Source organism: Prosopis cineraria, unplaced genomic scaffold, assembly GCF_029017545.1.
Source record: "Prosopis cineraria cultivar Desert tree isolate PC_DT_omini unplaced genomic scaffold, ASM2901754v1 PC1, whole genome shotgun sequence".
Classification (NCBI taxonomy): domain Eukaryota; kingdom Viridiplantae; phylum Streptophyta; class Magnoliopsida; order Fabales; family Fabaceae; genus Prosopis; species Prosopis cineraria.
In genome coordinates this window covers 31,817,804-31,889,892 of record NW_026555332.1, presented here as the reverse complement: position 1 = coordinate 31,889,892, position 72,089 = coordinate 31,817,804, and the positions used below count along the sequence as shown (strand labels likewise).

The 72,089-nt window shown below is 33.1% G+C and overlaps 1 protein-coding gene across 1 annotated transcript; it reads left to right on the top strand.

Moving 5' to 3' along the window:
• Window positions 1–14,522: 14,522 nt before the first annotated feature.
• Window positions 14,523–69,910, top strand: LOC129288115 (protein HOTHEAD-like). The gene is made up of 5 exons (XM_054924538.1): window positions 14,523–14,647; window positions 67,471–68,168; window positions 68,487–68,878; window positions 68,953–69,500; window positions 69,785–69,910. Exons 1-5 carry the CDS (start codon window positions 14,523–14,525, stop codon window positions 69,831–69,833), a joined length of 1,812 nt encoding a protein of 603 aa, XP_054780513.1. The 3' UTR covers window positions 69,834–69,910.
• The last annotated feature ends 2,179 nt before the right edge of the window (window positions 69,911–72,089 follow it).

Sequence of the window (72,089 nt, the reverse complement as noted above, 5' to 3'; positions counted from 1 at the left end):
AATTCACAGGGAAAATCAGTTTAAAACGAGAAACGATTTACTGGAACTTTCCTTTGTTTTTCTTTCTTGGATATCCCATAAAATTAGACTTGGGTAACAAGAAATACTAATAAATGACACTTTGGGAGGGAGGGTTCCTGATAGCGGCGAACCATGGAAGTATAATATAATGAATATCGAGTTTAAACTAACTCGCATATTCACTCTCTTACAAATAGTTATATTAAGTGCCAAAAATCCGTCTTAAAGACTTCCAAATTTGCTGCTTCTTAGAGTGACAGGATTATAGATGGACATTGATTCACTGAGGCCTCAGTTTCTTCTATAGATTTGTTACATCAGTGATTGTCTCAATCTATGAAGGATTTCCTTATTAGTACACAGAGATAACTAATTGGGAGATTGGGATAGCGATACATGAAGAAGAAAACGGCACAGTCAACAGGTTCGAAGCCAATTTACTGTCAAAACTTCAAATCATCTTCTAGATAGAGTTAAATAAAAATCCCCTTTATATAAATCTATGAGAGTTTGAGTGAGAAGTGGTACAGAAAAGAAATGACGTACCACTTAACTATTCCATATGGAAACATTGAGATTAAGCTAAAGCAGCCAAAGGGCAACTCTCCTTTGGCAAGACTTCATTGAGATTACAGACTCTGGACAGATCAGAAGTACTGATCGATGAGTCCTCAATCCTTAATTACCTGCCAGGAGAGAGCTGCCCTATTGCTGATTTGCTTATCAAATGGAAGCAGCTAGCTTTCTATCGATCACTTGTTTCTCGTGCCTTGCTTCATGATACTTCGGATTGCACAATGTTTTATATAAATAGCTTGGAAGAGTACTGGAATAAACTATACTGAAACACTAGCTTATGCTTGAGGGTTTGTGCATTATTCTGAGGATATCCACTAATATAGCAATACGATCGATTTGCTTTTCTTTTGTTGACCTTGTTCATAAATTGCAGATTCCCTTGTTGTGGTCTAAAAAAGTTGCATCGGTCTTGGTACTTTACACTGGAGAAGTGGAGAAAAGAAGCTGACATGAATTTTCACCCAAGATTTTTTGTCCCATGATGATCCCTCTTATCGGCATCTTTCTTCGTTTGCTTTTGTTGGTGTGTGTGCATTAATATATGGGCCCCCACTAAGTTTACATATAAAAAGTATATAATGATGCATTGCAAGATTTTCTTGGCAAATTAAAGTTGATTTGGTCCGTGCGTGTATGTCTCAGCTCTTTGCAGTCCAGCTAGCTTACAACATTTGTCATTCATCAAGATTACTTGTATTTTACACGTGAGAGGGGTCCATTTCTTTCCTCTTTTTGTCCCAACAATGACCAGTGACATTGTTCTATGAAATGAATTTGTTTTAATCATAGATTTAATTAATGGTCATGATTGGGTGGTGGAGGAAAAATGAGAGTAAATAAATGGAGAGACCCTTCTCCACTACAGATCAATGATTACAATCGAATTAGAATCTTCTAAATCATACTCTGTCTAGTTTAAAATATAAATAATTTTTTAAAAAAATATGCATACAAATAAATGTTAAGAATCATTGATTAATTAAATAAATAAATGAAAATATCTAGAGTTTTGAGGAAGCAAATTAATGGTGGTGAAATAAGAAAATCCTAGAATGATGTAGAAGTTGTGAGAACCCACTTAGTTATGGCGGTGAGAGAAGAAGGACTGAGAAGAAATGATGTGACTAACATTTGCAAGTATAAATAGATGGCTTGGATTGTCGTTGTATGTGTAGTGAAAGAAGAAAGAAAAGAAGAATGTGTGAGGGTGAGGAGAGAGAGAGGAAATTAGTGAGAGCCTTATAGAGTGTTGAAAAAGTTAAGTGGAGATAAGAAAGAAAGAGTGAGTGACATGAGGAAGTGAGAGAATACAAACAAATAGATTTTGTTGGTGTAAATTGTAGTGTGTGGTTAAAATAAAAGTTTATATTTAGATTAGTCCCTCTCTTTCTCTATCCTCAAATCTTAACATTTGGTATCAAAACTGAAGCTATTGGTGCTCAACTGGGCTGCTTAAGACTCGAGAGCAGTTGGTAGAGTTTGAATATTCAAGCAAAAGACTTTGAGAGACTAGATTTGCTTAAGGTTTTACTAGTACACAGTTTGGGATTGTGAAGTAGATTAGTCAAGCACTAGGTCCGCTTGGTATAAGTGTAGGTCTCTACCAAGGTTGCCATGGTAGTCATGATGTCGAATGCTTGTTTAATTAGTATAGAAGCTAAACAATAGGAATTATCAAGTGTGGAGTACAATAGTTAATTTCTACCTTGGAGGTTAGAATCTTTAGGATATCTTTAACAAAAATGACACTACATCCCCAACAAATCTAAATGAATAGAAAAAGTGGCAGGTAAGGGCAAAGAAAGCTCTTTACATACCAATTGTTACTGTTGAACCATAATTTATTAGATATGTCAAAGAGGAAAAGATGCCAAAGGAGCCATGGAATATGTTGGCCTCGTTGTTTACAAGAGAAAATGATGTGAAGTTGTAGTTATTGGAGAATGAGCTTGCCTTGATTCAACAGAATGATATGCAGGTGAGTGAGTTGATAAGGCTCATTTATTAAAACTTTTTTATATTAATTAGGACTATTAATCATATGTTATTAGTTCAAAGTACACACATATTGCAATAGAATTGGAAATTTGCTTAAGCATTCAGATTTTGTACACCAAGGGTATTTTGATCTAAAAAATGAACTTTTGATAAAATGCACGAGAAAAATTAATAAAATGTATTTTAAGAGCAGAATAAGAGTGGTCAAATTATATTTTACAAATTTATTTTATTTTTGGAGTAATTAAATAAAAGCCAACACTTTTTATTAATTTTATCAAGTGTGTTTATTTGACCTAGTTTCGGGTTTGCATGTGTGTATGAATTTTGTATAATTTTGTGCAACCAAATAATTGGATATTTTAGTGATTTTTCCCTTCTAAATATGAATTCAAGGATTCACTTTAATTAAATTTTATGATGTCACATTTTATTAAATTGAATTATGTGTATTTTGTGACATAATTGAAATATGAACATGTATATCAATTGGGCAAAGGAGGTTAAAGCTTCAAGTAGTCAAGTCAGGTCATTTGGGCATGCATTGGCTGCCATTGGGTGGATTTATCTAATTAAATTGTGGATGAAGCATGGGATTAAATTGACACACTTTAAAATCATCTACAAGCTAAAAGGAGCATGCCATCTTGCAAGCCTCTTCCATGTGACTTGGATCCACTTGCATTTTCATTTTGTTTTCTTTTATTTTATTCACTTGAGAGCTGAAGCTTAACCATTTTGAACGTCCTTTTCCATAAGAATTGAGATTGAAAACACATTCACTTCATCTTCACACTTTCTATCTTCTCTTCCATTGTTCTTCATCTTCCACCCTATTTTCTTCATAATTTCTCATTCAAATCATCACAAAACACACACCAATCTTCTCCTCTCCATTATTTCATCCATTCCCTTCCATTCTCCTTAATTTGCAAGGCTTCAAATCCTTATTTCAATGGTTAAAGAGTTAGGCTACCTCATGAAGATCAAGAAGACCATAGAGATGGACTTGAGAAGCTAAGCACCTTGAGTCCTAGAGAGACGAAGATGAAGGATGAATCATGAGCTTCATGGCTAAGCTTTTCTAAATTCCTAGATCTTCTCTTCTAACTTGATGATTTGATACCTTGGTTAAGGATTTTATTATCATAGCTTTGTAATTCTAATTTGAATTTAGTCTTTGTGTAAAGAGAAGATGCTTGCGACATTGAATTCTCTTTCATTTGTCCTCGGTTTGATTCAACCACTTAATGATTTAAACATAATATTATGTTTATCATTTGGTGAATTGCTTGCTTTAATGTTACATAATCTTGTGAGATTGATACTTGCATTTGAGTAGCTTTACATAGTCTTGTGGCTACTATTTTCTTTGCATTTAGGCCATGGCATTTGAGGGAGGTATTTAATAGTCACACTTGACCAACACTTAGACCAACTAAGGAAATGAATTAAGGAGTTTAATCTAAGATTAAAGAATTGAACTAGTTAGGTTAATTATCTTAGGATAGTTGTCTTAAGTCCATGTTAATTTGGTTAAGAGGGATGGAATAGCACTAATTGGCTTAATTCATCAAGAGATTAGGAATCCAACATCAACCAATCTGTTCCAACTCTTTAAAAAAATTTTTTAATCCACTCACCTTAGCTTAGAATTTAGTTCTTTAATTAGTGGTTTTAAATAAATCAATTCTAACATTTGGTTTCACTTATTCACTAGTTAACCTCAAGATAATATTAATCCACTCTTAGGGAGATGATCTATGTTAACCTTTTACTACATTCAAGGTTAATTCTAGAATTATTTTGAGAGGTAAGCAACTACCCGTATCATGAGTATTTTTCAAAAGTTAAATCTATTTGCAATAAGATTTCAAAGTTAGATCTAAGAAATCCTATTATAGCTACGTGGATGAGAAGAATTATTATTATGGGGTTAAACTCAAAATATCATAGCCTAGTTATGAAAACAAGAGGTTGGTCTAAGGAACCAAATTTAGCTGAGTTGGAAAGTATCCTAGCTAATGAAGAAGCTTTGGATTTGCAAATGTCCGAAATTTCTTTGAAAGATGAGGAAAAGGCTTTGTATTGCAAAAAGAGAGATCAACAAGAGGATTCCAATTCAAAGAAGCAATGAGATGATAGAAGAGAGAAAATGATTGGCACAAAGGACGTCACAATAGAAGCTCACATCAAGGGGAAGCTTTTAAAGATCAAGACAAACTTGACAAAAGGAAAAATCATCAAAAGAAATGTTAGTGTTATAATTGTGAGAAGGTTGGCCACTTTGCTTGAGACTACTGGCATAAAAGGATAGAAGGAAATGTCATCATCTCCAACAATAAAAATGATAGTCAAGAAGAATGTGATTTTCAAGTTTCAAGTGCCATCGAAAAAGAAATAGAGGTAGGAGACTTATTTGGAGAAGAAATAACAGCGACTTGTGTTATAGAAGAAGTAGTTGAAGTCAAGGAAGAGAATATTCAAGTGAACGAGAACAAAGATGTATATAAGGATGAAGACTTTAACATTCCAATTTTAATCCAAGGCTTATATTAATTAATCAAGATATTTGATTAGTTAATTAGGGTAATTAGAAGTTAAGTATAGAGTTTGCATCGCCATTTAGGTCTATTAGATCCTTTAATTAGTTTAGAATAGGACTTGAAAAGTTATTGGGCCATCTTGAACCAAAATTTTAAGTTCAAGTAAAGTTGCCCATTTTGGGCCATCCATTATGGTGGATGGTGTAGTTTGCTATTACAGATGCATTAAATTTTAAAATCACAGACATGTGATTAGTTTTCATTTCAGAGGTGATTTTTGAATTCTAGTAAAGAGAGAATGAGGATGGCTCTATTAGGTCTTGTCTTGGTATAAGGTCTCCCTTACTAATCCACAATTAACTCTTAAAATCAAGGTAATCATGGGAATAACACAAATAAATTATCAAGTTTTAAAATTTTTATAAATGGGATCCCAAATTTTCAAAACTTATAATGCTATAAAATCATATAAAATCATTTTAAAAAAATAAAATCAGAGAAAAACATGTATGTAGAAGCATAGACATCATACAAGGTAAGATAACATCAAATTGAGGTCAAAAGAGCAAAAATAGTAAATCTACAAAAAAAAAAAATACTTCACAGCATAAAATTTTGTGCTGTGGCATAAACTATAGAAACCATGGTAGTAACAAGCTATCATGGCATATTTTCTGGCCGAACTTTTGACACATACCAAATCTCCGTTCAACATCCGATTGAGGTGATTTAGGTTTCTATAAAAAGCTTTCTTTAAGCTTTAGCTAATGGCACGGTTACACATTCAAATCATTTCTCAATCAAAAGTTAGACAAAAAAATGAAAACTCATTCATTTATGCTTTCAAAACATAATTAGGTTGTCCAAAACTCAATCCAAGTGCCAAAAGCCCACACCAACCCTTTAGCCACACTCAATAGATTATAATGAACTCGTGCAATACATCACAACAATCAAAAAACATATATATCATATTTTTGCCACTCAATCCCTTGATCACAATAACATAAGGGGGCCAAATCAAGTAATTTCATATCTAAATCACCATCATTCACAAATATACTCACTCCTTACTTGCACAAGTATTTTGACCTTGCTTAAATATCTCGACTAAAAAGATACCACATGTATTAGGGCCTAAATTACACATTTCAATACTCAATGTTCAATGGTGCAAGTATAACAACATATGAACATTCTAGTTAGCAATATCATGACAATTACACATTAATCAAAAGTAATTAAGGCATTATATGTAATGATCTAAAATTTAATTGACATTCAAATTAATGATAAGGTATTTTGAGGATATACATATATAAGTATTAATTTATCAAGGAGGTAAGTTAGCCTAGTGGTAATTGAGCTAGTCTTTCATAAGGCAAGTTTTAGCTTCAAACCCTTTCAAGGCAAACGGAGAAAATTTATATTTTTACTAATAGTTTGGCTAAATTGCCATTTTTCCCCATGGTGTAAAAAAAATATTAAATAGAAGAAATACATAGATATCAGACATGCACACATGGGTTCTTCTTTTTCTTCTTTCTTCTCGTGTCCTTATCAGAAGATTTGAAGGCTCAAGATCAAGGAGAATGGGGAGAGAGCTTTGAACCATAGCTGCATCTCTTTTGATCTCCTTCCCTTTGCTGTTCTTTTCATCTATCACCAGTGAGCTTGAGCATGTTGCAGATTTCTTCTTCCTCTTCCTCTACTCTGCGTCTGTAACATTTGAAAAATTTTAATACTCAAATTTATTTTAAAAAAAAATAAAATAAAATATCTATAATTAAATTAAAATTTAGAATAATTTGATAGAGGTCCAAAGTTTGAATTTTTCTCAACAAAAGTTTGGTTTTATTTGATTTTTAACTATGGAAAAAATTACCAAAGTTGACTCGAGCTTTTGTGCTATAATAAAAAATGTTGGGCCCTTTCTTGTAATTTTTTTCCAAACTTTTAGATTGGCATTTTAAAGAACAAATAGAACGCAGAAATGAAAAGAAAGAAATAAAGGAAAGAAACGAACGTGAGAGAGTAAGAAGAGAAGAGAAAGAGAGGGAGTTAGGGTTGGATCTAGGAGGCTTTGTGACCGTTGTGAACTCGGCTACACGATAGGTAAACTCCCTACTTCAATCCTCTTCCCTTCCTCTTGATTTTCTTCAATTTTTAGAAGAGGAAATTTTTAGATTTCGATCCCAAAGGCTTTATTCTTGTAAGCTTTTGTTTTTTTGGATCCTAGAGAGGATGTTTTGAGTTTCTATATAGTGATCTAATATTTTGAGTGGATAATTGGATGAAAAGAGGTATTTTGGGCACAAATTAAACTCTGAGAGATTGAGTTTTGCTCCTCAATGGTTTAAGCTTATTGATTTAGTTATAATTTTGCTATTTGAGCCCAATAAGATTTAAATTAAAGTTTGGTTTTCATTATAAGGGCTAATGGTGAAAGTTAGTGACACTAAGTGAAGGTTTTTAATTGATTAAAAATTATATAAATTGGAAATTAGCCTAATGATGGCTAATAAATGATTTTGGTGGTTAGGTGATACTATGTGAATGGTTAGTTTAATATATGGACCATTAGGATGGATTATGACTCATTAACCCAAGTTGTGTGTATGAGTTATAGTCTTCATTAATGCTATTTGCCATGATAAGTGATGTGGATCACTTATATATTGTAGGAATTGTTGTTGGAATTTGTTTGAAAGTTAAGGAATAAGCCGAGTCCTATTTTGTACAAGAGAAACCCTTTTGGTATCAAAGGGTTGAGGTAACGGGAGAATTTATATTTTTTATTATTTTGTTTTAGCTATTTTTGAATAAATATTACTAGCTATCATGTATTACATGTTTTAAAAGATTAAATGTGCTTTATAAGGGGTTATGGGGTACTACTTTGATTATACTACAAATATGTTTTTTTTAATTGTTTAACAATAATGTTTTTATGGAAACGAGATTTGTTTACATGTATTTTAATCATAAGGAATAGAAGTTGCACTTAAGGAAGTGTAACTAAGTAAAGTACCTTAGATAGGCTAAGGAACCGTTTAAGGGAGACTTATAAATATTATACTACCTTAGAGTGTTGAAGTGGCTAATACTCGAGAAAGGTAGACATGAATAAAAGGCATGATCTCAGTGGGAGTTCACTAATAAGAAGGTGTAAACTTTTGATATTTTGTGGCGTATTGCCAGTATTCAGTGTTGCTTTACGTATTGTGAGATCAGTGTGCTAAAGTGGTTAGTATATTGAGTGTTCGACCCCTCTCAGTGGGAGAGAGAATTCGACATATGAAGTGTGAGGTTGAGTGCCTAGGTCAAGGTAGCCCTCACATGGGAAGGAGTTAGCTTTGATTGCTTAGGATTCACGTCAAAGGGGCATAGGTAGTTCGATGGATTAGATCATGCCTTAGATTATGATTTGTGTCTATGGAGGTACAAGTAGTTATAAGGTTTACCTGCGAGTTAAAGAGTGCCAGGGGGCATTCTGTTAGTCATGAAAGGCCATACCGGCCTATGTCATGCATTTATGCATTTTAAATGGCTAAAGTATATACTATATTGAATTTATTATTTGTTTATTCGATTATGGCTTACTTTGTAATAATCAATGTAGATTTCTCTGTTACTGAGACTGTGGTTGTCTCACCCCTTTTTTTAATATTTCTAGGTCCAGGCGAAGGAACTAGTGGAGGACGGGGAAAGGAGTAGAGCTAGGGGTTGTTTGTGAATTGTAAAGAACTGCAACCCCTTTCTTTTGAGTAAATATATTGTAATGTATTTAGGATTAGGGTGTCAGTAGGATATGATTATGTATATGTGCGTGAGTATGTGTGGATTGTATGGCTTGTGTATGAAATTTTATCTGCTTGTAAACTTGTGGCTAGGAAACTTGGCTATGGTGTGTGGTTTTGATGGATTTATTTAGTAGACCAAGTTTTCACTACAAGAAAATATTTATTTTGGTATATATGTGATTCCACAAGCAAATGCAAAATGGTTGCAATGCAAATAGTGTGTTATGGGCAAACATATACCTTAGATAGTGAGAATGGGTGCATGGGCCCCACAAAGATCTTTGAGCCAAGTGAAAATATTTAGCGTGTGTATTCATATGTGTATATGATATTTGGAATAGCTTTTGGCCACTCTTGTATGATTTGTGCATTTTGGGGGTTTAGGGTCTATTTTGGGAAATGGCACCTGGGTCGTCAAATTTTGGTATAAAAGGTTTTTCTATCATTTAAATGTTCTATCAGGTGTTTTTAGTCCTATTTGACCTATCCTAAGTGTTCCCACAAGTTTGTGACCATTAGGATGAGATTTGAACAATTTTGAAAATGGTTTTTACCAAAAAATTGTACTTTTACATCCAGGTGTCCAAATCTTAATCCGACCGTTGGATTTCTCTAAAATTTGGGTCACAAGTAAAACCTTTTATAAGCTTCATGTGGGCTTTAGAATCACATCAATCGGATACTGGGCGGAGAAATGGTGCCCTCTGGAATTTAGTCCGGAGGAGCTGTCATGACAGTAATATTTGTTGATGTTTTAACATGTACAAAATTCAATCCATCTGTTGGATCTTTCCAAAAGTTGGTATGCTAATAGTACTATTCAAAATTTATGTCTTAAGTTGGTTAGAGGATCAACTCCTTAACCACACTTAGTTTATTTGCATTATGTGATTTTTGGATAACACTCGGGACAAGTGTTACATTTGGTATCAATTTTAGGTTTATGATTCCTCTTTCTTACTTGGCACCTTAAATATATTACTCTTATGCTCTTTCCCTTCTACCACTAACCTGGACTGATATTGTTTTTCTTTCTCTGGCTTATTCCTTTAGGAGGGGAGAAAGGTCTGTGCACTTGTGGTCGTAGACCTTTCAGTTCTAATATGGCTCAAAGGGAAAGGGTTAGATCGATGAATGAGGAACAACCACTACCTCTACCTCTTCCGCCTTCACCTGTACCTCCATCACCACCACAGGGGACGGATGCAGTCATAGCTAGGCTGCTTGAAGTGATGGTAGATATACAGCAAAATCTTAGAGGTTGTGCTATTCCAGATCAACATGTTAACCCAGGTGCTGGGTAGGGATCTTTTAGTGCTGTGGGAGCTCAGGGACCGATTGCTGATAATCGAGAGGATGACATATCCGAACCTTGGAAGGAATTCTCTCACTCTAATCTGACCACATATGATGGTAGTATGCTTGATGGGAAAGCTGAGGAGTAGTTGGATCGGATGGAATAGTTATTTACTGTTGTGAGGTGTACATCTGAGTAAAGGGTTATCTTGGCTATGATGCAGCTTATTAGTGAAGCCAAGCATTGGTGGAATTTTGTTAAGCCCACAGATGGAAGATCTATGTCTTGGGCTGAATTTAAAGAAAGATTTTATAATTTTCACTTTCTACTAGCTTTCAAAGACGAGAAAGAGGCAGAGTTTCATGCGTTTCAGCAGGGGAACTTAGACAAGGAGACTTTTATGAGAAAATTCAATCAGCTATCTAAGTTCTTAACATATCTAAAGGCTTTTAATGATAGCAAGTGGAAAGCAAAGAGGTTATTGGAAAAGATGAGGCTAGAATACCGCCAGTAGTTGTCTTTGTTGGGCGAGGCGACATATGATGAGATGTGCAATCATCTGAGGATTGTCGCTCGTCGAGGCCGAGACACAGAGAGTAGTTAAAGTAGGGATACACGAGGTCAATTTTCTTTTGGGTTGGCTCCTACTGGTAGTGTATCTAAGAGAATGGGTTTTAGCTCTGGTTCTTCTTCTGGTGGCTCCTTTAGAGCTAGGTCTTCTTCTGCTTCTGGTAATCAGAATTTAAATAAGGGTTCAAGATTTCAAAGTAATCGGGGTGGTAATATGAGATCTGGGGGTTCTCGTTTCTTTGGGAATACTCCAGCATGTTCTTCACAGGCCAGTCAAGCCCCAATTCTAAGCACAGCGAGGTCACCTTGCGATAGATATGGTAGGGTTCATTTTGGTTGCTGCTTTGCTTGCTATAAGCGTGGAAAGTTAGGTCCTTTGCTCTATGACTACCCTGATTTGCATGAGAGCTTGGACCGAAGGAATGCGATTCCTGGTAGAGTGTATACAATATTTCAGGAGGAGGCTAGGAAATCGTCAAATCTGATTACTAGTATGGTTTCTATCTGTGGCCTTGATTTAGAAGCTTTGTTTGTTTATTGTGTGGTGCATTCTTTTATTTCTGTCGAGAGTTTAGATAGAATGGGTATGCCTGTTGACTGGTTGCCACATGATATAGAAGTTTCCTCTACTTCTGGTTTGGTTGGTCGATCCAGTGTGGTATATAGGACTAAGATGACTTTTAATGGGCGATCGACTTAGGTGAATGTGATCAAATTACCTATACAAGGGATTGATTTAATTATTAGTGTGGATTGGTTGACAGCTTATGGTGCTGTCTTAGATTGTGTGGCTAAGATAGTGACTTTAGTAGAAGTACCGGAGGTGATCGAGGAATACCCTGGTCATTCTTGTTTTCTTTCTTCTTTACAAGCTAAAAGGTTGATTGAGCAAGGTTGTGAGGCTTACATGGTAGTGCTCGCTACCCAAAGGTCTAAGATATGTAAAGTGGATGAAATTGAGGTTGTTAGGGAGTTCTCGGAGGTGTTTTCAGAGGATGTGTTAGGATTACCTCCAGAGCGTGAGGTTGAATTCTCGATTGACCTAGTACCAGGGACTCAGCCAATTTCAAAGGCTCCCTATAGAATGGCTCCTTCAGAGTTAGCTGAGTTGAAGAAGCAACTTAAGGAGCTATTAGATAAGGGATTTATTAGACTTAATATTTCTCCTTGGGGATCCCCTGTCTTTTTTGTGAAGAAGAAGGATGGTAGTTTGAGATTGTGTATTGATTACAGGTAGTTGAATAAGGTTACGATGAAGAACAAGTACCCACTGCCTCGCATCGATGATCTCTTGGATCAGTTGGTTAGTCCCACAATTTTCTCTAAGATTGATTTACGTTCAGGGTACCATCAGCTGAGGGTTAGTGAGAAGGATATGGCGAAGATGGCTTTTAGGACTCGATATGGTCATTACAAGTTTTGGGTTATGACATTCGGGCTGACTAATGCGCCTGTGGTTTTCATGGACTATATGAACCACATTTTTGACCTTTCTTGGATCAGTTTGTGGTGGTTTTTATTGATGATATACTGATCTACTCTAAAGATGAGGAGCAGCATGCCAGACACTTGAGGACTGTCCTAAGGTTTTTGTGAGATCATAAGCTATATGCCAAGCTCAATAAGTGTGAGTTTTGGATGAGAGAGGTTAGGTTCTTGGGACATATTGTGTCGGCAAATGGTATTACAGTTGATCCATATAAGGTTGAAGCGGTCTTGCAATAGGAAAGACTAAAATCGATAACAGAGATCCATAGTTTTTTGGGATTAGCAGGTTACTACTGGCGTTTTATCAAATGTTTCTCTCAGATTTCTATGCCTTTGACTAGACTCACAAAGAAGGATAGGCCATTTATCTGGGATGATAGGTGTGAGACAGCTTTTCTTGAGTTGAAAGAAAGGTTAACAATAGCTCCAGTGTTGGTGATTCCAGATCCTCAAAAGCCCTATGATGTGTATATTGATACCTCTCATAAGGGTCTTGGTTGTGTTCTAATGCAAGAGGAGAGGGCAATGGCATATGCATCTTGACAACTTAGGCCACATGAGGAGAATTATCTGACACATGATCTCGAGTTAGCTGCGGTGGTCTTTGCATTGAAGATCTGGTGTCATTATCTTTATGGAACAGAGTTCAAGGTCATGAGCGACCATAAAAGTCTCAAGTACCTGGTGGATAAAAAAGAGCTCAACATGAGACAGAGACGTTAGATGAAGTTTCTTAAAGATTATAATTTTAAATTTAAGTATCATCCAGGGAAAGCAAATGTGGTAGCAGATGCTCTTAGTCGCAAGACCTTACATGTAGCCTATTTAATGGTTCGGGAGCATAGATTGATGGAGTCTTTGGTTGAGACTTCTCTGGGTATGACTGAGTTCTCTTTGAATGGTCTTAAGACTATGGTTATTTCCAATAAATTTTGGAAAGAGATACGAGATGCTCAGCTTCAAGATTTAATTTTGTTAAAAATAAGTCAAGACATCGAGAATGGTGAGACAATGGACTATTGGTTTAGTGATGATAGGTATGTGGTTTTCAAGGATAGGGTGTGTATTCCCAACAATGAGTCTATTCGAAAGAAATTGTTGGATGAGGTGCATCGAAGTAGCTACACCCTTCATCTCGGTGCTACTAAAATGTATCATGACATGCAGCATCATTGGGGGCGGCCAGGCATGAAAAAGGATGTCATAGAGTATGTTAGAAAGTGTTTGACCTGTCAAAAGGTCAAAATAGAGCACCAAAAGCCATCAGGGTTGTTACAGCCTTTGGAGATTCCTAAATGAAAATAGGAGAGTATTTTAATAGATTTTGTATCTAGTTTGCTAAGGACCCAAGCTAGTTTTGACTCTATCTGGCTAATTGTAGATCGTTTGACTAATTTAGCACATTTCTTACCGGTCAAGACCACCTATACGGTTGATAGGTATGCTGAGATCTACATTAAGGAGGTTGTGCGACTATGTGGGGTACCGAGGGATATTGTTTCAAACCGTGATCCTCGGTTTACATCAAATTTATGGCAAGCTATGCAAAGGGCTATGGGCATAGATCTGAAGTTCAGTATGTCTTATCATCCACAAATGGATGGACAAACGAAGCAGACGATCCAGACATTAGAGGATATGTTGAGGTCATGTGCCTTAGAGCTTCAGGGAAGTTGGGATAAGCATTTGCCTCTGGCAAAGTTTGCTTATAATAACAGTTATCATGCCAGTATTCAGATGGCTCTTTATGAAGCATTGTATGGAAGACGGTGCAGATCACCTCTTTGTTGGTATGAGTTGAGTGAGAGGATAATGATGGGACCGGATGTGGTGGATGAGACCATGAAAAAAATTAAATTGATCCAACAAAAGCTTCTTACGGCACAGAGTAGACAGAAAAGTTATGCAGATAATCGTCGTAAGGACCTATCTTTTAAGGTTAGGGATTATGTGTTTCTCAAGGTTTTCCCATTGACGGGTGTTGGATACTCAATTCAGGCTAAGAAGTTGTCTCCTCAATATATGGGTCCTTTTGAGGTTTTAAAGAAAGTTGGGCCGATGGCTTATTAGTTGGCATTGTTGCCTCAGTTAGCGAGTCTACACAATGTGTTTCATGTGTCATAACTGAAGAAGTACCAGTCAGACCCGTCGCATGTGATAGAACCTGAGGAGGTTGAAATTCAAGAGAATTTAACCTACCGAACTAAACCAGATCGTATTATGGATGCTGAGAATAAGCAGCTTAGAAATAAGATAATCCAGTTGGTAAAAGTGATTTGGAAAGAGACAGCTCCAGGAGCTGCAATCTGCGAGACTGAGAATCAAATGAGGAAGGAATATCCACTGTTATTGCCCTAGGTATGTTTTGCTCTATGATTCATGAATTAGCTTGGATTTTGGGGACAAAATCCTTTTTAAAGGAGGGGAGAATGTAACATCCCAAAAATTTTAAGACTTGAATTTATTTTAAAAAAATAAAATATCTATAATTAAATTAAAATTTAGATAATTTGATAGAGGTCCAGAGTTTAAATTTTTCTTAGCAAAAGTTTGGTTTTATTTGATTTTTAACTATAGGAAAAATTACCAAAGTTGACCTGGGCTTTTATGTGATAATAAAAAATGTTGGGCCCTTTCTTGTAATTTTTCCCAAAATTTTAGATCAGCATTTTAAAGAGAAAATAGAACGCAAAAACGAAAAGAAAGAAACAAAGGAAAGAAATGAATGTGAGAGAGTAAGAAGAGAAGAGAAAGAGAGGGAGTTAGGCTTGGATCTAAGAGGCTTTGCGACCATTGCGAGCTCGGCTACATGATAAGTAAACTCCCTACTTCAATCCTCTAGATTTTCTTCAAGTTTTAGAAGAGAAAATTTTTGGATTTCGATCCCAAAGGCTTTATTCTTGTAAGCTTTTGTTTCTTTGGATCTTAAGGAGGATGTTTTGAGTTTCTATATAGTGATCTAATATTTTGAGTGGATAATTGGATGAAAAGAGGTGTTTTAGGTATAAATTAAGCCCTGAGAGATTGGGTTTTGCTCCTTAATGGTTTAAGCTTTTTGATTTAGTTATAATTTTGCTATTTGAGCCTAATAAGATTTTAATTAAAGTTTGGTTTTTATTATAAGGGTTAATGGTGAAAGTTGGTGACACTAAGTGAAGGTTTTTAATTGATTAAAAATTATATAAATTGGAAATTAGTCTAGTGATGGCTAATAAATGGTTTTGGTAATTAGGTGATACTATGTGAATGGTTAGTTTAATATATGGACTATTAGGATGGATTATAACTCATTAACTCAAGTTATGTGTATGAGTTATAATCTTCATTAATGCTATTTGTCATGATGAGTGATGTGGATCACTTATATGTTGTAGGGATTGTTGGTGGAATTTGTTCAAAAGTTAAGGAATAAGCCAAGTCTTATTTTGTATAAGAGGACCCTTTTGGTATCAAAGGGTTGAGGTAACAGGGGAATTTATTTTTTTTATTACTTTGTTTTAGCTATTTTTGAATAAATATTATTAGCTATCATGCATTACATATTTTAAAAGATTAAATGTGCTTTATAAGGGGTTATGAGATACTACTTTGATTATACTACAAATATGTTTTTTTTAATTGTTTAACAACAATGTTTTTATGGAAACAAGATTTATTTACATGTATTTTAATCATAAGGAATAGAAGTTGCACTTAAGGAAGTGTAACTAAGTAAAGTACCTTAGATAGGCTAAGGAACTGTTTAAGGGAGACTTATAAATGTTATACTACCTTAGAGTGTTGAAGTGGCTAATACTCGAGAAAGGTAGACATGAATAAAAGGCATGATCTTAGTGGAAGTTCACCAATGAGAAGGTGTAAACTTTTGAAAGTACAAAACTTTATTTTGAAAATGATTAATTTCTTGCATGTTTGAAAAATTAATTTTTAGAGGACTGTACGCAAAGCATTGGTTGCTAATGGCAATTCCGTTGGCCCTTGGCGTGCTATAGTATACCTAGCTAGTAGGATGTTTATAGAAGGTGCTAGCCCCGTGTGATGGCCAATGCACACAGAATGAAGGGATGGTTATTTATGAGTATCGTACTCACTTTTTTTTTTTGTTGCTTCGACTGCATTCGGTTACTTACCCTCGTGGATTGTGTGTCTACATTTGTTTTGTAGCTCAAGCTGCGTTTGGTTAATATTACCCTAGTAAATTGTGTGTCCACGTTTGTTTCATGGCATAAGCCACGTTTAGTTACTTACCCTCATGGACTGTGTGTCCACATTTGTTACCTATTCTGCAAAGTCCTCAAATTTAATTGATTTGTGAATATATGTGTGCACTTTAATGATTTTAAATAATGATTGTTACTATTTTTATTTACTTCATTTATTTTATTTTATAAGATCAAGTTTCAAATTTTTGTCATTATAAATTTATCGGTTCGGTATTTTTGAATCAATATAGAATTTCTTAATTTTTAAGTTCAGTTATTATATTGATGTTCTCTTTTAATGGTGCATCAATCTACTTAATGACTTTATTATTTTAAATATTTTAATTTTGTTGTTGGGATATTATGCACTGGAAAAGTTATTAGCCTTAGATATTGTAGACAATTGTGGACCTCCAGAGGATCAATGAAGGGTATATTTTCAAATTGAGGTTAAAGCATTAATTTGATTAAATTTTTATTTGTTGTAAAACTTGAATTTATATAGTATACTATGTGATTTGAAAATCCTATTTTAAATGCTCCACATAGACTATACTTAGGATCCTTGTATTGATTAATTATTCATTTGTCTATTGGTAAGAGCAAGACTCATTATTCATGTACATGGTGAAATTGTAGTAGAAATTTTAGGGAACTCTATTAAATTTTCAAGGAAAATTTATGATTTTTGTTATAAATAAAATTAAGAGCGTGAATGTTTTATAATTAAAATATAGTTGCTAGTATTAAGGCTAAGGGATGTGTGTTCCTTTACATATTCCGAGCCAGTCACGCCTAAATTTTGCGGTGTGACATTATAGTAGGAAATTTGATTTCTAAACCTCATATGTCTTTCCCTTGTCCTAATGAAAGCTAGCACCTATAACTTGTTAAATGAGGGATGAGTACAACTATTTAGTAATTAAGGTTAATCTAGACTATGCAGTTGATATCAATTAATTATAGATGTAAATGACAATTAAATATTTTCACAAGCATCACATACATATTTTACAATTATAGCCTCAGCCACAAAACTACCAACCATATGATCAAGCACTAATGCATATTGTCACATTTAATTTAAAAATGCATATCTTAGGGTCACAATAATAACAAACATACGCCCCTAATGAAAACATGCCAAACCATAATAATAATAACCATATGGTCAAAAGTAGAATGCAAAATCAATGTCAACCTTATACCCTCCTGATACCTCTGATATGAAACCAGTGGCTATTTAGAGACTTCATCCAAAACCCAGATTAACCAAGCCTTCCACTTATGAGAAGCTATCAAGTCAGGGTTAACTCATGCACTTGTATTACATGGTTTCCCCAATACTAACAACCACGGGGGTGTCGTACCCTTGTTCTAGCCTCTTCATGAATGGATGAAGACTAGTTAAGTTCGAGTCTCTTAAAGAACAAGTGAGACAATCTCAAATCAACAATGGGACAATAGCTATCTCTTGATTCTAACGGTCAGTGCTAAGACAAGCTTCCAATTCCAATGGTAAGCCATCATTACCACATAGGTTTGCAACTCTACTCTTCTCTATAAGCGAACTCCCACCATAGTGATCATGCCGTACAAATAACAGCATATATGTCAATCAAATAGCAGTAATCACATCACATCATACTCACATAATTCTCTTTCTCCACTATAATCCACATACCAAAATCATATTCATCATACTCCACATGCCAAATATCACATGTACATCTTTCATTCATCAATAATCACATGAATATACATATGTAACATTCTCAACAATTCAATACAATCTCACAAACATAATTCATCATGTTGCCAACATTACATTAATTGGTTCTCAACCACCCAAATAAACTATTAAACCCATCTACCACTAATAGTGGCTTCTAACAATCATAACTTTTAACATTAATGGCATTTAAATACACAAATTGGTCCATAATTGAGACCTCACTCTTATGGACATATAAGACCATTATATCTGGTCCTAGATAAATCAAACAACTCCCATTAGTCCCATTTAGACTAATGGGTTTGGACCCATTGCTCTAGGTTTGAAAATCATCATCTTCCAATATCACATCTTACTTCTAAATTGTATAGAGAGAAGAAGAAGGGATAAGGAAGGCATACTTAGTTGAAATGAAGCTCCATTCACCTCTAAAATGCCTAAAAGTTGATACCTTAGTAGAGAAAAGACTCTTTTTGTCATCCTCCCTCTGTTTTTAGCTCATTTCTCTCTATTTCGGACATTTTTGCATTTTTAAAGAAAATTGATTCTAGAAATTATGTTGCAGTATAAATTTTTATGCTACAGTATAATGCACAGTGGGTTAAAAATTCCATTTTTCTCTATAATTTGAGTCTAAGAGACCTAATTCACTTTCGAACGTGATCTAAAAGCTAAAACCAAAACCAATAGTCTCCTATAACTATTCTCAAATCCATTTATATTTAAATTTACAAATTTAGTCTTCATTAGCTTAATTAATCAAGGGGATAATTTTTGGGATGTTACAGTTAGGGGTTATTTAGAGCTTTTATATGGCTAGCCACACCTTATGTAAGCTTCCTACTATTTTCTTCTTGCTTTTTCTTATTCATTCTTTGAGTTTCTACTTTGAAGGGGGTTATCTAAAATGATAGCCAAGTTAGGATGTTTAGATGGCTACAATGAAGCCTATGGCTAATCTTAAATAGCTTTAGTTAATGGGTTGTAGTGGTTGTTAGCATTAAATGCCATTAGTAAGGAGTTTAGAGTTAACCCTACTTTAAATAATTAAGTTTAAGCTAATGAAGGTAGCTAGCAATGATTATTAAGCTTATTTGGAGCTAAATAAACTAAGGAAAGTTAGTTTTAAGGTTAGTTAGGCTTAATCATACTTAATAATAGCTCTAGGCCTTAATGGGTTAATTAATGATAATTAGTCATTAATTCTGTTTTATGGAATTATTTGTAGAGCATAGTGTGTTGGAGCTCACATCGATAGGAAGCTTACTCGAAAATATGAAGTTATACTCTTAGGTTGGTAAACCCAAAAGGTAAACCCAAAAGTCAAGGTAACCTGGAATTTGAATTATTATATATTATAGTTTCTGCAACTGTAATTTTTATACTATGTTATCATGGGATTGAAATGGGTAATATGGACTCGTTGCTTAATATGTTGACTTTGAGTTAATCTTATATGGTAAAGATACCCACTAGTGATAAAGATGCTTTGTGACTATATTTATGTGGATACTATGTGATAGTGAGATATGATGGATTGTATGCTTGGATTGGCTATGCATTATTAATGTGAATATGACATATTATGGTAATTATATGGTTGTATGAATTATGATAACATGTAAGTTCTATTGATCATGAATATGTTGAGCTATCGCGTTATGCATGAGTATGTATTTACATATGTTGATTAAACATACATGATCATGATGGGTGGTAGTTCACCCTAGAATAGTATAAGGTTAGAATAGTAAATCTACATAGTGTGGCCTCCATGAAATTTGTGCACAGTGGTTGGCATATTTCATTACTATAAATGTTTAGTATTATCAATTACCTACGAGTGAGGCATGGGTTGTAAAATCTCTAATTTCTAACTTAGTTTAACCAATTACATCAAAATTCAAATAAATTAAACTTCTTTTCAAAATGGGATCCCAAGTTTTTACCATAAATAAATAATCATTCAAAATAAGAAAATTAGAGTTAAAGGGTGCACGGAAGCATGAGATACTAATCATTTGAAAAAACATTTGAAAGGAGGGCCAAATATGTAATTTACTAAAATTTTGAGCCATTCGCCAGTGGTGCGTTCATTGTTGCTAGCTATGCAAAGGTCATCTACTATGGCTAGCACGCATGTGCATTACAACAAGCCTCCTGTGTGGTTCATTGTGGTTAAGGTGCCATCTGTTATGGCCAACTGCACAAGCATGACAATAATTGACAGATTTGATAGTTGATTTTTGGCACGCCCTAAATTTTCATCCGATGTTTGATTAAGGTGATCTAGTTATTCACAAAAAGCACATAGAGAGCTAACTAATGACATTAATTTCATTTTCAAATTCAATCACACAAAATGTTGGATATTCAAACACAATTTTATCAGTTTTTACATTTTTTACATAATAAGGATGTCCAAACCTTAACTAAAGTGCCACAAGCTTGAATCACCACCTAGAATACACCCAATAGACCTAAGATAGCTTGTGCAACATATCACCACACACTAATACATTTAAAACATTAATTTTAATCCTCAACCCTAATATTTATCAAAAAGCAAGGGGGAGGTAAATCATTATTCAAACCTTTAAATAATTGTTTACAACTATCTATCTACCATAATCATACTTGCACTAGTATTTTAACCATGATTAAGCCTCATTAATATGCACTTAATATCTCAAGGCACAATACAACCAATAAATAAGTTAATACATGAAATGGTACAAGTACTAAAAAATAAACATCCTAGTTGGAATTGTCATTATAACTTACACATAAGCAAAAGAATGTGAGGCATTACTATAGGAATAACTAATCCCTAAGCCTCAAGAGCCTTTTCCCTATCTTGATCGGAGCTAGTAACTATAAAATATTGAATAATAGGGTGAGTACAACTACTCAGTGACAATATAATATACAGCATGATCATATGAGTCAAACAATCATATACATACAAAGTGGGAAAATTTATAAAACAATTAACATCTTTATCACATAATATAATGCAATGCATGATCATCCGCATCTCTAAACCTTCTTTACTACCGACCAAAGTGATGGGCTACATAATAATTAGGAGCTAAATCCATATGATTGGGATATCCAAGCTCTCTAATCATGAGGCTTCATCTGGACAAGGCTTTATGCTCATTCTCGAACCATGAATTCCCCTATCTCAAACCTTCTTTACTGTTGACTGATTTCATGGGCTACACAATAATTAGGAGCTAAATCCATGTGCCTAGGATAGTCCAAGCTCTCTAATCATGAGAGTTGATTTAGCTAAGGCTCTATGCTCATTCTCAAACCATGAATTTCCCTATCTAAAACTCCAGAGTGTCACAATACCCTATTACTAACATCACTAATTAAGGTTTAAGGGTAAACCCTATTACCACTTTCTCTAGGTGGGGTTTAAGGGTAAAGCAAGACCAAACATCGAAGCCTCATGATGTTAGTATGATCCATGTGGACACAAGTATACTCCACAAAGGTGAACTCTTACCATTAATATGATCATGCAAATCATCATACGCTATATCACATAACTTATCACACAATCATTATCATCTAGTTCATACTCATCAATACTTATTAAATTTAAGAATTGAATTTTAATATTATCAAATTTCACAATAACATTTTAGTACAAAGTCCCACTTGCATAATTTTAAAACCAAAAAAACATATCTACATTAAGATATATATATATATATATATGTATGAAAGTGTATTTTTCATTTCACAAACATCTATAATAATATAACAAGAAATAACATGTGATAAAATCCCCCAAATACCTTAAACCTTTGAGGGTTCAAAGGTCATCTCCAAGAATTTACTTGCTTCTAAGCTAAATTCAAGCTCCTTAGTGCTTCGCAAGGTTAGTATACAATTTATAACAACCACCAATCACTATTAATAATCCAAAATAGCACTTTTAACTTCTAATTTTCCACTTTAATAACCCATTTTTCCAACTACAATCCAAATCTCTTATCTAATGAGTTTATTAATTTTTATTAACTTTATTTAGTTCCCTTTAACTTAAATATAAAAAATTTCAAACCTAACAATCTAAATTTCTCCTTAAAGTGGCTAGGATTCATCCAAAACCCTAGCCTAAACTCACAACCTTGTAAAATCCTCAAAACTAGGTTTAGATAAGTAAAATAACTCTTATTAGTTCCATTAGGACTAATGGGTTTGGACCATTACCAAGAGGTTGAAAAATAACATGGCCTAACTATAAAACACATTTTTGAAACATGTATAGGGAAGGAAGAGAGAAAAGGAAGACACACCTGAATGGAATCAAGCTCAAAAAACCCTCTAAGTGCTTCAAAATTATTGCCTTAACAGAGCTCTCCGTCTCTCCTATCACTCTCTCTTTTCCCTTTTCTCTACAATCTACAACTTGTGTTTGCTAATGTAAATTTAAAATTTTCATCCATTTGTCATGGCGAACTATGTGCTTTGTCATGATGAATAGCCATCCCAAATTTAATTCCTTAATTTAAGCCCAAGTGGCCTAAAACACCACTAGATTCGATCCATAGGTTAAAAATAAATCCAATAGGTTCATTAGCCATTTCAAACCATCTTTAAACTAATTAATACAAAATTTTACTTCCTTAACCTTGTTAAGTATTCCTAAAGCATAAATTAAAAATCTAAGATGTTACACAGGTCAGGCATGATGCCCAGTATTACTGATCATGAATTGGATGGTGTGGGTTGGGAACTTATGACACTTTGAAATTTATGTAATGGAAATCTAGGGTCTAAGAGTAAGTACAAGAGCCTTTAGCTGTGTGACTCCTCATAATTGAAAAGTGGGGTTAATCTAATTGCATGAACTAGACCTATACGAGTTATAGTCTATGGGTTTACTCAGAAGATATAAGGTGGTTGCATTGATCATACGGCATACTACCTAGTGTTATAATGTGATTAATGTGTAGTTGAACCATTTAATATAACTTGCCTATTCATTTGTATATGCCATGCTTTAATGTGCTTTAATTAAGTTTCTTGATTATTAAGATTTTTTAATCTTACTCTATTATGTTATATCTTTCTAGGAGATGACAAGGCTAAGGGAAAGGGAGAGGCATCAACGTTAAAGAACTAGAGCTTATCTTGTAAAGACTCTAGTTGATTTATGTGTAATTGACATTATTTTACCAATACTAGAGATAGACATATAATTGTAGATGTTAAATTATAGATCCTTTACATGTGAGCTTATATGTTAGACTAAGGCATTTGTTTTTTAGGCTTGAGTTTTGTAGGAGAGTTGACATGCAAATTTATGATTATTATAATTACTGAATATACATAAGTATGTTGAGATTAGCCTTGTTATGTGATATTGAGGTATTAGGTGGCTAAATGTTATGTTTGATATAATATTATATGATTTCTTATTTAATTAGGTGTACATTGGTCCACTGGATTTGGTTCAAGCCCTAAGTTAGGGTAATGGTATAAGGTGTGAGATTTGAGCACTTGGATACTCTAAATTTTCTGTAGAATTTAACTTTTGGAAACTAAATGTCCAAAATCCTTATATGATTTTAGATCGTAACAAAACTTATACCATTAGTTATATTATCAAATAAGCTTCATGTGGGATCTTTAATCATTCTAATAGGATATCAAATGCAAAAATGGCACACGTTCAAAGTTCACTCCAAAAAGTTGTCATCCTATCATGAAATGTGTGTGCACCACAGCATGTTTGTATAAGCTGTGATGCATGGTACAAGGGTTGAATTGCCCACTTTGTGCCACATGTTGTGGCATATGGACCCCCTATGCCATAGCACATGTGCTAGAATGTGCCAAAAAGACATTTTTGACCCTATTTTACTATGGTTTGTTCCCATTTATGTTTCATGCTTCTTAAACTTTTAAAAATAAATAAGTTTAAGTGTAAACTACATATTAGAAGGACTTTTGATATCCTAAATTTTTTCAATTGTATTTTAAATATTTAATTGATTTAACCCTTTTGTGATTATAGTAAATATAGGAGGACTTAATAATTCCTAATTACCATTGTATGGTGATTGATTATAGTAGTAGTTTATAATAATGTCAAGATGGACATAAAATCACAAGCTATGGTGGATGGACTTTCAACTGTGGTGGATATGCACAATCCTAATTGAAATGATTGTTTTGCCCTTATGTGATCATTTATCAATACTATTCTTATTTTTCATGTTTTCGCGCATTTGTTATTCTGATTCTTAAGGATTTTTTATTGTAATACTTTATTATTATTATTTTCAAATGAATTTTTGGAATCCTTACTTCAAGTTATCTTTTGTAACTTTATTATCCTTGTTTAGCCATGGTTAATCCTTAATTATTAAAGATTGTTGGTTAGTTGAGTTTGATTGAAGTTAATGACGAAGGTCATTACAAAGATGATTTGGAGTGTAATAACCCAAAAAAATTCATGTTAAATTTAAATTTTATAATGATATAGTTTAAGTGTATTTTTATTATTTTTATGATTAGATATAATAAACAAGAATATTAGTCTAGTAAAAATTGAGCTAACCATTTATTAACTAAGTCTTTAGTTCAAACCTTGCTTACACAAGGGGGAGAATTTTGTTTTATTTCAATCTTTGTAAAATTACAAAATTGCCCTCTATTTAAAAATTATATTAGCATCAGATTTTTTTTCATTCCACTTGATCTTTACATCGAACTAGCCAGAATCTTCATGTAATGACTCAAAATTTTTTATTTGCCCAATTGATATTTTATTTTATTTATTTATTTATTTTAATGTTAGGACAAAGGAGAAATGATAGTTTAGTAAAATTTATACTGATTGTTTAAAATTTAAATTTTACTTAAATTAAATGTTAGTTGTATTTTCTCTAGGAGGAAGTGCTGAGGAGCCTTTGCCTTTGTCTTTCATTATAAAAAGATAATTAAAAAAAATTGATTGGTCTTTGTTTGTGATTTTCCCACCAACTTTTAAATTTTATTCTACATCTTCTTTGTTGGTGAGCTACATAGAAGAGAAGTGAGAGAGAGAGAGAAAGAGTCTGAGTGGTTTTCGATTTTTCCTTCTTTTCCCCTTATTATTGGTTCATTTTCTCTCCCTTATCACCGACTATCCTTCCACCATCATTAGTCATCAAACATCCTTCCCTTTGTCAGCGTCGATCATCTTTTGTTGTGTGGAAGTCATCAGATCTTCACCTTGGTCTGCTGCCTTATTTCCTTTCTGCTTATCTCTTCTACTTTATCCTCGATCTATCCACCCCTGTCCTTTACTTTTCAACACACTGCTGACGAGAACAGGAGCTCCACTTGCCGCTGCTGTGATAGTTGCCCAAAACCACTGCGTTGTGGTGCAAATCGTGAGTCCTCTCCTCCCCTATTCTATGTTGAATTTTGTCTTTCTTTTCCTTGATCTGTGTTTACTGTGAACGTCTGTTTTGAGCTTGGGTGTTGAAACTTTTCTCCTTCCTCGCATTATTGTTGCTCTTACTAGTTCAATATGTTAGTAGATGCTATTATTAGGCAGAAGCTTAGAATTCTTCTCCTCACTAAATCCCTTATGTGTGTTCGTGCATGTGTTTTAATGGCTGATGTTGTAAATCATTTCTCTTGTTGAATCTCTGCGTGTGAGAGGGAGTGATTAGTGTGAAATTTCCATTTTTTTCCTGTTCAAAGTGCTGTGTGAATTTTCTTCTTCCTTTATTGCACGTGCTTGTGAAAAGGGGGTTATGGAATTATGCTGAATTTTAGTCCAATGAAGGTGATTTAGTGTGGGTTTGAGCTATATTAAAATTTATATTGATTCTGTTAACAGAATGGACTTGGAAAGTTGATTTATTCATATATTTATGTGGGAAATTTTTTGGAAGGTAGAATTGCATAAGAAGAAGCTTGATGATTATTTAAAGTTCAATGCTATTTGACAAAATGACTAAGAGGGGTTTTTGTTATATAATGGCATGATATACATATGATAGGTATATTGTTGATTAAATAAATTACCATTAGAAGCTAATTACTCCCTTTTATAGGAGTTGGGAGGTGAAAAGTTTAATTATAGATCTAAGAAAACATTTGGAAATGGAGTTGATGAGAAAAAGCATTTGATTTTATGGTTTAGATATTGAGCATAGAAAGGAAGATTTTGATCTAAAGTGAAAAAATATATACGACAAATATGCCATTATTGATTTAACAATTATGTTAAGAATTCGTTCTTTATGATGAAAGTTAAAGAAGAAATTAGAGATTTTTGGGAGAGAAATTTGAGCTAACAATTTAAGAACCAATTTGATATTCATTTTTGGAATATCATTGGGATATTTGATGCAATGTTTGAAAAGATATAAGTGAACGTTTTCTTTCTTTTAAGTTGTTGGGATTTTAATATTTTGGGTGGTACAGCATGATTGGGGAAGTGACAATGATATTATTTAAATATTAGGAATGTTAGTACAAAGCATTAACCTTTGAGGACTAATTTGGGAGTGAATTATGCACTTGAAAACTTTACAAGTAAGTGGATAGCATCCCAACTGATTTTTTAATAAAGACTTCCTTTACTACAATAGTACATTTTTATACGAAATTGTTTTAGTAACAACGGTATGGTTATTGAATAGTTTGTTTATTAAACTTCTTTATTTTGTGAAATTATTTTTATCAGTTTTGAAATTTTAATTAATTAATAAATATAAGTTTAAACTTTGATTATGAGATTTTATTCTATCGAACATTGGATTGATATAGAGAAAAATTCATGGAAGTTTGACTTTAAAAATGAAAATTTTATTGTGAAAGTGATGATTTTCTTGCATCTTTGAAAATGGATTTGAAAGAGACTTTATACAGAACATTGGTTGCCAACTATAATTTCGTTAGCCCTTGGCATGCCATGGTACACCTAGCTAGCAGGGTACTCATAGGAGGTGCTAGCCACATGCGATGGCCAATGCACGTGGAATGGAGGGATGGTTATTCGTGAGCATCGTACTCACGTTTGTTTCGTGGCTTTAGCTGTGTTTGATTACTTACCCTTGTGAACTGTGTGTCCACGTTTATCTTTGTGGCAAGAGTCGTGTTTGGTTATTTAACCTCGTGGATTGTGTGTCCATGTTTGTTAATAGTTCTGATAAGTCCCTATTATCATAAATCAGATTATTGGTGATTTTACATCTCATTGTTTTTTTATTTAGGAATTTATGTATAATTATTTATTTTCTTTATTTGTTTTCTTGAAATCATGTGACAACAATATTTGATCTGATACTTTAATGGTTCAAAATTCTATTTAAAATTTTATAGAGCCATTTTATTTTGAAGTTTATTAAATTTTTATAAAAATTGTTATCTTTAACTTACATAATTGTTTCAAACTTTCTTTTTATTCATGTTCAATTGTTTATTGTTAAGGCGTTATTCATTGAAAAAATATTTTTGGTCTCAGATAGAAAGGCTCAACTTGTATTTCAACATGTTCATTGTGACATTTTATCATTCAATGGAGTGAAAGAATTACTTTGGCAAGACTTATTTGATGTAATTTAAGCCTTATATTAAATCAATAGTCTGGCCCTTGACGCTCCACATTGATTATAGGCAAGATCCTTCCTTTTATTATAAGATTGAATAATTGTTGGTAAGGAGTGCAATTTCTTTGTTTGTATTATTGTTGTTCTTTATTGGTGACAAATTTTGGGAAGTCTCAATTTTAGAATACATTCAGCTAAATTATTTTTTAATAGAAAATTTTGAATTTTGGTTGCATGAAGAATATAAAACAATTAATTATTTAATAATAATAAAAATAAAATATCTAAAAATTCTATTTATATATTATATGTGTTTATGGTGTACAAACTTGAAATTTCTTTAGTTAAGGCTTATGGGATATGAGTTTTGCATACATACTCCATACCGGTCACACCTTATATTTTGGGGCGTGACATGGAGGAACTCGATTTGGAAAAAGTGATTGGATCATATTTTGGCATTCAAGTACAAGGGAAAAGATAAAGATGAAGATGATAAAAAACAAGATCAACCACCGCCACCATAAAGGCATGTGAAGATGTAGAAGCTAAATACTAAGAATGTCTTAAATAAAGCACAAGTTGACTACATGAAGGTTTCCTCAACAAGAAAGAGTACACTATGACAAGTTCAAGAAACCATTTGGAAGGTTGAAGAAATAAGGATGATGAAAAGGTAAAGCAATTTAATTAGTCAGTTAGGAGGAGTGTTAAGAATCACCACTAATTAGATAAATAAAAGGAAAAGATCTAGAGTTTTGGGAAAGCAATATGGCGGTGCAATAAGAAAATTCTAGAATGATGTCAAAGTTGTAGGAATTGACTTGGTTATGGCAGTTAAAGAAGAAGGAATGAGAAGGAATGATGTGACTGTCATTTGCGTATAAATAGATGTCTTGAATTGTTTTGTATGTATCGAGAAAATGCCTGTTTAGACAAGCAAAATAATTGATTCTAAAAGCTTAAACTATGGTTTTGTGAAAAAATAATCCCCAAACACTCTCTATCTTTCAATACCATGTTTTGCATTGAAAACTCTATTTTCAAGTAAGCTGGCTTTATAAGCTTCTACATATCAATTATATATGCTGGGGCATCAATTAACTACCGGTTAGACATTTCAACCTACCATATATACCCTTCTCTTCACTTGGTAGCTTGTGAATATGCATATGGGTCTGTAGTCTATGTTGATTTGTTTAATAAATATACTACTTTTAAATTATTAATAATACAATATAATATAATTAAAATTTATTTGTTTTAACAGTGTGTATATATTTGTTAAATAGTTACATAAAATAGCAAATGGATAATTATTATATTATATATAGTTGTTTAATAGATAAAAAAATTAATTATATTGTATATAATTTTATCAATATTTATAATATAAAACTCATGTATTTTATGATAATTTATATATATAAATATTGGGTGTGGGTGTAGCCTCCTAGAGTGTAGAGAAGTTAAGTGGAGAGAAGAAAGAAAGAGTGACTGTGACGTGAGGAAGTGAGAGAATAAGGACAAATAAATTATATTTGTGTAAATTGTAGTGTGTGCTTAAAATAAAAGATTACTTTTGGATTAGTCCCTCTCTTTCTCCATCTTCAAATCCCAACAATAAAATCATCATTCTCATCAAAGTATATATTATTTTCTCTTTTTACCTTTGTTCTCAACCAATATACTTCATGATTAGTGAGGGATAACTTTATATAAGGATCTAAGTTAATGAACACAACAAATAAAATAGGAAACTTTTTTTTATTTACTAGGTTTTTTATATTTTGAACCAAGATTAATTGAGAAAAATGCCTATATTTTGGACTGGTGGGAGCATTTGACATGAATTTTGAGTTGATACTAGAGAGAAAGGCATTCAATTTATTTTTAAATAGAGGCGCATTCTCATTGCATTATTTTATTGAGGCGTCATATTTTTTTCTATATTATTGTTTTAGTTCATTACTTTTTGAAATGATTTGATGGATATATTGATATTTGAACTTTGATATTTTGATTAATGTAATCCAAAATTAAGTTGTCGAGGTTAAAATTTAAAGAAAATAAAAAGCTTAAGGTGCATTTTTTGTCTTTGAACTATTTTACAAGGAGCACCTATTGTCTTAAACTTTTTGTTAAAGCAATTTCATTTCCTTGAACTATTAAAAGGTGGCAAAGTTATTCCTAACATTAAATACCACAATGGTGACCATTAAAAATCCTAATTGGAACTTAAGTTTGACGTAAAAAATGCCACTTGTTGAAACGAAACGACAGCAGTGAATGGAAGAGCAAACGCCCTTCCGTTCACGTCCGTTGCAACACACACCACCATTAATGAAAATAAAAGCATTTGTAACCTGCTATTTGCCATTTATCTTCTAATTATCAGTTTAAGCATCAGAGTAGTATAAATAGGACCTTGTCTTTATCAAGCATTTGAGATTTGAATGCAATAAATTAAAGTTTGTTTTCCCCTTCTATTTTTGAACCATTTTTGGTATCAAAGTGAGGTTTCAAAGATAGGGAATCATTGAAAAAAAAATACCCTAGAATCAAAATTGAGATGATGCCAGTGAAGAAGTTCATTGCTACCCTCAGAAGTTGCCTTTCGAGACACTTTTTTAGAATTCTGACCACACCATTATGTTCAAAAGGTCAAAAAATGTGGAATAAGAGTCGATACCCTGTTGGGAATGCCATCAGGTGCCATCACACCGGAAGCCCACTCTCCATTTCTGTTGATCCACATACTACACGCACTTACTAGTGGTGGAAGACGCTGACGTCATTTGACATGTCATTCACCACATCACCTATTCTGACCAGTCGATAACACGTTAGACCAACCAAATTTTGCCACGAGTCTTATCTATCATGTCATCCTACCTTGTCATCCATTACTTTCTGTAGTTCCATTTTAGCCCTAAATCTTTCCAAAAATTACACTTTGACCTTGAATTTTACATAAATTCCATTTTAACACCCATATTTTCCTAAAATTACATTTTAACCCCTATACTTTCTAAATTTCCACCCTATACTTTTTGAAATTCTCATTTTGCCCCTATACTTTCAGAAATCCCATTCCTCTACTTTCTAAAATTCTCATTCTGCCCCTATATCCTTGCAACATTTCCAATTTGCTTTAAAACCTTTTCAATATTCCTATTTACCCTTAAATTTACTAAAATCCCCATTCTACCCTGATTTTTTTAGAAATTCCTTATCCTAGCCCTAACACCTAACAAAATTCCTTTAAGATACAAGAATATGCACAAGGTTGAGATAGTAGAAATGAGATGTAGGATACGAGAATTGAAAGCTGCTGTAGAAATGTAGTGGGCTTTGCTAGACAATAATAGAGAAAACCCAGAAGGAGATTTGGGAAGCAACAGTTTGTCATCTATTGACAACCACCAAAATTGTCAATAACAACTATTACATCCTAATGACATGAAGGTAGACATTCCTGAATTTAAGGGAAGGCTTCATCCAGACAAGTTCATAGACTAGCTTCAAACTACTGGACGAGTATTTGAATATAAGGAGATCTTAGATGTGAAGAAAGTCAAGATTGTTGCCCTCAAACTCAAGAAACATGCCTCTATTTGGTTGGAAAACATTAGGTGAAAGTCAAAACGTGGGGTAAAGCACAAGATTGAGACCTGGGAAAAAAATAAGACTCTAACTCATCAGGAAATTTCTACCAAACCACTAACACAAGGATAACTTTCTCTAGCTATAAAATCTTTGATAGAGGTCCTTGTTTATAAAAGAGTATACTAAAGATTTTGAAAAACTCATAATAAAGTGTGATATTTAAGAGAAAGAAAAGCAAACAATAGCCCGATACCTTGCAGGCTTAAGCATTGACATTAATCGTCCTATCCAGCTTTAGCAGTAATAGACCTTAGAGGATGTAACTTTTCTAGCCATTTGTGTTGAGAACCAGATGCCCAAGAGATCATCTTTCCTGCTCTCTACCTCAAAGGGTTATTCAGATGACTACAAGGTAGAGTTTTAGCAAACCAAGCCCTCAAGCAATCCATAATCTTGTGCCATGTGCAAGTCACCACCAAATACCGCTAAGGAATCTGGCTCTAAAGCAACCAAATACTTTAAATTCCAAGGATTTGGCCATATTATTGTAGATTGTCCTACCCAAAGGGTTGTCACCATTAGGAAAGGGTAAGTATTTGAAGCACCTGAAGAAGATGAGGAGGAGATTGAGTCTTATGGAACCGATCCAAGTTGCCAACACCATCCGTATCTTTACATGTTTCACTAACTTAATAAGGAGAATGAGGTAAAAGTTTCTAAATAATGGCTTGTGACTTTTTATATTGGGAACAAGTATTGTGATGAAGTTTTATATGATGTTATTTCATATGGATGCATGCCAGTTTATTTTAGGGAGACCATGGTAATATGATCGACATGCGATGCATAATGGGTATGCAAATACCTATTCTTTTATGAAAGATGGTGTCAAGTTTACATCAGCATCACTATCGCCCAGTAAGATTAGCCAATCTTTGAGGGAATCTAAGCCATTATTATCTTTGATGACTAAGAAAGAACTCAACGTGATGAAGTTTGAAGCTTAAATAATGAGTTTCATTCTGGTGCTTGAGGTGACCAATAAGTCTACCAATCAATCAGGAGTCATACCTTTATTGTCTGAATTTCTAGATGTAATATCTAATGAGATACCACTAGGGTTGCCACCCATACGAGATATCCAGCATGCCAATGACTTTAATGTAGGGGAAGTCATTCCTAACAAGCTTGCTTACAAGATAAGTCCCCAGGAACATCTCAAAGTCCAATGACAAGTTGAAGAGCTATTGAAGAAAAGGTTAGTTTGAGAAAGTGTCAGCCCTTGTGCTGTACTTATTCTTCTAGTACCTAAAAAGGATGGGAGTTAGAGAATGTGTATTGATTGTCGAGCTTTCAACATGATCACTATTAAGTATCAAATTTTGATACCTTAGCTAAATGATATGATAGACCAACTGTATGGTGCCACTACCTTTTTTAAAATTGACCTTTATAGTAGATATCACCAAATTAGAATTCAGCCAGGAGATGAGTGAAGATCACTTTCAAGACCAGAGATGGCTTATATAAGTAGAATGTGATGCCTTTTGGGTTGACAAATTCCCCTTAGAAGTTTATGCACTTGATGAATCAGGTATTATGACCCTTTATTGGAAAATTTATTGTTGTTTACTTTGACGACATTTTTATTTACAGCAGGAGTCAGGAAGAACACTTAGAGCACCTACGACAAGTCTTATAAGCCTTACAAGACCAGAAGCTTTATACTAATCTTAAGAAGTGCACCTTCCTTACTAGTGAAGTTGTATTCTTAGGTTACATCATTACTATAAAGGGTGTTCGAGTTGATCTAAGCAAATTTATAGCCATTAATAGCTAACCAATTCCAAGATATATTCAGGAGGTTTAAAACTTCAATAGATTAGCTTCTTTCTATAGGAGGTTCATCCGTAATTTTAGTTCTATTGCTAAACCACTTATAGATTGCTCTAAAGGAGATAAATTTTAGTGGATAAAGCAAGCTCAGGAAAGTTTTAAGGAGCTTAAAAAGAAGTTGACTGAAGCTCTTGTCCTAGCACTTCTTAATTTTGACCAAGTGTTTGAAATTAGCTATGATGCTTCCAATATTGGCATTGGTGCTGTCTTAAGCTATGAGGCCCATCCCATCACCTTTTTCATAAGAAGCTTAATAATGCTAAGCTTAGATATTCTATCTATGATAAATAATTTTATGCTGTTATCCAAGCTCTCCAAAATTAGAGTCATTATCTCTTGAATAAAGAGTTCATACTCTTTTTTTTATTGTGAGGCCCTCAAATATTTGAATTCTTAGTAGAAGATTAGCCACAAGCATACCTATTGGAGTGAACTCTTATAAACTTATCCATTCCTTACTAAGCATAAGGCTAGAACTTTGAACTTTGTAGGTGATGCACTTAGCCATCGACATATGTTGGTCACAACAATGCAGGCTAAAGTTATTAGGTTTAAACTTGTCAGAGAGCTATACTAGGATGATCCTAATTTCTAAGAAGTGTCAGAAGCAATTGTAAATCAATCTTTCTACTAACTTTATTGACATGATGGGTTTCTATTCAGAGGCAAAACCCTATGCATTCCGTAGGATTCCTTAAGAGAAGCCATAATTTAGGAAACTCACAACGAAAGACTAGCTGGTCATTTCAGTAGAGACAAAATAGTTGATCTAGTCAAAGAGAATTTCTATTTGAACAAGATGTTAATCAACATATATAAAGATGTAGAATATATCATTTGGCTAAGGCTAAGAGCAAAAACACAGGATTATACATGCCGCTGCTAGTTCTAGAAGCACCGTGGGAAGATGTGGATTTTATTCTTGGTTTACAACAGACTCAGAGACATAAAGATTCTATTATAGTAGTCATAGATTAACTCTTGAAGATGGCCTATTTCATTCCATGTTAGAAGACCAATGATGCCATTCAACTGGTAGATTTATACTTTAAAGAGATTGTTTATCTTTATGGCATTCCAAGACTATTACTTCTAGTTGTGGTGTGAAGTTTCTCAGCTACTTTTGGCAGATTCTATAGAAGAAGATGGGAACTAAACTCTAATTTAGCAGTGCTAGTCATCCCTAGACATATAGTCAAACTGAAGCTATAAACATGGTTCTTGGCAATCTTCTTTGCAGTTTCATGGGGAAGAATTTAAAGCAATGGGAACTCATTCTTGCTCAAGTTGAATTTGCCTACAATAACTTTGTCAACCAAGCAATTAGGAAGTGTCCATTTAAAGTTATTTATGGCACTCGTCCCCTTAGTCCTCGAGACTTGACCCCTTCGCTTGATAAACAGCAATATAGTTCTGATGCTAACCAAAGGGCTAAAGAAATTAAGAAAATACATGAATAAGTTCGTACACAAATACAAAAGCAGAACTTGAGATACAAGACTCAATATGACAAGGATAGGAAATATGAAACTTTTAACGTGGGAGACTTGTTTTGGATACATTTACGAAAGGAACGATTTCCTAAATAACTAAATACCAAGCTGTCCTTCAGAGCTGATGGTCTATTCAAGATTGTGTAAAAGTTCAACAATAATGCTTATAAGGTAGAATTGCCTAGTTGTTATAAAGTATCTGCCACTTTCAATGCTACTGATCTATCTTCTTACATGGATGATGATGCCGAACTTGACTCGAGGGCAAGTTCTATGAAACCCGAGAGGATGAAACAGAACGATAGCAGTGAATGGGAGAGGAAATGCCCATCCATTCATATCTATTGTAACACACACCATTATTAATGAAAATAAAAGCATTTTAACCTGCCATTTACCATTTATCTTCTAACTATCAGTTTAAGCATTAGGGTACTGTAAATAGGACCTTATCTTCTTTGTAAAGCATATAAGATTTGAAAGCAATAAACCAAAGTTTGTTTTCCCATTAGTTTCTGAACCAGTTGTGTTAGATGGGAATAGAAATATATGTTTTAATTATACGTTAAGATGCATTTTGGTTCTTAAATTATTAGCTCAGGAGCACTAGGTATCTTAAACTATTAAGTGGAGCAATATTGCCCTTAAAGTTAAAAAAAAGTAGCAAGTTTTCCCTTTCATTATATGAGAGTTAAGTTGACCATTTATTAATGAGGTAAAGGATGTTGTTTGTAACATCCCAAAAATTTTAAGACTCGAATTTATTTTAAAAAAATAAAAAATATCTATAATTAAATTAAAATTTAAAATAATTTAATAGAGGTCTAGAGTTTGAATTTTTCTCAGCAAAAGTTTGGTTTTATTTATTTTTAACTATGGAAAAAATTATCAAAGTTGACCCAGGCTTTTATGCTATAATAAAAAATGTTAGGCCATTTCTTGTAATTTTCCCCAAGGCATTAGATCAGCAATTTAAAGAACAAAACTGGACACAAAAATAGAAATGAAAAGGAAAGAAATGAACGCGTGAGAGAGAGAGAGGAAGAAGAAAGGAGAAAGAGAAGGAGTTAGGCTCGGATCTAGGAGGCTTTGCAGCCGTTACAAGCTCGGCTATGTGATAGGTAAACTCCCTACTTCAATCCTCTTCCCTTCCTCTTTGTTTTTCCCAATTTTTTGGAAGAGGAAATTTGTGAATTTTGATCCTAAAGGCTTTCTTCTTGTAAGCTTTTATTTCTTTGGATCCTAGGGAGGATGTTTTGAGTTTCTATATAGTGATCTAATATTTTGAGTGGATAATTGGATGAAAAGAGGTGTTTTTAGCACAAATTAAACCCTGAGAAATTGGGTTTTGCTCCTCAATGGTTTAAGCCTATTGATTTAGTTATAATTTTGCTATTTGAGCCCAATAAGATTTAAATTAAGGTTTGGTTTTCATTATAAAAGCTAATGGTGAAAGTTGGTGACACTAAGTGAAGGTTTTTAATTGATTAAAATTATATAAATTAGAAATTAGCCTAGTGATGGCTAATAAATGGTTTTGGTGGTTAAGTGATACTATGTGAATGGTTGGTTTAATATATGGACCATTAGGATGGATTATGGCTCATAGACCCAAGTTGTGTGGTATGAGTTATAGTCTTCATTAATGCTATTTGACATGATAAGTGATGTAGATCACTTATATGTTGTAGGAATTGTTGGTGAAATTTGTTTGGAAGTTAAGGAACAAGCCGAGCCCTATTTTGTACAAGAGGAACCCTTTTGGTACCAAAGGGTTGAGGTAATAGGGGAATTTATATTTCTTATTACTTTGTTTTAGCTATTTTTGAATAAATATTACTAGCTATCATGCATTTCATGTTTTAAAAGATCAAATGTGCTTTATAAGGGGTTATGGGGTATTACTTTGATTATAGTGCAAATATGTTTTCTAATTGTTTAACAACAATGTTTTTATGGAAACAAGATTTGTTTACATGTATTTTAATCATAAGGAATAGAAGTTGCACTTAAGGAAGTGTAACTAAGTAAGGTACCTTAGATAGGTTAAGGAACTGTTTAAGGGAGATTTATAAATGTTATACTATCTTAGAGTATTGAAGGGGTCAATACTCGGGAAAGGTAGACACGAATAAAAGGCATGATCTCGGTGGGAGTTTACTAATGAGAAGGTATGGACTTTTGATATTCCATGGCACACTGCTAGTACTAAGTGTTGCCTTACGTATTATAGGCTCAGTGCACTAAAGTGGTTAGTGTATTGAGTGTTCAACACCTCTCAGTGGGGGAGGGAATCTGACATATGAAGTGTGAGGTTGAGTACCTAGGCCAAGGTAGCCCTCACATGGAGAGTAAGTCGGGCTGGTTCTGGGAGGGAGTTAGCTTTGACTGCTCAGGATTCAAGTCGAAGGGGCATAGGCGGTTCGGTGGATTAGATCATGGCTTAGATTATGTTTTGTGCCTGTGAAGGTACAAGTAGGTATAAGGTTTACCTACGAGATAAAAAGTGCCAGGGGGCATTCTGTTAGTCATGAAAGGCCATATCGGCCTAGGTCATGCATTCATACATTTTAAATGGCTAAATTATACAATGTTGAATTTATTAATCGTTTATTCGATTATAGCTTGCTTTGTAATAATCAATGTAGATTTCTCTGTTACTGAGACTTTGGTTGTCTCACTCCTTTCTTTTCAATATTCTAGGTCCAAACGAAGGAACCAATGAAGGATGGGGAAAGGAGCAGAGCTAGGGGTTGTTTGTGAATTGTAAAGAACTGCAACCCCTTTCTTTTGAGCAAATCTATTGTAATGTATTTAGGATTAGGGTGCCAGTAGGATATGATTATGTATATGTGTGTGAGTATGTGTGGACTGTATGGCTTGTGTATGAATTTTTGTTTGCTTGTAGACTTGTGGCTAGGAAACTTGGCTATGGTGTGTGGTTTTGATGGATTTATTTAGTAGATCAAGATTTCACTACAAGAAAATATTTATTTTGATATATATGTGATTCCATAAGTAAATGCAAAGTGGTTGCATTGCAAATGGTGTGTTATGGGCAAACATATACCTTGGATAGAGAGAGTGGGTGCGTGGGCCCCACAGAGATCTCTGAGCCAAGTGAAAATGTTTAGCGTGTGTATTCATATGTGTATATGATATTTGGAATAGTTTTTGGCTATTCTTGTGTGATTTGTGCATTTTAAGGGTTTAGGGTCCATTTTGGGAAATGGCACCCGAGTGGTCAAATTTTGGTATAAAGGGTTTTTCTACCATTTAAATGTTTTATCAGGTGTTTTTACTCCTATTTGACGTGTCCAAAGTGTTCCCACAAGTTTGTGACCATTAGGATGAGATTTGGACAATTTTGAAAATGGTTTTTACCAAAAACTTGCACTTTTACATCTAGGTGTCCAAATCTTAATCCGACCGTTGGATTTTTCTAAAATTTGGTTCACAAGTAAAACCTTTTATAAGCTTCGTGTGGGTTTTAGAATCACTTCGATCAGATGTTAGACAAAGAAACGGCATATTCCAGAATTTGGTCCGGAGGAGCTGTCATGACAGCAAAGTTGCTGTCGTGACAGCAATATATGTTGATGTTGCAACATGTACGAAATTTAATCCGTCTATTGGATCTTTCTAAAATTTGGTATTCTAATAGTACTATTTAAAAGTGATATGTGGGATTTGGAATCACTCCGATCGAAGGTCGGATGATGAAATGGTACACCCCGAAAGTTAGTCCGTAGGTTCTGTCATGACAGCTTTTTAATTTTTAATCCAACCGTTGGATCTTTTTGAAATTTGGTACACTTATAGTAACCTTTGAATGTGATGTGTGAGCTTTAAAATCACTTCGATCGGAGGTCGAATGACGAAATGGTGCCTCCTGAAAGTTGGTCCAAGAGGGCTGTCATGACAGCAATTTTATTGATGTCATGACAACATCTTTTTATTCTACTTTCATCTAGCTTGCTTCCGTGTGCTATAGGTAAAACCTAATAAATTTTTTTTAGGTTTTAAATTATTTATTTCTTAAGTTGGTTAGAGGAACAACTCCTTAACCACACTTAGTTTATTTGAATTATGTGATTTTTGGATAACACTTAGGGCAAGTGTTACATTGTTAACTAAAATTGGACAAATTGGCATGCCATGTAGATAATTATTTATCTAGTTAGTAAAAATATCCCTAAGCATTTTTGTTATTTCTAGAAATACCCACCCAATCTCATTCTCTCCCTAATTGATCTATGTGATTTCTATCTAAACCTATATCTGGAAACTTGAGGAAGCAAAATCAACTTAGCCAAAATCAATTTCCTCTTGTTTCTCCCTAAGCCTAGATCTACAATAGAGATAAGGTGTGTATGGAGGTGGAAATCTAGGATGAGAAGGTAATTTCAAAATTAAATGATAGTGATTTCAAAATTGACTGTTGTAGAGTTTTGCAACTATGAAAATGTGTTCAATGGTGATTTCAAAATAAAATGAGAAGGCAATCTAGATGGTAAAAATGCAAGCTTAACAAGATAAACAAAGACAAGCAAGAAATAAGTCTATGTGGCAATCTCAAAGCTTTGAACGAAACAAACCATTTGGTAAGTCTCGATTCTATGTTCCTTCAAAAGTTAAGGATTTGAATCTTCTTTCTCTATGCTAAGTTTGCTTTGTTTTTGTGAAAATTTTTAGGGATTTTTCTTTTTTTTTCTAGGTTTTCTATCAAAATTCACATTTTGACTCTTACGACCTAATTTTAAATGTTTCAAGATTTGAGTTTTGTCTTGTTAAAGGTAGTCTAAGAAATTTCATGAGGCTCAAAGAATGTGCTAGTTTAATCATCTGGAAATTTCAAGCTCTTTTTTTAGTTTGAGAATCATTGGAGCTATGTTTTCATCTTAGCTTTAGCTTTAAACCTAAGATCACTTCACCCATTGATGCTTTTAGATGTGGGATAGAGATTGTAAAGGGGAAAAGATTAGAAGTAACTCATCTAATGCATTGACCTTGATTTGTGATAGCTGCAATGATACCCACAAGATTGCGAGGTTGTTGTTCAAGAGAGATTATTGATTTTCTTATGTTTATTTTTTTAAGAATTTTTTTAATGTTCAGGTTTGTTGATTGAATCTATGATTTGAGGTTGAATTGGTCAATTTATTCAATTTTTCACTTTGAATCTGATCATGTATGGGAATGAATATAATGATTCTATAGTTTTATGTAGATGGAAAGTTGGCTAGAGTGAGGGAAAACACATCATAAGGGTAAAAAGAAAAATTGAAATACATGTAGGCAGCTTATGGGTCTCGATATATTGATTTAATAGACATTATAAGCCTTTAAATGGTGAGGGTAAAGTTGCTATGTTTAAATAACTTAAAGGGCAAAAATGCTATAATGAAGACTTTAGGCTATTGGATGCTCCGACCGAAATACTTTAAGGGCAAAAATGAACTTTTACCCTTTAATTATTATAGGGAAAAAATTGATATATAACAAATAGTTTATGACACTAGGTATTCTCTGGAGAATAGTTTAGAGGCAAAAATGTACCTTAATTTAGATCCACCTAGCATTTTTCACAGTTAAACTTAAGTCCCACTTAGCATTTTTCATAGTCAGTGTTGGGGTATTTAAAGTCAGAGGAAAATATATTATATTATAATTACTTTAAGGATAAAATTGCAATGATAAATAGTTTAGAACTAGATGCTCTTCAGAGGATACTTCAAGAGCAAAAATGTGCCCTAATCTAAAATAAATGATAAATTTCTTTTGTATATAAAAAAATTTACTCAAAAATAAAAAAAACTTTACCACATGTACCTTGTTTTAACATTTTTTTTATCATTAGACATATTTTTCCATGCACAACAGTTAGGGACTGTATTGTATTAATTAAGCTTGTTAGGCAAACTACTCCCATCAACTTTATTTTTTTACATTGCATGTGTTATTGTCTATAATATTTAACAATATTACTTCTAATATTATCATAGGCTAAGGATTATTTTTCCCCTTAACTTTACTCAAAAGGTTACTGGACATTATAAACTTAATTTTGGATCAATTATATCTCTTAACTTTAAAGATTCCCTCCCTCGTTACTCTATCGTTAACTAGTAATCTATTTACTATTAGTGTGCCCCATATTCAATTTTTTATATTTTTTATTATAAAATATTTGTGTTTAGGTTGCCTACTGGCCCTTTGGGGTAAAGTTGAGGGAAAAAATGACCCTCAACCTAAATTTTATAATAAAAAATATTAAAAAATTGAATATGGACCCATTAATAGTGAACAGACTATGAATTACCAATAGGGTGATGAGGAGGAATCTTTAAGATTGAGAGATAGAATTAACTAATAGTTGAGTTTAGGGTAGCAATCATTCAAGTAAAGTTGAAGGGTAAAAATGATCTTTAACCCTATTATCATTTGTATCCATTGCATGATATGATTTAAAAAAGTTACTCCCTCCTCAAAAATTATAAGGAATTTTCTACCCTTTTTATGTTTAAAAATATTAGACATTTTGGTGTTTTCTAATTAAAGTAATTAATGAGACTTTTTAATAACATCCTAAAATTTTTACTCCCTTAACTTAGATGTATTACAATGAAATTTTAGAGTGAACTATATTGCTTGGTCAAGAATAAGATTGATTGATGTTGATTCTAAAGGATATAATGAAATTATGTATGATTAGTTATGGGTGAATAAGAGGCGAAAAGGCAAGGAGAATTTTCAATTTTTTTAGGCCTATGTCTAGTCACAGTCACAACCTAGTTATGTTATGTCTATTCACGGACACTAACAAGGAACATGATGACATTTGATGTTGTGTCTTTTAGAACTAGATAAGAATGAAGGGCGTACATTCGATGCCTAGTATAATGTAGCTCGATAAAAGATTTTCATAATACATAATTAGACAACAATGGAGGAGGAAGAAAGGAAAACAAAGAAGAACTTTGCTATATATGGCATTATTTCTGTCCATTGGGTGTAGTTTGGGGCTTCTAAACCACTTGGTAGGTGATTTGCCTTATCTTCTTCCTCATTTATCTTAGATTTTCAGGTTTAGATGTTTGGAAAATTGAGGTTATTGGATATTTTGAATTTGAGGATGATTTCATTGATTGAAATGAATTTAGAGATGAAAATGGAAGTAGAATAAGCTTTAAGTTTGGTTTAGCTTTGTTATATTCTGAGTTTTGATTGATTTGGAGTTAGGGTTTGAGCTAAATTGAGATTTTGAAGTGGTTAATGTGTGTTATGTTAGACATCACACATAACGTGCTATCTATAAGGATATAACTAACAAACATCACCTAATCTTGCTAAAACTATAGGGATTGATGACATTGTTATCAAATAGCACCAAAATTAATAAAAACTAAAATTTCCAATAAAGCACAATCTAGGTTATTTCTCTAAGAGTCAATGGATTAACTACTTGAATTATGATTATGAAAAGATAAATGGTAGGGGGTTTTTTAAAGACAAAATTAATAAAAAAATAAATTAAAATTAAATAACTAAAGAAAGTTCAATTAAGAAAATCACCAAGCATAAGCAGCGCAATCCATCATAACTTAATTACCTAAATTTAATCTTCCTTAGCCATAAAATAAATTCAATTTATTTAACTTTATTATTTTGATTTTATTTTATATTTTCTCAAATTATCATTTAAGGATTAAATAGGAAATTAAGTTATCAATTAATTAAAATCTCCCTTAACCCACAACTAAATAACTGTTTCTATGTACCCACATAAAAAACAAAGCATGAATAATCACTCAAGTTAAACTAAATTACTCTTATGTTATTATATCAATTGATTACAACAAGTAAAACATCAATCCAAAAATATGTCTCTACTCTCTCCCTCTCATTTCCAATAAAAATTACTAGTATACTGGTACTTCATTTTTCATCTTCATGTATATAATAATCTAAAAATAATCGTATGATCACTTCTGTTACATTCCTTATATATATATATATATATATATGCTTGCATGAGCAGTGTATATACAGATCTTATAAATTAAATTTGATATACTATATAGCCATGACCAAATAACAAGAATTAGTTTAGCTATGAGTGAATGAAACATAATGGGAATAATAAATGGTAGGCCTGGGTAGCTAGATCCCAAACAACCTTACCTAAGTATATGTTTTATTTATTTATTTTTATTTTTGGTTTCGAGTGCTTTTTAACAGGGCAATGTCACATGTTGACACATAATCTAAAAGGGAATAACTCTGAATGGACAATATGATATTGATGACCATGACCCGAAAAAAATGAGAAATAACATTGCTGATTTTCAACAACAACCACCACCACTGCACTAGTGATAGGTATGTATTATTCATAACGTGCATATTGTAACACTTGCCTCGAGTATTATTCAAAAATTACATAATTCAATAAACTAAGTATGGTTAAGGAATTGATCCTAAAACCAACTTAGAAACAAATCATTTAAATCACTAAACAAATACATAATCAAAAAATAAACATTTAAAATCTTTAGAAAAATCTATAGGTTCTACCTACAACGCACGAAAGCAAGCTAGGCAAAAGCAGGATGAAAAGATGCTATCATGATAGCATTAAATTATTGCCATGACAGCCCTCCCGAGCCAATTTCTAGGAGGCACCGTTCCACCATTTGACCTCTGATTGAAGTGATTTTAAACCTCACATATCATTTTTAATTATTACTAGTAGTGTACCAAATTTTATAATGATCTAGTGGTCGGATTAGAATTTAGATACTCTATAAGATTGGATAAAGTTGCTGTCTTAACAACACTTCTAGACTAACTTCTGGAGTACACCATTTCATCACCCGACCACCGATAGGAGTGATTCTAATGCCCACACATCACATTTAAAGAGTACTAAAAATGAATTTTAAAAAATTCAACAGTTAGATCAAAATTTATGTGCATCTTAACCTCAGCAAACAACATCTTTAGACCAACTTTTAGAGCGCGCCATTTCTCCATTCGATATCCGATCAAGGTAATTCCAAAGCCCACACAAAGATTATAAAAGGTTTTACTTGTGATCTAAATTTTAAAAAAATTCTAATGGTCAAATTGAAATTTCAACATCTGAATGCAAAAGTGTTGCTTTTAGTAAAAAAGACCATTTTCAAAATTATTCAAATCTCATCCTAATGGTCACAAATATATGAAAACACTTTGGACATGTCAAATAAGACTAGAAGTACCTAATAGAATGTTTAAATAATGAAATTTGACCACCCGGGTGCTATTTTTTAAAATAGACCCTAAGCTCCCAAAATTTACAAATCACACAAGAGTGGCTAAAAATCATTCTAAATATCATATACACACATATATACAATTACATTCTACTGGCACCCTAATTCTAAATACATTACAATAGATTTGCTCAAAAGAAAGGGGTTGTAACTATTACAATCCATAAACAACCCCTATCTCTACTCCTTTCCCCATCCACCATTAGATCCTTCACCTAAACTTAAAACTATTGAAAAGAAAGGGGTGAAACAATCACAATCTCAATAACAAAAAAATGTACATTTATTATTATAAAGTAAGCCGTAGTCGAATAAATGAATAATAGATTAAACATAACATATAATTTAATCATTTAAAATGTATGAATATCATGACATAGGCCGGTATGACTTTTCTTGACTGACAGAATGCCCCCTAGCACTCTTTAGCTCGCAGAAAAACCTTGTACCTACTTGTACCTCCACAGGCACAGAATATAATTTAAGGCATGATTGAATCTACCTAACTGCCTGTGCTCCTTCGACATGAACCTAAGCAATTGAAGTTAAGCCCTTCCCAGAGCCAACCCGACTTACTCTCTATGTAAGGACTACTTTGGCTTGGACACTCAACCTTACACTTCATATGTTGGATTTCCTCTTCCATTGAGAGGTGTTGAACACTCAATCCAATAATCACTTTAGCATACTGAGCCCACAATACGAAAGGCAACACTAAGTACTAGCAGTGTGCCATAGAATATCACAAGTTCACATCTCCTTATTGGTGAACTCCCATCGTGATCATGCCTTTCACTCTTGTCTACCTTTCCCGAGTATTGACCACTTCAATACTCTAAGGTAGTATAACAAATATCACTCCTCCCTTAAGCAGTTCCTTAGCCTCTCTAAGGTACCTAACCCAAGTACACTTCCTTAACTGCAACTTCCATTTTCTATAATTATAATGCATGCAAACAATCTCATTTCTATAAAAATATTATTGTTAAATGAATAGAAAACATATATGCACTATTATCCGAGTAATACCCTATAAATCTTTATAAAACGCAATTAATTTCATTTAATCATTTAAAACATGTAATGTATAATAACTAGTAATATTTATTCAAAAATAGCTAAACAAAGTAATAAGAAATCTAAATTTCTCTGTTACCTCAATCCTTTTATACCAAAAGGATTTCCCCTTATACAAAATGAAACTTGACTTGTTCTTTATCCTCCAATTAAGTTCCACTAATGATTTCCTACAACATATAAGTAATTCATATCATTTTTCATGGCAAATAGTATTAATGAAAATTATAACTCATACCACATAACTTGGGTTAATGAGCCATAATCCATCCTAATAGTCTATATATTAAACCAACCATTCACATAGTATCACTTAACCATTAAAACCATTTATTAGTCATCGCACAATTTTCAATTCATATAATTTTTAATCAATTAAAAACTTTCACTTAGTATCACCAACTTTCATAATTAGTCTTTATAATGAAAACCAAAGCTTAATTTAAATCTTATTAAATTCAAATAGCATAATTATAACTAAATCAACATGCTTAAACCATTAAAGAGTGAAATCCAATCTTTTCGGGTTTGAATTTGTGCCTAAAGCACCTCTTTTCATCTAATTGCTCACTCAAAATATTAAAGCACCATATAGAAACTCAAAACAACCTCCATAGGACCCAAAGAAATTAAAGCTTACAAGAATAAAGCTTTTGGGATCAAAATCAAGAATTTTTCTCTTCTAAAAGCTCAAGAAAATTAAGAGGGAAGGAAGAAGATTGAAGCAAAGAGTTTACCTATCATGTAGCTAAGCTCGCAACAGCTACAAAGCCTCCCAAATTCGAGTCTAAGTCCCTTTCTTCCTCCTCTCTTTTTCCTTTCACTCTCTCATTTTCTTGCTCTTTGTTTCTTTGCTTTCTTTGTTTCATTTCTATGTGAAAGTGGTCTTAAAAAACTAATCCAAAAACTTTGGAAAAATTACAAGGAAGGGCCCAACATTTCTTTATTATAGCACAAAAGCTCGAGTCAACTTTAGTAATTTTTTTCAAGTTAAAAATAAAATAAAACCACACTTTTCTTAGTAAAATTCAAACTCTAGATTTCTATCAAATTATTATTAATTTTAATTTAACTATAAATATTTTATTTTTTAAAAAAAATTCAAGTCTTAAAATGTTCAAGATGTTACACACACATGCTCTTTACTTACCTTCACCTCCTTCATTCAGTGAACTTGATGTAATACATACACAACTTAACTCAACTACACAAAAGTAGGCAAATTTAATTTTTACAAACGTAGCTCTTCAATTCATTAATAGAGGTAAACAATTACCCAATTTAAGTTTTCAATTATTGAATGATTGTTTTAGTGTGTTGTTGGAATTAGGTGTTACTAGTTGCCATTTGCTTCACTAACTCTTCTAATATTGGTCCTCCATTTTTAGACTATTGAATGGGAATAGATTGTTTTATTGGTTGCATGGGCTGTGAACTTTGACTTATACCATTATATCATTGTTGTTGACTTCCCCTATATATCAAGTTAGGGTGACCTATCCACCCTGGATTTAAGTATTGGAGAAAGGATTATATTTTTGGCCTTATTGCATAGGTCCATTTAGAAAAATCCTAACACAAGTCTCAACTCTATCATCATACTACAGGAACTGATTAATAGTTTGTGACCAAACAATAGATGCCACACAGAAGCCCAATCAAAGTTGAAGACATAGGAGCCTATTAAGGAGGATATAATTAAGGTTTTGCATGTCTCTGTAGGATGTGAATGTGGGAAAGTAGACACTAATGGTGAATTCATTAATTTTTGTTGTATTAAGACAATCTCCCTAGCTATCTAGAGAGCTCTTTCATCTTGTTCTTAAATCAAGGATCATATTGTAGTATTGGAGTCTCATTTACCCTTTTGACTAGTTGATTAGCCTACATAATAAATTGTTGCAAGTTTTGTGCCATCTTAGAGATAAGATCCATGGCATCATTTGGAGTATGTTTCACCAAAGCACAGCTAGCTACAGTATCAATAAATCACCTATCCATTAGTAAAAAACCTTCATACAAGTTTGAACCAGCTATTGATTAGGTATTTGATGATGAGGGCAACTTGTACATAACTTCTTAAACCTCTCCTTTTTCATGAAATGTCTCTCCAACCATTTGATGAATCCCACAAATATATTTTTTTAATTGCTACAATGTGAAAGGTAGGAAAGAATTTTTTTAAGAATAACTGTGTCATTTGGTCCCAAGAGGTAAAGGGACTTGATTGCAGGTAATATAGCCAATCTTTTACCATTTCATCCGATAAAAAGAATAAGCCTTTAATTTGATTTGCTCTTCTAAAACTTCCTGAGGCTGCATGGTAGATCACACAATATAAAATTCCTTCAAGTGTTTACTTGGGTCCTCTTCTACAACACCATGAAATTTAGATAGCAAATGTACTAAATCATATTTTAATTAAAAACTAACATTTGCATTTCAATTAGGATATTGAATGCACAAATTTTGATAATATGCATTGAGGGTAGACAATTCTTTAATTGTCCTAGCATTATTATTATTAGTCTCAACCATGTTTTCCATGCTAGACTCAAAATGGATTCAAAATCACTAACAACACTATCAATCAAGTCAAATAAAACTTCAAAAATCACACTATCTCTAATTTTACAGTACTTTTGATTCCTATGATTATTACAATAAGTTCTTTCAATCTCAGTGTTCAAATCAATTAACTTATCTTGCGAAGATCTTGTCATGCACAAATAAACAAGCAAAATCAATGAAAACACCAACAAGTAGCAAAGAAAAATAAAACACTAAATCTAAAAAAAAATCCCAAAAAATTCAAAAAAAAAGAGGAAAAAAATCACAAAAAAAATAGGATAAAAAACTAACAACCGAACTTAAAAAGTTACTATCCTTGATTTCTTGGCAATGGCATCAAAATTTTGACACTATTGTTGAATAGTATAAAATTAATAAAAATTAAACTTTGCAGTAAAATACAACCTAGGTCATCTCTTTAAGAGTTAATGGATTAACCACTTGAATTAGGATTATGAAAAGCTAAATGGTGTTGGAGATTTTTTTATGACAAAATTAATTAAAATTAAATATCTAAAGGAAGTTTAACTAAGAAAATTACTAATATAAGTAGCGCAATCAATCATAACCCAATCATCTTAATTTAATTTTTCCCATCCACAAAATAAATTGAATTTATCTAACTTTTTATTATATATTTTCCCAAATTATCATTCAACGATTAAATAGAAGATTAAGTTATAGATTAATTGAAATTTTCTTTAACCAACAACCTATCAACTATTTCTATGTTACCCACACTAGAAATATAGTATGAATAATCATCCGAATTAGGCAAAATTACTCTTATATTACTATATCAATCAATTATAATAAGAAAAATCTAAAATAAAATGTATAATCAAAAAATCATGCAATAAAACTACTTTAATCGGTAATAACAATTAAAATATAAAATTCAGAGTTACAAAGAAAAAAATAAATTAAAAAAAAACTAAATAAAATCTTTTCTTAATATTAAAGATTATAATTATAATTTAATATAATAATTTGTGATTGATCATTAAAAAAAAAAAACATTAGTCCTCTATAGCTCTAAGTTCTGAAGAGAAACAAGAGAGAATGAGAACAAACATCGCCCAATAAAATTGAAGGAAAGAAGAAGACGAAGCGCGGTTCGCCTTTGCTCCTCTCCAGTCAATTCGGCCGCCTCCAATCTCTATCTATTCCTTCTTTTCTGATTAAAAGTCGTGCGGCCATGTGCTGCCTTTCTTGATAAAATAAATAATAACTTAATAAAAATGACAAAACTATCTTTAATAATTCTCACTAGATTAACTCTCATGCGTTGCATGGACTATACATGAAACAATTGAATGAAGTATATGAGACATTAACATTTAAAATATTCAAAAAAAATATTAATGTTCCCTTGTCAAATAAACTCATGAGCATTAAGATTTAATGTGATTATATTTGTTTTTTGATATCCTATTTATAGCATATTTTCAAAAAAATTATCACAAAATATAATTTTACAATAAATATAAATAAAGCTTCTAAAATTTGATTTTTTACTTGATCTTCAAGTATGTCTATATTCTTATATTCAAAATAATCTCTATCAATATCTCTTAAATTAAATTTAAAAAAATATGCACAAATAAAATAAAATTAAATAGCAAATGTGTAAAAATATTAAAGAGACCATTTATATTTTTAAATTCAAGATCTAGGTAATTAAAATTTAAAATTTAAAGATTGACTGATAAAATAAATAATATTCAATTAAGCTCAATTAACCTCAAATAAATATTAAAAAATATCAATTAAAAGAATAAAAATTAAAAAATTGCAAGTTTTATAATCAAAGAAAAATTCATATGTTTTGTATATATTAATAAATTTGAGTACTTAAATAACGGAGATAAAAAAAATACGCCTGTCTTCCTATTACTGTCACACGTGCACAATCTGTTTCTTTTTCTCATTATTTTACCTAATGAATTAACTTTATGGTGTCTACTCAAATTGTGTGCTCGTATTCAATTTGTAGTAATATTTTAAAGATATTAAACTGCAGGTGTCAATCCTCTAATTTCAATAAAAACTTTAATATGATCTAATAAGAGTCTTTGTTAAGATGTTGAAGTATGTGAGTATAATTGATGAGATGATGAGGGAAGATAGAATTGAGCTTAATAAGTAATATACTAGTACTCTGGTTCTAAGGTGCTTTACAGAAATAAAAATAAGTCCTAATTATAAAGTATCAAACAAAAAATAATAATAATAATTTTTCAATTTTTTCTCTTAACTTGCGAAAGTATCTCTACTACATAATTAGTTAAAAAAACACAATATACTTGATGGTTGTTTGGCATTATTTGACAGATGTTTCAAAACAACTATCAAATATTTAAATATATTCATAGTTATTTGGTAATAATCATCTAATATATATTTTATGTTAATTTCTGTTGAATATATATAAATACATATAATTGATGCTTGTTTGGTAATAATTGTCAAAAATATATTGATGGTTATTATGAAACAAGTGTCAAATATATAATATTTAAAGGTTATTTGAAAATAACTATCGAGTATTATGTTTTAGAATGTCTCTAGAAACCCAATTTCATTTCATAATAGGCTCATTCCCTTCCATTCGAAACATTCCTAGAACCCATCGACAACACATTTTTGGCCATTCAACCATCATTTTACCCTCAATTGACCTTAAGCTTGATTTTTGGCTTGATTTTGCTCAATTGGAAGCTTTGTGAGGTTTCTTGGTGTTCATGGCTAGTTTAGTTTGAGGCTGGCTTTGTTTTGCTCCATTCTATGTTTTGTCTCTTCGATTCTGAGGTTGGTTCTATATTTATAGTTTATTAATTCTTATTTTGAATCCATAAAGTTAGAGATTTTGACTTTGGGTTGCAAATGGTTGCATTCAAAGTTTTTTTTTTTTTGGTTCTCCCATAGGTTGCAGTGGTTACTGTGATGTTGAATTTTGGTGCTTTTTAGGTGCTTTTATTTTTATTTTTTTAATTATTCTTGTTAATTTTTTAGTGAATTGGAATAACGACATTATTGTTTGCTTAGTATACCTTGAAATTTAACTTGTCATGGGTGCTTTTGTTGTTGTGATTGGTAAATATATATTGTTATGGTTTTTTTTGGGTGTTGTGATTGGTTTGGTTATAAATTTGGTTATAAATTAATTTAGATTATAAATTTTAGGAATAAAATTTAGAATCAAGAGAGGGCATAAGACTCGAAAACACTCAATTTTAAGCTATTATACTATTAATTTTTTTAAATATATAGAACATGTGTTAATTTGTTTTTGTATTGTTTGATTGGGTTTGAATTAAGTTTAGAACTTTGAAGATTAGTTTTTCTATATGAAGAGAGGGCATTAACCCCGGGTAATACTCCTTTTTTAAGTCATAATACTATCGATTTTTTTTTTGAAATAGTTGTTGGAATAACTTTATGTGATTGTTGCTACTGCAAATACTATTGTCATAGGATTAATCAAGAGAGGGCATAAAGTCTAGGAAACTCTTTTTTAATCCATTATGCTAACAAGTTTTCTCAATAGCTAGCATTAAAAAATAGTTACTAGTTTTAAACAAGATTAAAGAGAGGATGTGCAAATATGTGATTAGTGACTCATTGACTTATTGATCCTTTATAACTATCCTAATATCTAGGAGTAATCAAAGTCACTAATCACATTTCTTGGATAAGGAAATGATGTCTGCCAATAGTCTATCCAAGGAATATTAGGATGAGATGGTGGACTTCATTAAGCATATTAAGGACCCTAGTAAAATTGTTTGCTTATGTTTAAAATGCTGTCTTGTGAAATAGGTTAGTTCATATGCTTGTAAAGAAAACTTAGTGAATAATGAGATGGATCAAAGTTACAAGTGTTGGACAATGCATGGTAAAACAAAGGATGATATTGGTTGTAGGTGGGAGTATAGTGAAAGTTGTGCATCATCTCCTTATGATTTCAACATATGTACACTTGAGGAAGATCGTCTTGAACAGATGGCCAAAATGATTGAAGAGGACCTTAAGGATTGTTTGAAAATATTTGAGAAGTTGAAAATAATGTGGAGATGTTGATGTACGCTAGTTGTAGTGCATTAAAGTCATCATCAATGTTGAAATTGTAAAACATGAAAGCAAAACATGGATGGAGTGATGTAAGCTTCATAGAGTTACTTGTATATTTGAAAGCATAATTGCTTTATATGGAAAATGAGCTTCTTTGTAGGATATATGATGTAAAACAAGTGTTGGCCTCAATTGGCATAAGTTATGAAAAAATACATGCATGTCCTAATGATTGCCTTTTATTTTAAGATGAATATGCATTGTTAACCGAGTGTTTGAAGAGTAATGCCTAACACTACATGTAAAACAAATTGAGTTTGCTAAAGGTACTATGGTATTTTACAATCGTGTGTAGATTTAGATACATGTATGATGTAAACCAGTGCAGAAGTTACTTAAAACGTAACATGGCATGCAGAAGAAAGGATTAAAGATCATATGCTATGTCATCTTATTGATTTTCCCAAATGAAAAAAGATTGATTATGAGTATTTTGAATTCAAGGAAGAAAGTAGGAACCTAAACCTTACTTTGTTTACTAATAAGACGAATCTGCATAGGCTTCAAAGCTATAGCCATAGCATATGGCTAGTCATTTTGGTGGTTTATAACCTTCCTCTGTGGCTTTGCATGAAATGCAAGTATGTGATGTTGTCTATGCTAATTGTGGGACCTAAGTAACATGAGAATGCAAAGATAATATGAGAATTAGGTATAGAGGTATATGATTAGTACAAGGAAGAAAGATTCAATTTAAGATTTATGCACTTTAATATAATCATTGAGTTTCTTGCCTATGGTAATTTGTTAGGGTATATTATTAAAGGGCAACTTGGATACTTTATTTGTGGATTGGACACGCATTCCATAAGGCTACAACATGAGATGAAGAATGTTTACTTTGGGCATCACAAGTTTTTATACTTGGAACATCATTATTGGTAGTTAAGAAAAGCCTTCAAAGGAAATTCAAAAGAAGGCAAGCCATCTTTTCTTTTAACAAGTAATGAGCTATTTAAGAAGATGAAGGATTTGGATAAGCAGATGAAAGAAGAGATCTAATTTTTGGCCAAACTTTTTGTGAGGTACTTTAGGATAAGCAGATGAAAGAAGAGATCTAATTTTTTTTGAACTCCCTTATTAAACCACCTTAGATGTTAGGCATTTTCTTGATATTATGTATATTGAGAAAAATGTTTGTGACAGCCTTATTGACACTTTACTCCAAATGTTAAAAAAAAAGATGGCATAAAAGTAAGGTTGGACATTGTTTCTTTAGGAATAAAAGAAGAATTTGCACCCCAAGATAAGGGAAACTGTACCTTTTTCCCTTCGGAAAATCTAAGAAAGAAAACGTTACATTTTGTGAGTTTCTTTGTAAAGTCACCCATATTAATCCACAATTAATTTTGAAATCAAGGTAATCATAAGGCTAACCCAATTGGATCATCAAGTTTGTAAAATTTCAACAATAGGATCCAAAGTTTTCAAACTTGTAAAACTTTTAAATATCATTTGTTAAAGTAAAATTAGAGTAGATTATATTTACGAAAGTATGGGATACCCAAAAGGTTCCAAAAGCATTTGCATCTAAGGTAATCAAAGCAACATTAGTGCAGAAAACAGGAGATGTGTAATGTCTACCTTGACATTACTAGAACAACATTCACACATTATTGTGATAATTAGGATTAAATAAAATTTCCTAAAGAAATTACCACAACTCAAGGGTTTAAAGATAAATTAGTTTAAAACATTGGGATCCGAAAAAAACCCTTTTTTTAATATTGTTTGATCTCTAACTGTAGTTAAAAATCAATTTAGAACAAATACGAAAGCATGGGAAACAAACCATATCAAAATTAGGCTAAAACACCATTCTTCTGCAAATTCTAGTCTGTCTGCCATTGCCCAAGCCATGCTCATAACGGCAGATGACATAGAGGGATGAGTCCCTTGAAGGCCACATGTGCCGTGGCACAACAACCATGCGCCATGATGTGCACTTACTGCCATGACAATAGATTGCTGTCATGACAGCCCTTTGAATTGTTGGAGTGCGCCGTTTTACTATTCGATGTCCGATTTAAGCGATTCAAGTGTCCACACAAACCTCTTTGAGGCCTCTAGCTAATGGCATTAGTTTTTCATTCAAATAATCAATCATTAAAAAGATAGATGCTTAAATCCAAAGTGGTTTGTTTTTACAACAAAACACATACTAAGGTGTCCAACTCACAATACCAAATGTCATTAGCCCTAGAGACACTTTAACCACCTCAAATGGACCATACACAATATAACAATTCATTCATATCATACAAATAAGTAGTCATGCTCAAACAAAACCCTCATTTGGCAATAACACAAAAGGATCGATTATATTTAGCACACACATCAACTTAGTAATTTTAGGCACATAATTCACTTCAAATTCGTCAATTGTAATTGTAACTTGGCCCAACACACACACACATACATAATCCCCATACTATCTTTGGACCAAGATATGCACACTTATAATAAGTCCATACAAGTGATATTTAAAATAATGTCATGTACCTAAGTTAGCATTATATATATATTGACAATATTCGTTACAATACCTAAAAACAAAAAAGGGAAGAGTTATACAACGATGCTTTTCACTCTTCAAATGCCCCTTCTTTCCCCTTGTCCCTACCGGAGCCCTCACTTGTAAAATATAACCACAAGATAAAATAAACATCTCAATATCTAATATAGTTCATCAAATGCTTATTAACACAAATAACCATGATAAAGTATCAAAACTATAGTAATATCAAGTATACCATATTTATGAGATAACTGCATCTTTTCACAACAATTTCAGACAATTTCACACTAGCATGATCATTTAACCACCAACTTCCAATACTCCTCAATATAAAACCATAGGCTCTCTTGAAACAACAACTTATTGACTTTGGCAAACTTTTGGTGGTAAAAACACATGGCCAAAGGTAATTTAACCCACCTACAAACTATGATTTTTCCCTCTTCACACACTTGTGATAGAGGCATCGTTAACTCCTAACCACACCTTAACGGATACTAGGGAGTTGCCAGATTGTCCGAATGTCCTATGGCAACAGTCCCATATAATGCTACACCAGATGTCCCATAGTGCCAGTCTGACCATATGAATTTTTCACTCACATATCTCCACACATATATCCCCACATATCTTAGGTGACAATATTCATTACAATACCTAAAAAGAAAAAAGGGAAGAGCTATACAACGATGCTTTTCACTCTTCAAATGCCCCTTCTTTCCCCTTGTCCCTACCGGAGCCCTCACTTGTAAAATATAACCACGAGATAAAATAAACATCTCAATATCTAATATAGTTCATCAAATGCTTATTAACACAAATAACCATGATAAAGTATCAAAACTATAGTAATATCAAGTATACCATATTTATGAGATAACTGCATCTTTTCACAACAATTTCAGACAATTTCACACTAGCATGATCATTTAACCACCAACTTCCAATACTCCTCAACATAAAACCATAGGCTCTCTTGAAACAACAACTTATTGACTTTGGCAAACTTTTGGTGGTAAAAACACGTGGCCAAAGGTAATTTAACCCACCTACAAACTATGATTTTTCCCTCTTCACACACTTGTGATAGAGGCATCGTTAACTCCTAACCACACCTTAACGGATACTAGGGACTTGCCAGATTGTCCGAATGTCCTATGGCAACAGTCCCATATAATGCTACACCGGATGTCCCATAGTGCCAGTCTAACCATATGAATTTTTCACTCACATATCTCCACACATATATCCCCACATATCTTAGGTGAACTCCCCTATAATCATGCTCTTTCACAATTTTTACTACTTTTCTTCACATTTCCACATCACAAACTTATATACATAGCATATACATATCAATCAAAATCAATAACCTTTTACAAATTAATTTTCATGCTAAAATCATTTACAATATCAAATTATGCACAAAACTCTTCAAAACCACAACTTTATCATTTGTATCTATTTTTACACAGTTATAATAGTTAATAAACATAATAAACTATATGGTTACCTCAACTCTTTGTCACACAAAAGGGTTACCGTGGCTCAACATTAGCTCCACACATTCTATAAATATGATAAAGCTCGAGCAATACTCAATCTATACAATCGAGTGACAATCATCAATTATCACTCTGGTTAACTCAAAATTTACTAGGTTCTAAGTGTCTATAACACCTAATTTCCTTTTCTTACAACATCAACTATTCCCAAACACTCTAACCATCCTATTAAATATCCTAACATACCAAATTCACTAACTAATGTCCCACATTATCTCAAAATCCTTGAATCATACTTAAGGTTTGTCTAAACCCTTACCAAAAATTTCTAATCACCATAAAACTCATAAACTTAGGTTTAGAGACTTGATTTAACTCTCCAAGACCTTAAATAAACCAATGGGTTCAGTGTAAACCCAAAAGAACTTAAATTAAAGCCCTTATTGCCCTAAATGTCCATATTTTTCGCATAATGAGGGAGCAGAGAAATGTGCAACTTACCCAACGGTGATTCAAGCTCCAAGTGCCTCCAAAGTAGCCTAAGGATCGTGCCCTAGCAGACCACAAGCTCTTCTCTATTGCTCTCTCATTATCCCTCTTTCTTCCTTCTATTTTCAATTTATTTTTCGTGTCTGATAAGTGTAGATTTTGCACATGCACCGTGGTGCATGGCACAAAAAATCTCACAAAATTTTAAGCTCTCTTTCATGCTATGGCTTGCTTGAACATTGACCTAGCCTTCTTCTAAGACTATTCAAGGATTTAAAAACCATATTAGTCTCCTATAAACCCTGCTAAATCAATAATTTATCTAAATTGACCAAATTACCCTTGAAAACACTAATAATTACTAATGGGGAAACTTAGGATGTTACAATTCTCCCTTCCTTTTAGGAATTTTGCCTTTGAAATTTAGAATCTTGATCAAACACATACCTATGTAAATAATTGGGGATATAATTGTCTCATTTTGTCCTTAGTCTTCCAAGTCGCATCACCGGGAGTCATACCCTTTTAAAAGACCTTAACCAATTGAATCATCTTATTCCTCAATTATCGATCTTTCACATCAACAATTCATTCTGTTTCAACTCGATAGGTCAAGTTTTCTTGAAGTTCCACCTCTTTTAGCTCAACATCATAAGAAGGATTTGGTTAATACTTCTTGAGCTGACTCACATGAAATACATCATGTATACCCGATAAACTTGACAGTAAGGCAATCCGATAGGCAGCAGGTCCTAACTTCTCTAAAATCTCAAAGGGACTAATAAACCTGATAGTTAATTTCTTAGCCTTTATCAATCTCCTAATGCCAGTCATTGGCGTGACCCTCAAAAAGACATGATTACCAACCAGAAATTCCAATGGTCTTTTATGTCAATCCTCATAGTTCTTTTATCGACTCTAGGTTGTCAACAACTTTTTCTTAATCAATTGAATCTTCTAGGTTGTTTGGTCTACCAAATCTGGATCCAACAAACTTCTCTCGTTGAATTCTATCCAACATAGAGACGATCGACATCTTCTTCCATATAATGCCTCATACGGAACTATTCTAATGTTAGGATGAAAACTATTATTGTAAGTAAATTTTGCTAACGATAGATGTGTATCCCAACTACCTCTCAACTCTAAGGCACAAGTTCGCAACATATCCTCGAGAGTTTGGATAGTCCTCTCAATCTGGCCATCCATCTGTGGATGATAGGCCGTGCTAAATCTCAACTGAGTGCCTATTGCTCTTTGCAACGCTCTTTAAAAATTCAATATAAACCTTAGATCACGATAAGAGACAATATCTTTCAGTACCCTATGAAGTCTCGCTATCTCTTTTACACAGACCTCGGCGTACTTCTTAAGTGAATAAGTCATTTTTTCAGTAAGAAGTGTGCTAACTTCATCAACCGATCCATAATGACCCATATTATGTCATGGCCCATTTGAGTTCTAGGCAATCCAGTGATGAAATCCATTGATATGCTATCCCACTTCCACTCTGTGATCTCTAATAGTTGCAACACTCTACCAGGCCTTTGGTGCTCAATCTTAACCTTTTAGCAGGTCAAACACATAGCCACAAGCTCTTTCACATCTTTCTTTATTCTTGGCCACCACCATATTTGCTTCATATCTTGATACATCTTGGTGATACTAGGGTAAATAGTATACTCACTATAGTGTGCTTTCTCTAGGATTGCCTTCCTTATCTCCTCATCACTTGGTACACAAATTTGATCCCAATAAGTCACATATCCATCATTATTAAATCTAAATTCTGTGGGTCTCCTCTTTTCAATATCCTCACAAATCTCGAGTAGATACCCATCCTCAAACTGAGCAGTTCACAACTCTTTCTAGAATTTATTGGTTATGACCGTAAAATACACATTGTACAACATCATCTAAGGTACTTTCCTTGAGTATCTAAGAAAGTCTCAAGTAATCGATGCTCTTGAACCATCATATGAGTAACATGCACCGTTTTCCTACTTAGCGCATCTACCACTACATTGGCTTTACTTAAATGATACTTGATCTCAAAGTTGTAGTCCTTGAGGAATTCTATCCATCTGCATTACCTCATGTTCAATTCCTTTTGATCTCCTAGGCATTTCAAACTTTTGTGATCACTCAATACTTTAAACATAGATCTATAAAGATAGTGTCACCAAATTTTCAAGGAAAAAACCACTACAGCTAACTCTAGATCATGGGTCTGGTAATTCTCCTAATGTGATCGCAATTGTCATGAGGCATAAGCAACAACTTGATCATCTTGCATTAAAACACACCCTAAACCTTTCAACAATGCATCCGTGTAAACTAAATACGATAATCAAGGATTAGGAATAATGAGTATTGGAGCAAACGTTAGTTTCTTCTTCAGTTTTTGAAATGCCAATTCACATTTATCAGTCCACACATACAGCTTATCCTTTCGAGTCAACTTAGTTAAAGGAGACGCAATTTGTGAAAATCCATGAATGAATCATTGATAGTAGCCTGCTAATCCCAAAAAGCTTCTGGTCTTTATTACTGAAATAGGCTATTCCCATTTCAACATAGCATCCACCTTGTGTGGATCCATAGCAATCCCTTCTACCGACACAATATGATTAAGGAATCTCACTTCCATTAGCCAAAACTCACATTTGTTAAGTTTGGCATATAACCTATTATCCTTTAAAAGTTACAGGACAGTATGAAGATGCTTCACGTGCTCTTCCTCGTCTCTCGGGTAAATTAGAATATCATCAAGGAATACCACCACAAACTTATCCAGATAAGGACAGAAGATTCTATTCATGCAGTCCATAAACACTGTTGAAGCATTTGTCAATCCAAACGGCATCACTAGAAACTCATAGTGACTATATCTAGTATAAAAGACAGTCTTTGGTACATCTTCAACCTTGACTCGCAACTGATGGTAGCCTAATCGCAGGTTAATCTTAGAGAACACCGCAACTCTAACCAACTAATCTAACAAATCATTAATTATGGGCAAAGGATACTTGTTCTTGATTGTCACTTTGTTCAATTCTTTATAGTCAATGCAAAGTCTCATACTACCATCCTTTTTCTTTACAAATAATACTAATGATCCCCATGAAGATACAATCGGTCTTATGAACCTTTTTCTAGTAATTCCTGCAGTTGTTTCTTTAGCTTTGCCAACTTAGATGGAGACATCCGATATAGAGCTTTCGATATGGGTTTTATTCCATGTACAAGGTTAATAGAAAATTTCACCTCTTACTCAGGCAATAATCCAGACACTTCTTTTAAGAATACTTTAAGAAATTTATTTACCATTCCAATTCTCTCAATTCCTTTGTTATAAGCAACATGAACAGAAAAGAACACCATATATGCTTGACAACCCTGTAGAATGCACCTTTCTGCTTGCATTATAGACAAGAATCTCGACTGACTAGGTTTCACTGTAGGTGCAATGTATACTAGCAAGGATATTATTTTTCTTGCACAATCTAGTATCATATTATTTACTGACAACCAGTCCATACCCACTACTACATCAATCCCAATCATGGGCAAATAGATCAAATCAATGATCATTGATCTATTCTCAAATCTCAAATCAACATCTAGACAAGCACGGTCGGTTCTTACAGAAATTCCCACCAACATAGACACATTAATCACATATAGCAAGGTATGCATAGATAATTTCAACCTCAACACACAATCATCAGAAATACAAGAATGGGTAGCACCTAAATCAAATAAAGCATTTATATCACAATTGTGCAGAGATAGTTTACCTCTAATCAAATTTAGAGACACACCTGCATCCTCCTGGGACAATGCAAATACTCTCCCAAGAGTAGTCGATCTTTGCTCTATGGTACCCACTCTGCCCTCTTCACAATATTTGGCTATGTGCCCTATCTTGCCACACTTAAAGCAAACCTAACAATTTCCCACATGATATCTTCCACACTTTGAGCACTACTGAGATGGTAGTGCACTACTAGCACTATTCTTTAGCCCACTGCTCCTCTAGAAGGAACCTCAGGGCTGTGATCCCCTCTGAAAAGTCTTCCTCTTCCCAAAGCTCCTAGAATAACTGGAGCTAAAATTAGATCTCTTGCTAATTCCACTAGTAAGGCCAAGAAATTGTGAGAATCTACCCTGACTATCCATTCTCTTCTCAATCTCTACCTTTTTGCCCCTTCTCACAACTATTCTCAGCTTATTGCACATCTCATCATAAGATGTGATCTCAAACAAGGTCAATTATTATCGGTATTGAAGCCTTATATGCTCAAGTAATCTCTTAGCCTTCCATTTTGAGTCATCATTTCTTATGAGGTATGTAGAGTACTTTGACAATTGATTAAACTAGGCGATAAAAGCTTCTTTATTAAGATTCCCTTGCTTAAATTTGTGGAACTCAACCTCTTTCTCTACTTTAAAGGCAACTGGGAAGTAAAAGTTGAAAAACCTCACTTTGAACTCATCCCATGTCCACTTGACTCTACCCATCGGTCTCACCAACTTCCACCAATGTTTAGCCTCTTTTACAAGCAACACTAAGACCAAAGTCACCTTCTGCTTCTTTGAGCATGGCACCACTTCAAATATTGTCTTAATTCTTTTGATCCACTCTTTCGCTTCGCCCTCCTTCATTATTCCATCAAAGGTAGGCGGATGAAGTCGTGAGAAATTCTTCCATGCTCAATCCATGAAATTCTATGAACTTTTACCACCCACAGCTCCAGATTGCTTGGGTGTGCTATCCTCATAAACTTCATCTTCTTGCTCATACATCTCTTCTTCATTCTCAATTATTCTATTGTCTCCTCTTGCCCTATCATTCCTTAGTTCACCTTGTCCCTGCACTTAATTATGTATTTCTTGCATTAAATTCTTCATCTCTAATAGTAAGACCTCATTACCTTACAGCTCATTCCTTGGTTGTTCCAAGTTTTGATCAACCAGAATATGATTCTCTGGTGGTAGCTTATTGGTCTGTGGTACCACATCCGTATTAGATGGGTTACCACCCGTAGTCGTTCTGATGATTCTTCTTCTAGCCATCCTCTCTCCCCTCTTAAGGATGGAAGTAAGCACATAAAGAGTAAGCATTAAATGAAATAACTATGCAAAGGGAAGGTAAGTGTAACAAATATATATGCCAACTTCTAGACATGAATGCAACAAGCAAAGCTATCCAACACAACAACCACACATACCAGTCTCATAATACTTGAAATTGATACCGAATTGTAATATCTGTCTTGACATTACCAGGACAAAACTTGCACATCATTGTGATAAATAAGATTAAATAAATTCCCTAAAGAAGTTACCATAACTCAAAGGTTTAAAGATAATTAGTTTAAAACATTAGGATCCCAAGAAAACCTTTTTTAAAAATATTATTTGAACTCAAACCATGGTTAAAAATTAATTTAAAACAAATATGGAAGCATAGGAAATAAACCATGTCAAAATTAGGTTTAAATGCCATCTTCTGCAAATTCTAGTCTGTCCGCCATAGCAGATGGAACAGAGGAATGAGTCCCTGAAGGCCCCACGCGTTGCAGCGTGCACCTACTGTCATGACAATAGATTGCTATCATGAAAGCCCTCCAAAATTCCAGAGCATGTCATTTTGCCATCTGACGTTCAATTTAGGCAATTTGAGTGCCCACACGAAGCTCTTTGAGCCCTCTAGCTAATGGCACTAGTTTCTCACTCAAACAATCATTCATTAAAAAGATGGATGCCCAAACCCAAAATAGTTTGTTTTCATAACAAAACACACAACAAGATGTCCAGCTCACAATACCAAATGCCATTAGCCCCGGAGACACTTTGACCACCTCAAATGGACACACACAACACAACAATTTATTTATATCATAAATAAGTAGTCACCCTTAAAATGATCACCAATAACACAAAGGGGTGGATTATATTTAGCACACATATCAACTTGGTCATTTTAGGTACATAATTCAATTTAGATTCATCATAGATAATCTGCACATTATCCTTGGACTAAGATACACACACTTATAACAAAGCCATACAAGTGATATCCAAAATAATGTCATGTACCTAAGTTGGCATTATATATATTGACAATATTTGTTACAATACCTAAAAAGAAGAAAGGAAAGAGCTCTACAATGACATTCTTCACTCCTCAAATGCCCCTTCTTTCCCCTTCCCCTTACTGGAGTCCTCACCTGTAAAATATAACCATAGGGTGAGATAAACATCTTAGTAACCAATATATTTCATCAAATGCTTATTACCACAAATAACTATGATAAAGTATCAAAACTATAGTAATATCAAGTATACCATATTTATGAGATAAGTGCATCTTTTCACAATAATTTCACATTAGCATGATCATCTAATCACCAAACCTTCAATACTCCCCGATATGAAACCCTAAGCTCACCTAGATCAACAACTTATTGATTCGAGCACACTTTCGGTGGTAAAAACACCTAGCCAAAGGTAATCTAACCCACCTATGGACTATGATTTTTTCCTCTTCACATACTTGTGATAGACATGTCGTTAACTCCTAACCGTACCTTAACAGGTACTAGTGAGTTGTCAGACTGCTTGAATGTCTCATGATAACAATCTTATATAATGTTGCACCAGATGTCTTATGGTGCCAACCCAATTATATGAATTTTTTACTCACATATCTCTACACATATATCCCCACATATCTTAAGTGAACTCCCTTATAATCATGCTCTTTCACAATTTTTACTACTTTTCTTCTCATTTCCACTTCACAAATTTATATGCATAGCATATACATATCAATCAAAATCAATAACCTTTTACAAATCAATTTTCATGCTAAAATCATTTACAATATCAAATTTTACACATAACTCTTCAAAACCACAACTTTATCATTTGTATCTACTTTTACACAGTTATAATAGTTAATAAACACAATAAACTATATGGTTACCTCAACTCTTTGTCATACAAAAGGGTTACCATGACTCAACGTTAGCTTCACACATTCTATACACATGATAAAGCTCAAGCAACGCTCAATCTACACAATCAAGTGAGACTCATCAATTATCACTTTGGTTAACTCTGAATTTACTAGGCTTTAAGTGCCTATAACACCTAATTTTCTTTTCTCACAACATCAACCATTCCCAAACACTCTAACCATCCTATTAAACATTCCAACACACCAAGTTCGCTAACCAATGTCCCACATTGTCTCAAAATTCTTAAATTATACTTAAGGTTCATCCAAACCCTTACCAAAAATTCTTAATCACCATAAAACTCATAAACTTAGGATTAGAGGCTTGATTTAACTCCCCAAGATGTTAAACAAACTAATGAGTTTGGTGTAAACCCAAGGGAACCGAAATTAAAGCTGCTATTACCCCAATGTCCATATTTTTCAAATAATAAGGGAGAAGAGGGAATATGCAACTTACCCAATGGTGATTCAAGCTCCAAATGCCTCCAAAGTAGCCTAGGGATCATACCCTAGCAGACCACAAGCTCTTCTATATCACTTTCTCATTATCCCTCTTTCTTCCTTCTATTTTCGATCTGTTTTTTGCATCTGATAAGTGTAGGTTTTGCACATGCACCGCGGCACAGGGCACAAAAAATTCCACAAAATTTTAAACTCCCTTTTGTGCTATGGCCCACTTGAACATCAACTTAGCCCTCATCTAAGGCTGTCTAAGGATTCAAAAACTATATTAGTCTCCCATAAACCTCGCTAAATCAATAATTTATCTAAATTGACCACATTACCCTTCAAAATATTGATAATTACTAATGAGAAAACTTAAGATGTTACAAGGTGCACTATGGCATGTGCTCAATGTGTCATAGCATATTACACAAATTTGACAACACAATGCTGTCAATGACAGCTTCTGGGGTAAATTTTGATGCGCCTTATTTCTTCGTCTGAAGTCCAATTGAGGTGAGCTAGATTTCTACATAAAACTTTTTTAGAATACTAGCTAATGACACTGGTCTCACTAATAGTTGAATACTCATTTACAAACTCACTCTATTATCAATCCAAACACAACTAGGGTACTCAATTTCATATCCAAGTGTTAAAAGCTCATGATATCCCTAAGATCACACTCAATAGACTTTAACGGACTTGTGCAATACACTACAACAATACAACAACTCACAAATCACAATTTCTACACTCAACCCCTAATCATGAAAATAGAAGGCGGTAGTTTGACTATAAAATATCATAATTCTCCATTACAATCATCCATATCATAAATATCATACTTGCACTAATATTTTGGCCTTGTTTAAACATCAAGATTTAGCATACAAACAACCTAGAGCTCAAAATACACAAATTAACTCAAATCATCAAACAGTACAAGTAATCAAAATAATGCAATTCCTAGTTAGCAAATTATCAATAAAAATACACATAATTAAATTTACAAGAGGTCTATAGGTAGGATTTAGTATAATCCTATGCCTATAAAATCACCACTAAAAAAGTTAACTTTCTTACCTTAGTTGACTAAAAATAATTACAAAAAATGACCTAAAAAATAACCTATAGAATCACTACAAAAAAAAAAATAGAATTAATGATGGATTTCAAATTCATCACCAACCATAAGCATTAGTAATAGACATTTTATGACAGATTGAAATCCATCACTAATTACATAAATTAGTGATAGAAATAAAATGTCATCAAATTTGTCAAATTTTGCAAATTTAGTGACAAATTTAATTTCTTCATTAATTTACATCACTAAATCTTTATATTAGTGACATATATTTTTAATTAAAAATTTAGTAAAATGTACTGAAGTATTTTATAAATTTTAATTAAAATATTATAATATACATAGAGATTCTCATAAAAACTATTAAAAATTACCAAACTAAATAATTACACAAATAATTATTTTTATATTATAAGAAAAATAAATATAAATATAAAATGATATATAAAAATAATAAAAATAATTTTTTATTATGTAAATTCATATATATAAATAATTTATTATATAAAAATATTTTAATTATAACACAGATAATATAAAATAATATATAAAAATATTTATTCTAATAATATATATTAATTGATATCAATTAATAAATTTTATAATAATATATATTGAGTTGCATATTTGTATGTATTAATGTATATATGTGATAGTATATATTATAAATATATTTACATAATTGTAATATATAAAACATATAAAAAATACATTAAGTTAAATATATGTGTTTAATTAAGTAATATATATTAAATTTTTTATATTATGATGGAAAGGTCATCACAGCTTAATTGGCAAAAAACGTGTATGAAAACACAGAGGGTCTCGGGTTCAAGCCTAGACAATGTCAAATTGAAAGAGACCTAAAGTAGGTTGCTGAGAGGACCATAATATGGTGGGTGGTAATGTGGTAATAATTGTACTCATAAAAAATTAACTACAAAATAAATTAGTGATAGCCTGTCACTAAATCTAAATTAATGAGATATTTTGCTTATTTTTCCATCATTAATTATAATTTTTCTAATAGTGTATTACATATAAGTATCCGATAAGAAAATTAATGTAAATTATTTCTTCTAAGTTATTACATATAAATAATAAGCTATAAATATTATTTCTTACCTACATAAAAAATTAAAATGTGATTTTGACCAACTACCATTTTAAGGACTTAATCAATATTAATTTTTATAGAGGTACTTAGTTGCAATTTCAAGGGTCATTTTCTATACTTTTTTAGATTATTTTTTGTAATTTTTTAGTTAATTATTGTCAAAGTTAACTTTTTAATGGTATGGTGCTCAATGCATTTTTTTTTAATGTTGAAAGATAAAATTATATCATATATAAGTTTAGAATACCAACATTACTGAACGAATAGTTGAAAGGCAAAAATACTCAAAAAAATATAATAAATTTTTTTAAAAAAATAAAAAATGTCTCAAATTGAAACACTTTAAAAATATCTTCTACACTCTTGTTGCCTATGTTTTCATCTCTCGCCGTTCCTGTAATCGCTACTCATCCCTAACCTTCCTCAAACGTAAATTGGGCTCAGAAAAAATAAAAGATAGCAGTATAGGACTTTAATAAGTTCACCCAAACAGTAATCTTTTTAAGCTGTGAAAAAAATTTCGACCAAATAAAAAAGCTACAAATTAAAGATTATCTGACTCGAGTCGTTGAACCACGTGGATACCGTGATTTTATTGACTGCTTGGAATGGAGGATATGTGAAGCATACCGAACAAAGTTTGGCCAGGAATTCCTCAGTGATTATGTTTTTCCATTTCCCACTGGCTGCCAAACATACCATTAATGCCTCAGCTATCTACTCTTCTGCTAAATTAAATGCCTTAGCTATCTAGTCTTGCTAATGCGGTTCAAAGTTACGGACCAACTCATGAATTGCTTTTCTTCTTACCCAAGTTATCAATCTTATAAATGTAACAATAAGAAACCACGTAGACATTTTGTACAGAAGTGTCATAGAAATTAATTAATCATTGAAAAAAAAAAAACACTTCCAGAACAGAGAATCTTTGCATGGAGAGCAGTACGAAGTGGATCTAGTTGAACAATCAAAATTTATTTGCGTGTGCAAAAGGTGGTGGAACATCGACTTCAAAGTCCCTGGCTATTTGATGTATAAAAGCAGAGTTTAGAGCTTGCCTTCTGTGAAAAAGAAAAAGGCGTTATTCTATATATCCTCGATCATCAGAAGAGAATGAAGACAAATTAATAACCTCAAATGGGTTATTGGAGGTTGCTGCAATTTTTTCGCTGGAAGCATTTTGTTCTTTAATGGCATCGCTTATTCTGAAACGGGTACGTATATTTTCAGCAATAACTGAATTGTGTTCAGTTGTTCTTTATGAACCAGCCATATAATTCCTAAAACATGAACTTTTTAATAACTGGTTTTATCTTGTAAATGAGAACAAGTCATGAGTTTTATACACGAATTTTACATTTTGTAGCAGTCATTTTATTTCCGACATATATCCCTTTCTATGTAACTATATATATGCAGCCCCATATTTCCCGTTCATCAAAGAAGCAACGCATGCGCCAGCAGTGTCAGTATATGACTACATAGTAATAGGAGGAGGAACATGTGGGTGTCCCTTAGCAGCAACACTCTCACAAAGAGCTAATGTCCTCGTTCTTGAACGAGGAGGCTCACCCTACATCCAACCTGACAAAATTAGCCTCAACAACTTTGTTAATTCCCTCATTGACACCACTCCATCATCCTTTGCCCAGCAATTCGTATCCACAGATGGGGTCCTCAATGCTCAAGCCCAAGCGCTGGGAGGAGGCTCAGTAATAAATGCTGGTTTTTACTCTTGGGCTGAGCCTGTGTTCGTGAGGGAAGTGGGCTGGGACGAGAGGCTGGTGAAGGAATCATATGAGTGGGTGGAAAAGGTGGTGGTGTTTGAGCCGACGGTGAGGCAATGGCAATCGGCTGTGAGAGATGGGTTAAAGGAAGTGGGAGTGTTGCCTTATAATGATTTCAGTTTTGATCATTTGGTTGGGATTAAAGTTGGAGGCACCATTTTTTATCACATGGGTCATAGGCATACTGCTGCTGATTTGTTAACTTACGCCAATCCTCTCTCCATTTCTGTTTACATTCATGCTACTGTGCAAAAGATTTTGTTTCGTCACAATCTAGGTAATTATCTAGATTTTCAAGTTTTCATATTTGTTTTTGTTCTTCAATTGACATTATGAAACATGATTGATACTTGTATATACCAAAACAATTTGGCTATCGTATTTGGCTTCACTACGTTTGATGGTCTTGGTTGCTTTTAACATTCTAAAACACTTCAAAAATGGTAAATCGTTTGATGTTGTTGATATCATGTAGTCTCTCTTTGATATTTAAACAATAACCTAATATGCTTTAGCAAATGAAAGACAAAAAGTAACTTGAGGGGTAGATTTACTCCTAAATTTGAACAAAAAAAAAGTGATGTTTTTGTCACAGAAACTAGGAGACCACAAGCCTATGGTGTAATATACAAAGATGAGGTTGGAATCATTCATAGAGCATATTTAAAAGGGATGGGTGAGATAATATTGTCAGCCGGTGCAACAGGAAGCCCACAAATGCTAATGTTGAGTGGAATTGGGCCAGCCAATCATCTCCAGGCCCACAGAATCAAAGTGGTGTTGGATCAGCCAATGGTGGGACAAGGTATGGCTGACAATCCAATGAATGTTCTCATTGTGCCATCTCCTGTACCTATTGAAGTTTCTCTCATACAAACAGTAGGTATCACTAAGTTTGGTTCCTACATTGAAACTGCAAGTGGGTTGAACTTGGGCCTTTCTTGGCCCCAAAGGCTTCAAAGGATTTTTGAGTTAGTCTCCAACCAAGTTAGTCTTCTCATTGTTTTAGGCTCCAAGTTTATCTTTAAGATAAGAACCTAACTTTGGTTTGTTATTTGAAGACGAGTATGCATTCCCTGAAGTCAAAAAATATGAATAAGTGGACAACCAACATTAGATCTTTTGCCAACCTAAGTCTTGCAGGTGGAGTCATACTTGAAAAAATACTAGGACCTCTCTCAACTGGTCATTTAGAACTCTCAACTACTAATCCAAACGACAATCCATTAGTCACATTCAACTATTTCAAGGAACCTGAAGACCTCAGGGCCTGCGTTGAAGGTATGAGAACCATCATTGATGTGATAAACTCCAATACTTTCTCAAGGTTTCGATACAAGAACATGCCAATCCAAGCCTTATTTGACTTGGTCTTGAGCTCACCTATGAACTTGAGGCCAAAACATGCAAGTGCTGCCTTCTCTTTGGAACAATATTGTATTGACACTGTCCTCACAATATGGCATTACCATGGAGGTTGCCATGTTGGAAAGGTTGTGGATCGTGTTTATAAGGTTAAGGGTGTGGATTCACTCAGAGTTATTGATGGATCAACCTTTTTTGGTTCACCTGGGACCAATCCGCAAGCAACTGTCATGATGCTTGAAAGGTACGTAACTTCATTTTCATTTATACACAGGCTATTAGATATGAACAAAGCTAAATTACACTATTTTGTGTTTATTATCAATTAAAAACATTTTGTCATGCTAGGGTTTGAATTCTCATAGTTTAGTACATGATCGTATTTCAAATAAGATTACTTCAAATAAGAGGATACTTATGAGCAATTAAAAAAAAAACATTTGATCATACATTATGTTTTATTGTTTCAACAATTTGTTAACAAATTGGCTAAGGAAGTTATCAACATTTTTGTTTATTTGATAACAGGTATATGAGACAGCAGATTTTATGGGAAAGGTTTCTTCATAAAGGGTAGAAGAGATTTCATGAGCCTTTTGCTTTGTTATGTATGTTTTCGTTTCATGTGTATACACCCCATCTGAGTAATGAAACGTTATATTCATATATATGTTGTATCAAAAATTTCTGTTCTTCCAAAAAAATTATATATATATATATTGGTGATTTAATTAATGAAATCTTCTTGATCATGCGCTAACAATCAACGGTTACGTTATTCATATTTATTGATATAATATCTAAGACCAATACTTTGTGTAATTACCGGTACCATAAACCGTCAATCACAAATGCCATGAAAAGTCATTGCTAATTCCTAATTGCAGGATTAATATAATATAACTATTTGTAAATCATGGATTGAGTATGACTTATTATTTATTATAATCTTTTAAATTAAACACACACAAAAAAAGCCCTGCAATTAGCTTAAGTTACTACTTTTTCCTCTCTACAAGAAATCCTCTTGCGATCGAATTATTTTTAGGGAGAATGACAGTTAAGGACCCCCTAAGGATATTAATTTCAATTAGGGATCTTGAAAAATAGAAATCCCAAATAAGGACTGTGGTCCTTAATGTGGATAAAAAAAATGTTGAATTGTCGAAAATGCCCCTGAGCTCAAAACAAAGGTACCGTGCATGAGAGAGCCCTATTCCTGCTCTGTTTCGGTGTCTTCCTCGGTTGCTCCTTCTCGTCATCTTCCTCTATTTCAGCTCGACCGGCTGCTTAGCCGGTGATCAGGTTCTCTGTATCAGGTCCAGGGGTGCGCAATCGCTGGTGAGAGGTCCTCTATTGTTGCTCCCATTTTCAGTCCAGTGTGCGTGCTCTGTGTTTGGTACCCCCTCTTCTCTTCTTCCAGGTTCGGTGCCTCTCTCTGCCTCTCTCTCTCCTTCCATCCCTCGGTCTGTTCTTTGGTGGGGGTGAGAATGATTTTGTGTTTGTTGTTGATTGTGCATTTTTTTTTCTAGTGTCATTCCAGTAAGGTATTTGCAAAAGAGAAGAAACTACAGTAATATTGATTTGTGATCCCAAAATAGTTCCATATTTGTTTATATTTATGCGATATTCGAACCTGATTTTTTGCTCTATTCTATGATTTTACCATGAATTTGGGAAGAAAGAGTGAGAAGCCTTTTGTTCGTCTGGTATTTTTATGTTGTAAGATGAATTTATTTTATTCTGTTCTTTTGCTAGCCGAGCACATATACTGGCAATGAACTGGAAATTTTATAACAGTTGGTTATGTGTCTTTCAAGAAGCAATGAAAATTGGCCCACAGCTGGCTGTTTTAAAACATAGGGCCGTTACAAAAGGTAGAAAGGCACTCCTTAACAAGGACTTTGGACTCTTCCTTGATTCATTCTATGTGTTGCACTGAAACTTAGGTTCTATATTGGCATGTTTGGTGTTTGGTCTCTAGATTTGGAAAAGCTTTCCTTTTCATAATAAAAGAAAAACATAAATATAGATTGTAGCAGAAAGGTCGATAAGATATTATAGACTAATAAAATAGTTAAAAATAAGGGAGAATGACAAATAAAGAACTTGTAATAACATTAATGCCAAATAAGGAATTTTAGTATTGAAATATGGTTGAAGGAGTACTGAAATTTAGAAACATCAATGTTGAAAAGTCTTAATTTGACATTAAAGCTCTTATAATGTCCTCATAAAATAAAAGTTTGGCAAGGTTCTTCCGACTTGAAAATTTTCTTGTGTAAAAAACGAATGCAATCTTGACCAAAAAATTAGCGAAGTTAGGGAGGCTGTGACTATGACTTTCCCTGACCCTCGCATGTTCTATGGAGAAAATTTAGATTTCATATTTGGTAAATCTAATAGTATTATTTTGTGTATTCATTGGTGACGTTAGATACATTCAATAGTAGTTTGTTTTTTTACCCTAATTGTTAATGTGCAGGATAATGGCTAAAACAAAAGGAAATCCTTTAAGGCAAAAAAGTTGTTCTGGTTTAAGCAAGTTCAAAGAGGCATATCGTGGCAAGTATACAATCTAGGGAAATGATTTGAAAAAACTCAACACAGAAGCAGTTGCAGCATGGAAAAAGTTGACATCAGAAGAACAAGATCACTATAAGCGTCTGGCTAAGGAGGAAAACGCTGGTATAAAAGCTTATGAGGTATGTTGTTTTTGACCTCAAGCATGAAAAATGTTATGAATTCAAGTAATGGTGCTGACTTGTTTTACTTGGATAGATTTCATTTGAGACAAGGTGTTCTCCGACAAAGATGAAGGAAGTTTTTGATT

Bases quoted from the DNA above. Each gene is read 5' to 3' on its own strand.
- LOC129288115 (XM_054924538.1), top strand. From the start codon at position 14,523: ATGGATGCTGAGAATAAGCAGCTTAGAAATAAGATAATCCAGTTGGTA. The intron at 14,648-67,470 runs GTTATTGCCCTA...TACATTTTGTAG, and splicing joins ATGAGGAAGGAATATCCACT to CAGTCATTTTATTTCCGACA. The intron at 69,501-69,784 runs GTACGTAACTTC...ATTTGATAACAG, and splicing joins ACTGTCATGATGCTTGAAAG to GTATATGAGACAGCAGATTT.